The following is a 72,089-nucleotide window of genomic DNA, read 5'->3' on the forward strand; positions in this document are numbered from 1 at the left end:
TGAACGGGTACTAGGTCATTATTAAACAAGTTGTCAAAAATTTAAATAAAATTTTGAAAAATAAAATTTATACATCATGCTCATTCTAACTTAATTTCGTCAATTATAAGGCAAATTTGTTTTATAACTAAAGTACGAAAAAAATTGACAATACTAACATTATACTAATACTATACTACCTTTAACAATACTAACACTATACTACCTTCAACAATACTAACATTATACTACCTTCGACAATACTAACATTATACTACCTTCAACAATACTAACACTATACTACCTTCAACAATACTAACACTATACTAACTTCAATATTACTAAACACTACAAAAAAACGCGGAAAACTGACGGTAGATGTGACGGAATTTGAATTTCGTCAGTTATCTAAAAATATTGACGGATTTGTGACGGAAAATCCGTCAGAAGTTCAATAATGACGGAATATCCGTCACAGTACGTCAGATAATACTGGCGCGTTAAAAATCCAAAGGCGCCATTTTGTTTTGACGGAAAAGCCGTCAGGAATTATGCACCTTCTGACAGACAATCCGTCAATCTATTTCCCTCAATTATTGCCCAACCAACAATAATTGAGAGAAAAGTCCTGACGGAAATACCGTCAGGATCCCGCTTTTTTGGACAGTCCTGACGGAATTTCCGTCAGATAAGTCAAACTTTTGTTTGACTTATCTGACGGAAATTCCGTCAGGATTGTCCAAAAAAGCGGGATCCTGACGGTATTTCCGTCAGGACTCTTTTAAATACCGCGACAGCATTCTCATCGTCATTTTACTTTCTCCCCCAAATCGATTTTTTACTTAAATCTCCCTAAATCCGCCGACCACCACCACCACTCTCTCCTGCCGCCGACCACCACCACCACCACTCCAGGTTTGTCATTTATCTCTTATTTTTCCTTTTCCCTTTCCTTTTTCCTTTTCTTGTCTTTATTTATATTATTTGTATAGGTTAACGTCACGCCGCCGCCACCGCCGCCGTATTAATGTTAATTATATTAGATATTTAAAATGAAAAATTAGTCATGTTACTTAGTTTTTATTAATTGACATTATTAAGAAAGTAGTCATTGTTGTATATTTTGGTTTTAATATTATTGAAATTAATGTTCACATTGACTTAGTACCCGTTCAAAAATTACTCATTAGGAGTAATTTTTGAATAGTCCCCGTTTTGGGACTGTCTTTGTATGTTTCAAGTCACTTAGAAAGTAAACATGTATTTGTGATTTGTTAATGAGGAAAGAGCTCGTTGACAATTCATTTAATGTTCTCTGAATGCATATATGGAGTAATTATTTATTCTACATTGTGTATTTGGATAACTAAGGGGAATTACTGCCGAATTTTTTCCTCATTAATAAATCACAAGTGTGTGTTTGTTAGTGACTTGAAATGTACATTGATGGGTTTAGGTTGGAGTGATAAGGACCCAATTCAAAAAAAAAAAAAGGCTACTTGTTGACAATAGTTATTTGTTGGTGATAATGTTTATTGAGTATTATTTTTGGTTGTTATTGTGTTTTTATGACATATATACAAACAAATTGAATTGTAGATATATATAAACATGAAAAGATTAGAAAGACAATGTATGTATGAAAGATTAGACGAAAAAAAGAAACTGAAGCGTGAATTTGCAAAGGGGGTGAAAGAGTATATTAACTTCGTGGAACAAAGTAGTATGTATAAGAATTTTGGTGAAATAAGATGTCCGTGTAAGAAATGCAATAACAAAGCTTTTAAAGGGAAAAAAGTAGTTGAAGTTCATCTTTGGTCGAATGGTTTTGCCGATAATTACTATGTATGGACGTATCACGGTGAGGAAATTCCTACCGAACGAAGTTCAAGTAGTATCGTAGTTAGTGAATATCCTTACCGTGTGCTCGTGGAAAATGCATTACGTGATAATGTTGAACAAATATTGGAGGAGCAACTGAATCCCGACGACCTTAGCGATGAAGAAGTGCGTTACGAAACCCCAAACCCCCAAGTTTCTTCCTTCTATAAAATGCTAGAAAAAGCCAAACAACCAGTGTATAAGGGAAGTAATATGAGTTTGTTGCAAGCGGCAGCTAGGTTGGTAACACTCAATGTGAGAATAACATATCTCTTAGATGCGCGAATGGGTTTGTGTCGTTCGTAGGTGACATTATTCTAAAGAATAATGACATGGCGCGCAATTTTAATGAGATTAATAATGTGCTTAAGGGACTCCAACTACCCCACCAGAAGATTGATGCATGTCCTACTGGATGCATGCTTTTCTGGGAGGAAAATGCTAATCTTGAGGAATGTAAAAAGTGTCATGCATCTCGGTATAAAAGTACAAAAATTCAAGTGGGAGGCGAATTCCTTGTATACCGTTAACTTATTTCCCGATTGCGCCAAGGTTACAACGATTATATGCAACCAAGCAGATAGCAGGTGAGATGAGTTGGCATCATAGAAACTCTCGAATAAGAGAAAGGGGGACAATGGCACACCCAAGTGATGGAGAAGCGTGGAAACATTTTGATAGAGAGCATCCAGAATTTGCAAGTGAGCCTCGTAATGTTCGGCTTGGTTTGTGTACAGATGGATTTAATCCTTATGGGCAATTTGGGAGGAATTACTCATGTTGGCCTGTGATTGTCACTCCATACAACTTACCTCCTTGGTTATGTATGAAGCGACAATTTATGTTCTTATCTCTGCTCGTTCCAGGTTCTAAGAACCCTAAGACAAATTTGGATGTGTACCTGCAACCGTTGATTAAAGAGTTGAAAGAACTTTGGGAAACCGGCGTGTACACTTACGATGTTTCTAAGAAACAAAATTTCCAATTAAAGGTTGCATTAATGTGGACGATCAATGATTTCCCGGCATATGGCATGCTTTCCGGTTGGTCCACAAGTGGGTACCGTGCTTGTCCTTATTATCAAGAAAAAGAACATAGATCTTTTTGGCTTAAAAATATCAAAAAGGTTTGTTGGTTCGATTGTCACCGTGAGTTCTTAAGACCTGATCATCCTTTCCGCAACAATTGTAAGCATTTTCTAAAGAACAGAAAAACTGAGAATCGCATAGCCGCGTCGAAATTAACAGGTGATGAAGTGTGGGATTCCGTTAAGGATTTGCCAAAAATAGTTGATGCTTCTGATCAAGAATTGAAAAGATTGAAAGACAAGAATGAAGGTTGGTCGAAACAAAGCATACTTTGAGAACTTCCTTACTGGAAAACGTTGTTAATTCGACACAACCTAGACGTTATGCACATTGAGAAAAACTTTTTCGAACAACTTATCAACACGATGATGGATGTACCAGGTAAAATTAAATTTGGCCCCAAGGAAAAACTAGACTTTAATGAACTTTGTTATAAACGGCCAATATCATCTAGGTTTGTTTTAGAAATTGCGGAGAAAAAAGGCTCTATGTAAATGGGTTGCTAAATTGAAATTCTCGGATGGTTATGCTTCAGATTTGAGTCGGTGTGTTGACCATAAAAATAAGGTGTTGCATTCCATGAAAAGTCATGACTGTCATGTCTTTATGGAATGACTACTCCCTGTTGCCTTGAGAGAGTTGCTCCCAACTAATTCTTGGAATGCAATAACTGAGATCAGCCAATTTTTTAGAGACCTGTGTACTTCTACGATTAGAGTTGATTCTATGGAACGTCTAGAGAATAACATTGCGGAGATAATATGCAAGTTAGAGAAGATATTTCCCCCATCTTTCTTCAATTCCATGGAGCATTTGCCAATTCACTTACCTTATGAAACGAAAGTTGGAGGACCTTTTCAATATCGATGGATGTATCCATTTGAGAGATTTCTTAATCATATAAAAATAAAGATTGGCAACAAAGCTCGGGTGGAGGGTTCCATATGCAATTCTTTTTTGTTAGAGGAAATTGCAAATTTCTGTTCCCTATATTTTGAAAGTCACATTGACACAAAAGCGAAAGATTTAGATGTTGGTGTGAATTCCGATGACGACATAGATTCAATGAAATTACCCGAGTTATTCAATGATGACATGGGAACTACAACTGGGAAATGTATTCAGAGGCACTTGAGCCAGAAAGAGTATGAAGATTCTCATTTTTTATGTGCTAAGAAATTGTGGGAAATTGTTAGAGCCTTATGAAAAGTAAGTTATTATTTCGTCATTACTCAATACATTTTTAATTATCAAATTAGATCAAAATTATAGGTAATACATAATTAAAACATTTTCCTGCTATATATAGGGAATTTGAGACACATATCAAACTCACATTTCCTGATGTCATGTCCTCTGATGATGTTTGGAGCAAACATGACAAAAGTTATCCGAAATGGTTACGAAATGAAGTAAGTAATACGTTTGACTCATACTATCATATACCAATCCATTTATTTTGTTTGTCCATATCATTAGTTATGGAGATTATTAATATATATATATATATATATATATATATATATATATATATATATATATATATATATATATATATATATATATATATATATATATATATATATACACATATATATATATATATACACATATATATATATATATATATACACATATATATATATATATATATATATATATATATATATATATATATATATATATACACATATATATATATATATATATATATATATATATATATATATATATATAACACCTTAATTAACATATTGTTTTATTGATAGTCTTATAGATTAAAGGACCCTTTAATAGTAGCTCTAGCATTAGGTCCTAGTAGCAAGGTGAAGGCATGGAGACGATATTCTATCAATGGCTATAAATTTCGAGCTTATAAGGAGGGAGTTGATCTTTCGAAAACTACTTCAAGTAATGGGGTTTGTGTGAATTCTACATAAGGTTTGGACTACTATGAAACCCTAAATGAAGTAATTGAGCTTGGTTATTATACCGAGAAAAGGGTTTATAGGGTGATATTGTTTAAATGTGATTGGTTTGATAATTCTCAACTAGGACTTAATATCTATAAGGCATACGGACTTGTAGATGTAAATGATAAAAAGAAGTTTCGTGGACATAACCCATTCGTGGCAGCTTTTCAAGTCGATCAAGTTTGTTATGCTCCTTATCCAACCACTAAGAAAGGTAATCAGCAATGGTCCGCGCTTTTTAAAATCAAGGCAAGATCACATGTTGATGCTCCTGTTGACGAAATTGTCTTCCAAGAGGATGTGGTTGTCAATGATCACGCATCTTCACCAATTTTGGTGGAAGAGTCAGAAACTGAAGATGAATATGAAGTGGTTGTGGAAATGGGTGAAAGGGAATATGACGGGGATGTCGGAGAAGAAGAGGATAATGAAGTTGAAGTTGAAGAAAATAGAATAGAGGAAAATGGGGAAGAAGAAGAAGAAGTCGGAATGCTTTTTTCAGATGATGATGAACCTCTTTTGATTCATAGTGATAGTGATAGTGAAGAGTGATGGGAGTTGTTGTAATTCTACTATATTAATGTATGAATTTTAATGAAATCATTTTTATGTATGAATTTTAATCATTGAATCAAATTGAAGCATTTTAATCATGACACTTCATTTTTGTTGGACTACCAATTTGCGGTGTTAATTATTTATTTATTATATTGTTCATGACACTCCAATTTGTACTAACGATTTTTATTCAACTGACAATTTCTGTTGTTTATGATTAGTATATGGCAGGTTTCATTCGAAAGTTGATAGGGAGCAGTAGTGGGGGAAGTCGCCGTAACGAGGAGAACGATGAGATTGATAATGATGATGACGAGGGTGTTGAGACTTTTAATCCGGAACAGGATAATATGCAAATAATTCTCTCACAAAACAAACCAGATGGTAAATGGTAAGTGTCCTAAAATTTATTTTTAGCTTTATGAAATATATATCATTTAAATCATTTTATTTAAATTTTGAATATATGTTTGTTTTAATTTTCAGGTGGAGTGACAAGTGCGTAAAAAAATATGTCAGTTGGTCGTTCACAAATAACATTTCAGATGAAGAGTACTTCACCAAATGGAGTGAGGCGAGCCACGCGCAGCGTTTGAAGATGTGGAATTGGTTTAGGGTAATTTAAAAGTTACCTATTATTTAATTTACGTTAATAATTTCTATTTTATTTTTTTAATTAAAGTCATCTTCTATTACTAATTAAACACTTGTTTTTGAAATAGAAACATGTGAAGTCCGTCAATAAAGAGTATGACCCTAAGCATGATTGACAAAAGGCGGTCACGAGGCGGATTACCAAGCTTATTAATGGACTCAAGTATCTAAAGAACAAACCCGATTGGGTACCGCTCTCTTGGTGGGTGAATATGAAGGAAAGAGAAGAAAAAGACCCTGAATTTGCCAAAAGTTCTAAGACAAATAAGGCAAATAGAATGTCGGGTGCTAAAGACGTAGGCACTCATACTCTAGGCCGTAAGAGTTGCTCCGATACTTTCAAGGAATTGGTAAGTATTATACTCCCTCCAAATTTATTATTTTTCACAAATTGGTTACAAGTATTGATTGCCGAATATAATCAATTTACGTTTTTATGCTACTTTCAGGGTGAGTCGGCCACACCATACAAGTTGTTTACAAAGACCAAGAAAAACAAGAAGGGGGAGTGGGTTAATCCTCGAGCTGCAAAGACCGACGTAAGTTAATATTTATTGTATTTCTCTAATTCATAATGTTAGTATTTATTATATTTTCCTCATTTTTAAATATAAAATCATTTTTTCCTTATTTGTTTTTCTTTTAGGCCGTTTATCAAGAAGAGATGAGTCGACCAACGCCCCCCGGAGAGGCTCCAGACCAGTACCGTTCGTTCTACAAAGCGGTCGATGGTTTTGACAAACGTGGAAGATTTTTCGGGCACGGTGATGTAGCGGCCGAAGAATGGTATGAACGTCCGTCTAACAAAGCTACTCGTCGATCATTCTCTTACACTCCTACCCAATTTACTCAATTTGCCACCCAAATAAACAATGAGCGAGCCGCACGACAAATTCTTGAGGAACAAATGCGCGCCACTCAAGAAATAGTCCGTCTCCAAGATGAGCAAATGGCAGAAATGAAACAAGCAATGTCTGACATGCGCGCATCTCAACCCCCTCCCTCGTGCTCCGGTTTCGCCCGCCCTTTCCGTAGAGAAGACAATGAGGATGGCGGGCATGGCTTTGGTAGTGACTTTATTGAGCCTCTAGGTAATTATTAGTACCGTCGTCTATGTTCTTATGTTGGTAGTTTAGTAGTGACTTATGATTATGGATTTTAGTAGTTTAGTTGGTATGTAAAAGACATTATTTTATGAGACATGTAAAAATTTGACCTTTAGCTTTTATGTAATAACTTCGGTTTTCCAATCGTGTTTGGTTTTCTATCGATGCTTTCGTTGTCTACTCTTGATTCCCGCTCATGCGGTCGACATGATAATGGATTTTCGCTTGGCGGTCGATGGTTGTATTTGGTTTTTGCAGGTTTGGTGCGTAAAAACAATGCAAAATTCGCATTGTGGCTGGGCAGCAAGCTGCTGTTTCCAGCTACTGCCTAAATATGTCCTGACGGAAAAACCGTCAGGAGTGAGTAATTTCTGACGGAAATACCGTCACAATAGTCAACATTTTGTTGACCAAAGGGATGGAAAAACCATCAGGATTGGGCACGGAATTTCCGTCAGGAGGGCCTCATATCTGACGGTATTTCCGTCACATTGGTCAACATTTTGTTGACTTGCTACGTCACCCTAAATGTGATGTTTTGACGGAATAACCGTCAGAAGTTTAGGCTGTGACGGAAATACCGTCAGAAATTTATTTTCTGTGACCATTCATAGTGACGCTTCAATCCTGATGGAAATACCGTCAGGACTGGCTGTTTCTGGCGGAAAAGAGGCTGTCCTGACAGTTTTTTTCCGTCAGTTTACCGTGTTTATTTTGTAGTGAAAACTAAGTTACTACCTACTAATATTATCAAGATAACCTTCAATTACATCCCCTAATCATATGACATTACTAATTTAACAAAACACCCAATTTCTAACCCTAACTAAAATTAATTAAGAAAAATGATAATTACATTACGGCTATATACATTAATAGGCATCACTAATGTATAAATTACAACTACATATTAAATAGGCATCACAAATTAAACCAGATATGAAGGATTGAAGTAATTAAATCAATTTGAGTCGAAAACAAACCTTTAGAAAAAAAAAAGAATAGTGAAGGAAACTCCGGTGGTCGGTGGTGATGTGGTGCCTACGGTGGATGTGTTGCCTCTTCGGTCCGGTGGTGGTGGTGGTAGATGGTGGTGGCATCGAGTGTATGGGCGATTGTTTTTTTTTTTTTAAATTAGAGTTAAGTGTTGAATGACGGGTGAAAGAAGGAAGGATGAGGAAAAAAACATATCAGACGATTGGCGACCGTCATCAGTCGCCATTTTGGCGACCATTTTCAGTCGCCAATTTGACGACTGTTTTTCGTCGCCAAAATGGATAATATACAGTCGCCCTTGGATTTCCTGCGGATTTTGGGATAAGAGGCTACAGTCGCCAATTTGGCGACCAATTTGGCGACTGTTTTCCGTCGCCCGAAATTTTTTTCCTGTCGCCAAATTGGCGACTGATCTTGCAGTCGCCTACTTTAGACGCCTTTAACGGGTTTTCTTGTAGTGCACCAACAACTACCATCCCTCCATTATTAATTAAAACAAACCTGATGTACAACTATATGAAATAACGAGATTGAACAGATCGTGGAGCTGTTCGTTTATGATAGCTAATTTCGTGGATGTGGATGTTTGTTGTAATTGATAAAATTGCAGCGGAATTGTGTTATTTGGACTGTTTAACTCGTGAATGTAGAAGTAACCGAATAGTATGGTGAATCCTAGTCCTAGCCTCGCAAGGTAGAAAACGCAGAATCACGCAATCAACCTCGCACGGGTGATCTAAAGACTAAGCTCGCAAACTTAATCGAATGATGCTTACAAATGTAAACAATCTTATTTCTGGAAATCAATGTGTGTGTAAATCTGATTTACACGGCCCTACTTATACTTCTACTCGATGTCACAATCTGACTCGAGTCCTAATTTCTTAGCTTGCATATCAAGCTATATACCTCTTTCCTAAACTAACTAGGAAAGTTATTAAAATACTAATAATTAAAATACAATCAGATTTAGGGTATTCTAATTAAATTAGGATTAGGAAACATCTAACTTTCCTAACTTTATTCGAAAACAGTAAATTAAACTAATTTATTATTCCTACACGATTTAGGAAATCCTATATCCTACTTGGCCAAGGAACCGTGAGGTGCAGCTCCTACGTGGCCTAGGAAACGGTGATGTGCAGCTCCGTTGCCTTCCCATTTTAGCATTAACACCCTACTCGAACCAAGCTCAAACCCCTTCACTAGTTGAGTCACATTTCGACTAATTAAGATCTCATTTGCTTGTTCCAAGTATGCTCCTGCATCAAAACCCTAATTAATTTTAACAAAATATCAAATTAATCGAAAAAAGGCATCAAAAGAGTGAGGATGATAAATTTTATTAATAATAAAACAATTAGTGAATATACTTCTTCAATAGTTAAATTATCAGCTGTAATCAAAGAAGTTGGTTTCTTTTTTGAAAAGGTAGAAGGGAACAATTGATAGAATTAGATTTCAAGTTTTTAAGCTAGGGGTATCAAATGAAAAGCATGATACAAAAAGTACTATAATAAGTAAAAAAACGTACTGCGGAAATAAATTGCATCTATCTATATGCTTTGAATTAATGTCATTATTTATTGTCATATCTGGCCTATCTGGTTTCACGTATACTATTGGTGAAACAATATTTCAGTCTCCACTTTTAACTGTCGTTTACAATAAAACAAATTCCACTCGTATAATTTGTTGGAAATAGTGGCTCTTTTGTCTTGTGTAGTTTTTTCCATTTGTCCCACATTGGTAGAATTTAGTTGGTTTTTGGTGTTTATATATCAAACTACTCCTTACCATATCACTAGTGGGGTAAAGGGAGCCTTTTGTAGAGGTTTGCAAGGTGCTTAAATCAGCTCGCACGCGCGCGCGCCGTGCTCGAGCCTGGATCCGGATTCGGGATTCGGCAATCGCCTACGACGGGCTGTGCCTATTTTTAGTGGGTTACGTACCAGTGTGAGGAGGACGACAGACTCCGGTCTCCTTACACTGTGACTCTAAGCAGCTATTGGTCTTGCTAAGAATAGTGTGTATAATGCGACGAAACGACATTCGAATCAGGCACGCTTGACAATGGAGTGATCGCTTTGGACTATGTGAAGTCCGAAAGCAATCTGGCTGATCCCTTTACTAAGGGGTTGACTAGGAGACTAGGAGTTGAAACGTCGAGGGGAAAGGGGCTTAAGTCCTTAAGTCAAGAGTGTGATTATGTCTCAAGCTTCTATTCCTATGGCGTAGTATGATTCATAGCCTTAACGGTGGTGCTTTTGATTTGAGCCACCTACGTAGTGTAATGATCATAAGACTATGAGAAGTCTCGTGAATACACCTATTAGTACCAAGGAAAACGCAATGCTCTAAAGAGCACGTTGCACATTGAAATCGCAGAACGATCACATTTATAAAGGTATGATATGTGTTGTGAGGGGGTATCGACCGAAGCTCAGCTAGGAAGCTAGGAATTCAAATCGCAAGATATTCTCTCGCTATAAGTAAGTTGTTTCCTCATCTCACTAAAGTGTCAATTCAAATCGAAAGATATTGATACCTAAGTATCCAATCCTTCCTTTACATAGGAATTTCTTTCTGTCTCTGTCGCCTCTGTCGCCCCTAGTGGGGGATTGTTGGAAATAGGACTCTTTTGCCTTGTGTAGTTTTTTCCAATTGTCCCACGAGGTGCTTAATTAAGCTCGCACACGCGCGCCGGGCCCGAGCCCGGATTCGGGATTCGGCAATCGCCTGCAGCGGGCTATGCCTATCTTTAGTGGGTTGAGAGTTTTTATAAATAGAGCACTAGTTCAGCACTCTCAACACAACAATCATCCCTCTCATTTCTCTCTCCTTACTCTCTTACAACTTCTTACTCTCTTACAATTTCTGGGTAAAGTATTTACGTCGTTCCAACTTCCAAGGCTCTTATTCTCGAGTGGGTGGGTTTAAGCGTTGTAGTGTAAATCTTTGGGGAACTACCAGCAACTGCTGATCGCCACCACGGTCGTGCTAAAATAGTTTTCAAGGCATTGACTCTCATACCACATCACTACGAAACCAGGTTATATTTCCTGATCTCCTTATTTTCATTGTTACTGCTTCGTTTTGCACCAACATATTTTACTAATTTCTAATTTCTAATTGTAACTTAGTTGTGGTCGTCTCCTTTTATATTTGAAATCTGACAAATTCACAACGGTAAACCTCAATTGTACCAAAAGATACAGGTTAACCAGAACCCATCAGCTCCAAGTGGCTACGCTAGTATACATTATCCATTGCCCTTTACAAAAACGTTTCGGGGAATTTTGGCATCAATTCGATACAAGTTGACGATTAAATATGGTCAAAAGTTGGTACAAGTACGAGTCCGAGAAGAGTGGACATTCCAAATCCTACGCAGGTAAAATGTCGTGGACTCATTTTCTGAGTCACTACTAGGCTGCCTTTGGAAGATGAGCGGTTTGATCTCGTTTTAGCAGAAAATTGACTAGAAAAGAGCCCAAGATTATCTGTACGTTAAATCCACTATAAGCGCCTGCATCAATATTTTAGGATCAAGCAATTTAAGTGAGAAGATTAAGTAACCTGATTAAGATGTGCAGCAACACAAGGGAGAACCAATAGACCAGATGCGCCCATCGCACCACCGAGCTGGTCAACCACAGCAACTGTGACTGGTAATGTCTTCTGCAAATCATAAAAGAAGCACCTTATTAGTCTCACCTTGACCACTACGTTGCTCGGATCCGGTTAGAAGCTGAGCATCCGCAAAGGTGAGGCTCCTCATATTTTCTCTTTCTTTTTCTTATTCGTCCACCTCATTTTCCACTAACTTTTCCATTTACCCTCCCCAATTTATATCTACATCTATGCAACAATGAGGTTCCCCAATAATATTAATTCACACCCAAAAATTTGGGAGCCTCCCCAAAAGCAACTCAAAATACCTTACTTTTTCTTTGGGGACCTTCACTACAAATAGAGGAGCCCCATTTGTCGGGAGGGTGTGTGCAATAATGGGGTTCCCCATTTGAGGAGAGAGAGCGCATATGGGGAGGTTAGCTTCCCACCTTTGCGGATGGAGTGCCCAGGTGGAGGACTATGCTATTTTCGAGAAATCTTTTTTGTGTTGGCTTGAAATGAACTGTTCAAGCGCTATACTTATGTTTGAGCATCAGATATCAATACTGTAAGCAGGGTTATGCAAATAGTCGGAATCACATAGCTTAAACGTCATCGCAGTCGCGTTAAAAAATCAAGTTCCTGCTGCAACCGGCCTCAACACTATTTTGAACGAGGGAAGCCTTTGAGGCACAAAAGTGATGTTGCCATGGCATCAAATATCAGATGCGACACTCCATCACGACCGCGGACCGCGTTATTAAGGTTTTGAAGGTTACCAAGACAACAACTTATGAAGGTATCGGCCATATTTATAGACATAGCCACAACGACCACAATCCAATTCCATGTTTGATGCCATGGTGAGGTAGTCAGGCTCTATTATCAGTCAATATAGAAATTGAACACTGAGAAACTCACCTGGCTAGCAACTAGAAGGAAAGCAATGGCATTCTGCCGGTTGGAGAAGATTGACTTTTTTCCTCCAGAGAGCAACGATAAAGTCTTAATAGCAAGGGCATTGAAAACTAACAGAACTATATGCAGGACGCTGCACCGAAATAGCATATTGTTAGACAGTCCTTATTGGCAGCGAAAAATAGTTGATATGAAAATGGTAATTGTTCAACGTAAGCAAACGCATGCAAGGAAAGACATAAAATTAGCTGTTTAACTTACGCCCCCAAACCAATAGCTAGAAGGAATCCTGTAGGGTTAACCATCATAAGCAATGACCTAGATTTGCTCACTTGTATCCATGGGACCAATGCGCATTTACGAAAAATGATCACATATACAAACACACAGCAATGTCAAAATCAAACGCAGTTCTAGTATTTACTTGAATAAACTGAGAACTGTGACAAGCCATGAAAGTGGTACAAGCCTACAATCTAGAGTCTTAATCCAAACTTAAAAGTCGGAAGAATTTTATGCCAGTCTTAAATCATACAGCAAGAGATATTCTCGTCGATTGACCTCGTTAATTCATCGAAGTTTAAAATTTTCTGAGATCAATAGTATCTAGAAGAAACTTTGCATGAAAAAATATCAGGTTCCACACTTACAAGGCTGAGAAATAAAGCACTTATGATTGACAGAAGCTTGCGGTTGTTGTCAGCAAATTGCCCCACACCTGCAAATGACACAAACACAACGAGTTTAGAAGCCAATATTCATTCTAGTTAGATAGATAAGTGGGTTGGTGTCATGGTATGTAACTATGTACATAGATGGATAGAAACAAATAGACACATATGTTAAAAGGAGGTCCGCATCTACAAAAAGAAGTACTCACCATCAACGGCTTCACGAAGCACCTGTAGATAAAAACCGACACTATTTCAACTAATTTTATGTAGAAGTTCGACTGCAGTTATACTAAAAATATGCCTTTTCAGAATAAAAGGATACAAGGTATTTAATCAGACCATGTTATTGTTTTTGGCACAAAGTTCAAGCATATGATGAGAGAGAATGTGAAATAGTGCTATTATTTATAAGCATTATTTCATCCATTTACATGTGTCCTTTTCAACCAAAAACTTACCAAAACTAAAGATAGATAAATATTCACTGATCCATTACCATTCTATATGACTATTATTAAGCCACCAAGTGAAGTTATTACAGTGGTAATGCAGTCATTAGCCACTGTCAGAACAACCACTCAGTTTGAGGAACAACCCCAGTCACTTGCACTCAGAAGGTCTAAAGTTTAAGCCAACTACACTTAACTAATACACTTTAGGCCGAAAGCGCAGTTGAAGAAGTACTACTCCATCCCGATTCTATTGTCTCCATATGAACTTTGGTGGTGGTCAGCTAATGTCAACTTTGACTATTAATTTCTTCAAATATACAAATGCAATACAGGAACATTTATCATTTTTGATTTATCACAAACCGACCTGTTAAAGTATGAAACTTTTAGTGTATTCTAGACGTTTCCGGAAAGTTCTAGACTTATCCGGAATGTGCTAGAATAATCTAGAAACAACTAGAAGAGTCTAGAAGGATCTAGAAGAGTCATGTATGTTCTAGGTTTATGTAGAACAACCTAGAACCTTCTAGACGTGTGTATAAGTGGTAAGGAACTCTAGAGAGTTCCGTGTCTAGGCCTATGTTACTCGGATACTTCACTTACTTGCCGTATTCCGTATCCGATACGTATTTTGTCGGATACGATACGACACATAGATACTTCATTTTAGACCAAAATATTGAAAATTTCGCACAAAATAGCCGTATCAGATACTCCGATACATATTTTGTCGAATACGAGTAGACGAGTCCGAGTAACATAGGAATAGGCCACTCTAGAATGTCCTATTCTAGAGTGTTCTTAGGATGTATGAGAAGGAGGAGGAGCTCTATAAATAGAGGACCTCCCCTCCCATTTCTATGAACCCAAGTGTATCCCAAAAATTTCACAAACAAATAATACACAAACTAATTCCTTCAAACTAAACTTCAACTAATCAACTAAACTAACAACTAATCTCCACTCTACTTCCTATACTCCCCCATACACCAACAAGTGGTATCAAGAGCTCTAAAGATCTTAGGGCAACAAAATAAAACTATGGCTTTCGCATCAAACACTCCATTGCCCGCTCCTCTAGATTTTCTAGATTTATTTAGAGGAGAAAATTATGACCATTGGTGCATTAAAATGAAGCTCTTCTTAAGAGCAAATGCACTATGGGAGATAGTGGAAAATGGTCCCCAACAACAACAAGAAGGTGTTCCAACCACCAAAGCCACCTTAAAGAAAATAAAAGAGGATGAAATAAATGACGCCAAAGCCCTATGTTTCATCTTTAATACCGTTTCGGAGATCATTTTTCCAAAAATAATGTGGGCTTCTACCGCAAAAGAAGCATGGGATATACTCCAAAAAGAATTCTATGGTGATGAAAGGATAAGGACATTACGTCTTAATGCCTTAAGAAAACATTTCGAAAATTTGAAAATGGGGGAGAATGAAGACATAACAATCTACACTTGGAGAGTAATGGAGACAGTTAACCAAATGAAAATATATGGTGAAGATGTCGCCGATACGAGGATTGTGCAGAAAATTCTCGTAACTTTGCCAAAAAAGTTCGACATGATTGTCAATGTTATTGAAGAATCAAGAGATCTATCAAAGCTCACCCTGACAGAGCTAGTTGGATCTTTACACGCCCATGATCAGAAGTTCAAGACTCAAGAATCTTCTTCCGAGGATACATCTTCTTCCCATGATGAACAGAAATTCAAGACTCAAGGATCTTCTTCCAAGGATGCAATCTGTAATTGGGAAGAAAAGAAGGTAGAAACAAATGTGACTCTTATCCCTGATCATCCAGAGCATTCACAAGGTGATGTTGACACAACCAACAATGATCCTCCTACACCTCTACCAACTCTTAATGCACATTCTCCATCCCCGAATGACAATGTGGAGAATGTTACAAGAGCACGAGGTAAGAAAAATCTCTCTGAAATTTATGTAGAATGTCCCTCCATTCAAGATACAGAAGAGTCCAAAAGACTTTGATGAGGCTTCCAAACAGAAGGAGTGGCAAGAACCTATGGAGAAGGAGATAAATATGATAAAGGAGTTGGTTGACAAGCCAAGAGATCGAAAGGTAATTGGTGTAAAATGGGTTTATAAAACAGTGTTAAATCCTAATGGCTCCATCAACAAGCACAAAGCAAGAATAGTCGGAGAAGAATATTCCCAAGCAAGAATAGTCGGCGAAGGATATTCCCAACAAGCTGGAATAGACTACAGAGATACTTTTGCTCCCGTTGTTTATCATGCTACGAGCTCGAGGAGGAGACTTACATCAAGCAACCTCCGAGTTTGGCGATATAAAAGAAAAAAGAAAAAGAAGTGGAATGTTCGAGTTAGTTTCAAGTTTCAAGCTCAGTGTTACACAAAAAGTCTAAAGGAGGAGTGTTGAAGTATGAGACTTTTAGTGTATTCTAGACGTTTCCGGAAAGTTCTAGACTTATCCGGAATGTGCTAGAATAATCTAGAAACAACTAGAAGAGTCTACAAAAGTCTAGAAGGATCTAGAAGAGTCATGTATATTCTAGGTTTATGTAGAACAACCTAGAACCTTCTAGACGTGTGTATAAGTGGTAAGGAACTCTAGAGAGTTCCGTGTCTAGGCCACTCTAGAATGTCCTATTCTAGAGTGTTCTTAGGATGTATGAGAAGGAGGAGGAGCTCTATAAATAGAGGACCTCCCCTCCCATTTCTATGAACCCAAGTGTATCCCAAAAATTTCACAAACAAATAATACACAAACTAATTCCTTCAAACTAAACTTCAACTAATCAACTAAACTAAACTAATATCCACTCTACTTCCTATACTCCCCCATACACCAACACGACCATTTTCGTATTACCATTTTTAAAAGCTGCAACTGTTGTATATAATGAGAAAATGATGTCAACAGTGACATTGTTTGACGGCCAAAGTCAAACAGAGACAAATGAAATGGAGCATCACTTTGCCCTAGAAAATTTTCAAAACATCATGTCTTAATTGGGACTTTTGGAGGTACTTTTAACCATAAAATATGCAGCAGTAAATTCAGCTCAGGGAAAGCTACATTATTGCAGTCTTCTAACGAAACCCTGCTATGAAGGAAGCTATAAATTGGCACGAGTAATACTTTAGAATACTCAAGCAAACAGAGAATCAAGTGGAATCTCACAGAAAATACATCATCCTTAAGGAAGCCACAGCCCACAGGCAGTAAGCATCAAACAAGCAGACTTATTCACCCTTTTTTTCCTTCTGTTTTTTCAGTATTTCCTTTGCTCTGTTCTGAATAACAAATGCTGACAAGTAGATTTATAAACCCTTTTTTTCCTTCTGTTATTTCAGTCTTTCCTTTGCTCTGTTTTGCCCACAAAATAACCAAGGGCTTATAAAAAGTTATTCCTTGTTAGTATTTGTTATTCAGACTATGAATGAGTAACTGTGACTAAGAGAGATACAAAGTGCGCTTAGGGGAGTTTAATCAAGACATTCTAAGCCTGAGCTCTTGGAGGGATGTTGAGAGAATCAGCTGAACTTACAAGTCCATATTTTCAGCTTCTTCGTTCTTCCTCATGGTGTCCCATCTAAGTTGTGATTGTCTCTTAACAATTACGTGCTTTGTGATAAAACACTGTGTTCAGATACAGTTTTACGACAATAAAGAGTGTTTAGGTGACTAGGTGAGTGCATAACAAGTATCAGTGACTCTCTTGTCACGCTTATGAAGTTACGACAATAAAGCCAAAGAAATACAGCTCAGTCCATACAATTGAATATGTGCAAATGTATGTGAATTCCATTAGATCAAAGGGCAGAGAATAGCTTCGTCACCAAGTCTTCTGAGATCACTATTCCATCAGAGCAATTACTCAGGAAAGACATTAACTATTATTGGTAAAATGGTGGAGAACTTTTGTTAATTTCTCCAGAAAAACTGCTGAAGGAAAGGACAATTTAGTCAACCAGGATTAGAAACTGAACAGCTTCAGAGAGAATCCCATAAATCCATAACATGGAAACAAAGCCAAACCAAGGACAAAAATTGAAAATAGCCAATGCAAACAGTCTCCAATCCGCATATCATACCCTTCAGCTAACTTAGAAAGTTAGAAAGGTTAAAAAATTGTTATGCAAAACTGTAAGAGAAACTCAATGATAAAATTAATGTGCAAAAGATAAACCAAACCCAACCTTCAGGAGAAGAGACATGTTAGCCAAAAACCACGCACCTTTCCCAGGATAAGCGGAATCAATAAAGTGATGACAAGGCTTTTGAAAAGCTGCTCAGTAGGAATGGATATGCCAACACCAGCACCCACAAACTTTGAAACAGTAAATGGGACCTGGAAAAAGTAAAATATGCTTTATGCATCACACTGAGAAGAGCAGTTTCAGTAGCAGAAAGACGACATATATAGATTACTAGATGCATGCTTGTATCTGTAAAGCATAATGCATGCTCAGGAACACACAAAACCCCATGTTCTGGAGTGTCATGACAAGAACTGCGTATACAAATTTATTAATACGCATTTAGTTACGAGATAAGGACAGGCATATATAGGAGAGGCTGTGCACGAAGGCACCCACTAAGACTCAGGGGACCACAGATTAAGCTTAAAACAACTTTGACATCATCCAGTAGGAAGTGGTCAAGGCTACGGGATCTAGAAGGTGAAGTATAGCTATCATTAATAAGATGGTCTTACGCATTGCCAAACATTCATGACAGGAGCTGAATACAGAATATGCTTTAATAGAGGAATATGTTATTTGGCATGGAAGACAAGGGATGCAGCTACGTCATAAGACTCCTAACAGGCAAATATATGATTCATTAAAGACCCTGCGACAGAGATGTTGACATAATAATAAGTACTCAGTAGTCTTTTAAATGAAAGAACTTGTGAAACTTACAACAAGAATTCCGAGCAAGTTAGATATCACAGTCATTGCCAGAGCTAACGCGAAATTTCCCTTAGCTAGCTGTATTTAATCAAAGAAGATACGGTCAAAAGTAGAGTATTAGAAAGGAAAGTGAAAATAACTCTCAATAGATCTAAATCTCCATACTTGAGTTAGTGAGACACCACTTGACAACGAAGTTGGCATGCATGTGAATATGGCTAATCCTGTCGAAAACAAATAATAGTAAAGCATCTTGTAGACAGACGATAATATAGTTTCCAAAAATCAAGCATAATCAAACAACAACACGGGCATGTGATGTCAATTCACAACAATATACGTACATGATCGTAGATACCAATAAACTTGAGTTTTACGGATTTCACAGAGCACTGAGCATTCCCTGGAATTAAGGCTAGGGGTCTATTACACCGTTACTGCCCAACAACATTACCCAGTGCCTCAATGGCTCCCACAAATTGCCCACATAAAATAAGATAAAACTATAAAAGTTTGCCTTCAAAATTCACAAACCCCGTAATTTCACAGGCAAACTACATAATCCACCAGGATGTTTTCAACACGCTTAAACAGCTTTCGACACACGGATTCTCCTACAGGAAGCACAATAATTTTCTATCAACCCACCTCCCCCATCCAGCAATGATAAACAATGTACCAAAGACCGCATCCAACATAACATGCAGCTTAATCCACCTTCCTTTCCCTCAAAGAGCACTGACAGCATGCTTACAAAGATAATGACAATACCAAATTGATGAATAGACGAACAGCAATAAGTAAGATAAACAGAAATATCTCTATAGTATGGAGGAAAGTACGAAAAAACAAGTCATAAGCACCATCAGAAGTCAACTATCATATCAATATTGCTGTATTTGAATTTGCTACATGGTGCTTTCTAGACTGAGTTAAGCTCATTAACCTTAATTCTCGCAAATGAACTACTTTTTAATTACAAAAGAATTGAAAGGCAATAATTCAGCCCGAATTTTACAGTTTCATATTACCCTTTGATGCAGGGGGCGGACAAGATTAATATGCATAATTCTAATAATATATAAGCAGGGAATATGCTAAATATAGTTCGTCATAAATCATAATCCTTAGCTTCACTACCTGTCACAAATTCTGGAGGCTGAAAATTTAGTAGTAAGATCAACCTTGAGAACACAGGAGTCAAAAGCAGTATAGAAACCTGCAAAACAACCCTAGTTATTGTCAAAAATCTGCATACCGGGGCGGATTTACAGGGGATGATGGGGGTGAACCCTCACCCCCATTAATTTTGGAAAAAAAAAATTAAAATAGTTAAAAAAAGAATTACCGATTGTATTTTAGTGATGAAGATGAGCAGATGATAGAGGAGAAACAAGGATTTTATTTTAGTGATTGTTTTCTGGGTTTGGATGGGGAATATTTCTGGGTTGAAGAATGAAGATAGGGATGAAGAGGTTGAAGACGGATGAATAAGTGATGAAATCAACTTTGTTTTACTGTAATTGTTTAGGGTGGGCCATTAATTTTTTATGATTTTTTTTTACAATATTGTTTATTGTTTTGTGGTGGGACCATGGAGATGTACCTTGTGCTAGACACACTTTTTTTAACTCGCTTGTTTTTACTTATTAACTAGAATTGGTACTCGGCTAGTCGGCTTTGTACGGGTTTATTATTTTACAAAAATTATTTTTAATTAAATAAAATTATTTAAAGTTGTATAACTTATAAATTTATCATTAATATATTTTTCTATGACATATCCTAAAATTACGATGAAATAAATTATGAGATAAATTCACTACTCCCGCTATTAATATTTTGCTTAAATCATCTGATTAACTAATTTTTTTTCATAATAACCGAGATTTTCATCATACTATTAATAAAGTTGTTTTTACCCATTTTAATAAAAATATAGCCAAAAACTCTTGTAAAACTAAAATCGACCGCGACGAGCGATTTTGGTCCGCGACAAGCGGTTCGGGAGCGATTACGTGACACCACGATCACGACCGATACCGAGATTTAAAACCCTAACACCCGTCACCCCCATTCCATAAATCCTAGATTCGCCACTGATACATACAAGGACATTTTTTGGCCAAAGCTAACTGCAGTAACATCTAAATAAAAAACACTGCACATTGGCAATCGAGTCAACATAATCTAAGAAAATGAGGTTTTTTAATACGTAGTACTAGATTATCGCATGGAATTATGAGGATCAAAATGCCATTTTGAGTGACCATCCATATAATTTACACCAGCAAGAGTTTAGAAATAGGTTTTTTAATACTAGGATTTATTGCATGGAATTATGGATTAGCGAGCATATATGTCTCATCTAACTTTCAAGATATTGCATGGATCAGAAAACAATATGTTTAAATTGATTTTGTCCAGTTTTGTCCCTTCAACTACTTTTTTACTTTTCAGAAATGATTTTGTTCCGGATTTCAAATCTAAGAAGGCAATTTTAGGAAGTTTCTTGCTTCCTAAACTTGATACACAAATTCTCATTGATGGCGTAGTATATTTAGTCTTGGTGAAGACGCCAAATGTCGCTTTTTTAACTACAAAAATGTTACCATTTTAATGACAAACTATTATAGCTTTAAAAATTATTTACCTTAAAATGGTTACATTTTCATCTTAAATGGGTGACATTTTGCCCGTCTTCAGCTGAAGACCAAATATGTCTGCCATCAGCAAGACTTGCTGAACTTGATAAGGGTGAGATATCATGTTCTACCTTAGATACCTCTAAGAGATGCATAAAATAAACTAGCCTCCAACTCCCGAAGAGATTATAGCTGACATGGTGCAACAATTTAAGGAATGTATCATCATTGTCAAGGAGGTACATATATGATTACACAGCTAATGATGAAATTTACATGCTAAACCCAAAACTACAAACTAGGTTTCAAGTATCATCAACATCAAACAACTCAAATTAAAATATTTTTTAACATATACAACAAACAACAAAAACACAAACAACATGCTATTTAGGGGTCATCAAACATGAATCATGGTCACAAGGAACTGTTGCTCGAAGAAAGAGAAAGAAGGCATCAAAAACTTGGCAAAGATAAGATATAACATAAGGTGACACAACAAGAGGAAAAAGGGAAAAACGAGAGTGGACCAAAACAAAGTGAGAAAGTGAGAAAAAAACCAAAGCAAGGAAGAAAGCAAACACAAAGGGAGATGATAAAGGAGATAGATAAAAGGACAAAAGGAGTAAGGAAAAACCGAAACTGAAGATAGAGAAGGCATCACCAAAGACATACGGAGTATAAGACAATTTAAAACCCCGTCACCCACATAAATTTTGTGTCCAGTTTGTCCCAAATAAAACAATACCACACCAAATAATCCAACAGGCCAGGCATCTTTTGCTGCTCCAATTTCTTGACTCCGTAACGTCAAACCTATAATAACCAGAGAAACTCGAAAATTTCAATGCCAATTTGACATAAAGCTCCAATGTTAGTTTAAAGCGTGGTCAATCCTAACCTGAAATAATAAAGATGCAAAATGTGCTCACTTTTGACAATGAATACTGATCAGCCAAGCAGCCCAGACCCAGATTCGCAAGCCCAAGAGCAACCCCACCAACAAGAGCTGCGCATAATAAGCATGCTCATCAATGACTCCAAGTTCAACAAAGTAATGCCATGCACATACCAAACTTACTAATCCCAGTTCAGAGTACTTCCTCGTACTCGGCATTCTTTAAGTTTCTATTTTCCTGTGAGGATTATTTTATCCAACGTAAAGAATCGGTTAAATCAGAGGGAATAGTAACTAGGGAAATAACCAAGGCACAGAGTCAAATTGCTTCACCTAAAAGAGAAGACAAACTCCAAAACCTTACAGTATTATTTATACTTTCTCCGTATCCCAGAAACTCAAATGAGACCGTTATATGCATATAACGGGATCGCCTTACGCTATATAGGTTACTCTATAAATGATATAATGACTTAATTGTAGGCGTACAACGGTCTCAATCACACGGGGGCAACTACCTATAGATTTATAAAGATTAAAATAAGAAACTACCTAATGGCAGAAAATTGTTGGCAGTAAAATCAAGAATTGGCTTTGCCAACTGCAACAAATTCCCAGAATTCTTAGCCTCAGGATTGCTGTTTCCTCCATCATTAATCTTCACTAATAAAAAAAAACACAAATAAATTAGAAAATAGAAATAAATTATTCAAAAAAATAAAAAAGGGAAGAGTAAAGAGAGTAGTATAGACTTAGATGATGAAGATGCTCTGATATGGGATACAGTTAATCTGGGTGGTAAATGAATAATTGAATTGAAGGAAATTGTAGATGTTTGAAAATGTGATTTGGGGAAAAGGGTTTTGGGGGGAAGTAATGAAGCATAAAAAGAGGAAGAGGTTGGTGAGATACTGAAGGAGGGTCATTTTGATTGTTCCCGCCATTGAAGGACTGAGCTTGAACTTGGATTAGAATGAGTAGAGGGTCAAATAAGGGAGTCCAATGACATAGTGGTAATTTTTTTTGGAAAATACGGCAAATTATATCCTCCATAAAAAAATTTAAAAAATAAAATTAAAAGAAAATAGATAATTATCCAGTACATGAATAACTACCCATTATATGTTCATTGTAGTTTCTTTTTCTTTTCCAAATTACTGAACTTATCAATTTTAAAATCATATCAAATATATAGTTTCATTTCAATGAGTAGATTATACAACCTGTTTGTTGTATGCGATTGTATGATCTGAGAATCCGAAATTTTGTGTCTTAAAGTTTTCGAGTTTTGTTTAGAAGAATGAAATTTATCTTTGAAAGTTTTTGAACTCACACACTTAAACAAAAAAAATAAACTTTTACAAAACTCAGAAAAATTACATATAAGCTCGGATTAATGTATAGGGTTGTACAATGCTTATTATACAACTGGTTGTATAGTATTATTTGTGGTTTCATTTAGTCATACTCAAATTTACGAAGTTAATAATTCATAGTTGTTTGGGCCAAAATTCACTATTTGGCCTAATGGGTAATTAATTAAGCAAATGGACTCATGTCATACATAGGGGGAGTCGGGCCCATGGACCGCAAATACAACTGTTCGGGTCAATTTCTACATATCGGGCCAACATAGGATTAGGTCCATCAGAGCCGATTTGGTGAATTGGGCCGAGGAGAGCAACGGCCAAGGGAGGCCCGCGTGTTGAAGATCATCAGGGAGATTTCAGGGAGAATTGAGGGAGACGGCCAAATATGGAAAGAGTTATTATGGAAGTTATATTCCCTTTCCATAATCGGAGTAGGACAAGGGCTAGGGTTTATTCACTATAAATACAAGGGAGCAAGGAAGAGAAGGGATCCATATTCATTCAACAACAAGCTACAGAGATAAAACCTACCATCCCAACCTACCATTGCTACGTATAATACCAAAGAACTATCCTACGTACACCAATACACCATGAACACAATCAAATATATCTCATAACCATTGGGTAATGATTACCAAATCATTACCATGTTTCCACAATATCATCCCACCATAATCATGTAATCATTATTCAATGATTACCCAATTATTACCCTTATAAATACCGCATTCCAATCTAACCTACGTACAATTGTACAAACAAAGATGCGAACCCATAGATAGCCACTAACATCCTAATAATATTCGTCTGCTTCGCTTACGCAAAAGACCTAGGTTATTTATCATCGATCCAGCACCGTTGTATATTATATTTGTACTCTAATTATCAAATAGTGGAATATTGGTGCGATCTGACTCCCCCGTGATCGTTTCCCACATCGGGTTTTCCGCGTCACCAAAATCTCTTGTGTCATTATTCCTTTATTTTGCCCTTTACATTATTTACATCATTATTCCGTCATAAGTCATATATATAATTTAACCCCGATACGAGGCTAAACAGTAGTAGGTCACTTTAACCCCTAACGAGATAGAATATCGTGTTTTGACAGTTTTTTACCAAAACAGTTTTGGCGCCCACCGTGGGGCATGGTGATCGATTTCTATAGCCAAGTTGTCATCAAGTCAATCTCCGGTGCCATGTCTGCTAGCGAGCGAGATCTCATCGCTATTTATGGAGTCAGCAGTAGATCTGCTCCCCGTGTTATCCGGAAGCCGAATGATCGCCTTCCCGGGATCCTCCGAAGCCTCGCAGCCAGATCCGCTCCCCCGAAGCCCTACCAGAGACCGATGCGATCCGGCCCCGAAAATCCTTCGACCCCGAGTCCGTAGCGCACCGGCGATGTTGAACTTCATTCGTACGCCCGAGTCCGGTAGCGCACTGGCAAAGCAGAAATTCCTTCTGACGCCTGAGTCTGGCAGCAGATCTAGTTACTGACCCTTCGAGGCGCCCGAGTCCGCAGCGTAACTTCCCTCAGACGTTTGAATCCGGCAGCAGATCTGGTCCCTGGAATTCATCCAGATGCTTGCAGCAGAACTACTCCCCAGAGTTCCTCTGAAGTCCTACAGCAAATCTGCTTCCTAGAGTTCCACCAGCCTCTGTTAGAGCAGGAATGATCAATCCACCGAAAGTCAACAACGATGCACTAGCGATTAGTGTACGACATCAAGTGGACTAGCAGGTGACGACAGCGGATCGGACCTCAAGAATCTATGGCCCAGATAGACAGATCCCTGAGGAGCTAGTCACCAGACTACAACCTGGAGGCCCAACATATAACCACCCTTCATGCTGATCAGACTACAGGCTACGTCAGATAACACCTTATCTTTTGATTCGGTTGAAGCTAAAATCATCCTCATTGTAGGAATTTCAGCCATCGGGAATCAGAATGACAATCTGGAGCCATTGTCACCCAACTCCAGTAATCAGTAACCCCAGAGAACATATCTCTACAGGAATGTCATCGCGGAGGTAACATCTTTGGTATTGTTCCATCTGTTCTTAACCCTCTTGCAGGACTTGTAAACCTGGTGGAGTGACGACTCCAAAAGCTAAGGAACATGACCAGCAGCACCATAAGACAAATAAATGCTGCTAGAGAGTTTTCAATACGAACAGGGTAACCTGGACCACCTGCTATCACGTGGGGGCAAGGTCCAGTAAAATAGGTTCCACAAATCAGGTTCTACCCTTTATACTTTCTATTTGTCCTAGAATAATATACGTGATAACAGGTGGATTAGTACTGTGCGGCCTAGCATACTAAGCAGCAAAAAAGGCATGACACAGAAACAAAAAAGAACTCCTAGGGTCCTCCTGCAGAGTCAGCCATGAGAATATGCCACCTGTCACATTCGACGAGGTAGATGTTCATGACACTCAGAAGCACCACCACGATGCTCTCATCATAACATCATACATAGAAACTATACCATAAGAAAAATCCTAGTGGTCACAGTAAACTCAGTCGACATGGGTAAGATGGACCCAGAGCTAACATTGCTTGCAGGTTCAGAGTATACAGGTAATCTTCTTCAACAATTTAGTAAATTTCATAATGCTAACATGGATTGTTTCGTTTGGTCCTATGATGATATGATAGGAACCAGACAAAATATAGCCAGCAGGCTGGACCCAGCTAAGACAAAAATAATCGAATGCGACTCATGACTCTAAGCAACTGTCACCCTCATAGGGTCGGCAGCCAGCAGTAATCAGTTTGTACAACGAGTATCCTAGCCAGGCTAGAACTCGAGGAACATCACAAAAAGAAAACAAAGCAAAACAGAAAGGGCCAGGCCCCAAAACTGACAAACAAAAATCCGAACAAGCTAGGGGAGAGATCTATCCAGCAAGATCCTTTTCTCAGCAGCTGTAATATCAGCTCCACCACCCAGTTCTGTTTGATCTCTTCTTGCAGGATTTAGCTCTAGTTCGGAGACATCAGCAGCCTCAACAACATTTTATGGGAGCTGACGTCATCAGCATCCAGAATCTCGAAGTTGGAGGAGCCAGAATCAAAAATTTAGAAAGCAAGAAGCAGGAAGTAGGATGCAGGATGCAGGAGGCAGGAAGGAGTCGTGAGAAAGCGGTCGGCGACACCGAACAAAGCAGACCGAGTAGTTGTCAAAGCAGTCCTTTCAGCCAGCGACCTAGGCAGCTAGAATCTAGCAACAGCTTGGACATAGAGCGTCACCTAGGAGCTAGAAGCGAAAAGGGGCAGATGCACGTTATTTTATGGTATACTTGAGAGGCACCAAAAGTTCGATTGGGCAGAGAAGCACGAAAGACATTCACAAATTTGAAACACTATCTAAGCGCACCACCTCTGCTGTCCAAACGAGAACTAGAAGAATCCTGGTCCCCATATCTATCAGTGGATGAGACAATAGCCAATGTCATGCTGGAAGCCAGAATATTACTTATTTAAGTCTCTGCATCCTGCAGAGACCAGCAACTATGAGAGCCGGCCGCCTGAAAGTTTGACACCTGAAGTTAGCTACCTGAGTCTGACGTCCGCCACCCGTGACACCGAAAGTCCGGACACCGGTTAGCTACCCGAGTCCGACGTCTGCCGACCCGGACACTGAAAGTTTGACGCCCGCCGCCGGATGCCTGAAAGTCCGACGGCGTCGCCGCTTAGGCACTGAAAGTCTGACGCCTGAAAATACGACATCCGAAAAAGCTGGGCACCTGAGGATATCCGAAACCAGCCAGATGCCCGTTCAGGGACCAGAACCTGAAGGCAAACGCCCTCAGAACCGTGTGGGAATCACTCAACCCAAAAATATTTCTTGCAGGACCGTCATTAAATTCTTCTGCCAGCAGAAGTAGTCACACGGGCTCCAGAACCTGCCACTCTCCCCCCAAATCAAAAGGAGCGCCCTCCTACGAAATGCAGGGCGCAGAACGAAGAGAGCAGAGCGCTGCCTACAGCAAACTTTCTGCTTGCAGAAATAACCTTCTTGCGTGCAGATCAGGCCACCCAGCCAGCAGGACAGGTTGCTCCGCCAGCAGCTTGCAGATCACCTTGCTTGCAGGATACTCCGCCTCCTAATGAGTATCAGATCGCTCTGTCAGCAGGATCCCAACTTCTGGCGTCTGATCCCCAACATGTGCCTGATATCTAGCAGTATATAAAAAATCCCTAAGTACTCTGAATATGCAGGAGACAGGCAGCAGCCAGAATGCTGCAGAACACATTCTTACATTAGCTTCCTCAAGCGAAAAATAAACATCAATACATGCTGTCATCAGCCAGGTCCCTTGGAAATTAGAACGTGAAATAATAAATGACAAGTAGAAGTGCATGTTCTCCACACCCAAGCTGTGAAAACTATGCAGGGGGCAAAGAATACATATTCCGCATGACAGCCAGAAACAAGCAGTCCAATGGACAAGCTGACTCACTATTGAGAACCTGAAACGAAAGCTAAAAGAAACTGGGGGCAAAAACTAAAAGAACAGTTCAAACACCCTTCAGCCTGGTGTTCGGAGGAGAGGCAGTAATACCACCAGAAATAAGGACAACACAGTTACCTTGAAGGTGTATAACCACCTATACAGGCATACGATCCCTTGAAGGTGTTCAACCACCTATACAGGCATACGATCCCCTTGAAGGTGTTCAACCACCTATACAGGCATACAAGTCCTTAAAGGTGTACAACCACCTAAACAAGCTTAAGTCCTTGAAGGTGTACAACCACCTAGATAGACATAGGGCCCCAGCATGCATGCAAAAACAAGCCCTTGAAGGTTTACAACCACCTAAACAGGCATACAAGCCCTTGAAGGTTTACAACCACCTAAACAGGCATAAGGAGCGCAGGGATTTCTAAGAAACCAGGATCCTGCAACGTTCCACTGGTCCTAGAATGACGATAAACTTGCCTAAGATACGCCCCTGTTGGCTTTAAACATGATGAACACACCTTGCGTCATGAACAAGGTTAAGTAGTCAAATTGCGGCATACGCCTGAATCAGTCATCAGACTGACACGGCAGCTAGCTAAGTCTAAATCAACCCTCTCAGGTTGACACGACAGGTCTAAATCAGCCCCTTGGGTTGACACGGCCACCTCCAGCCTAAATCTGCTCCTTGGGCAGACACGACAAACAATATATTTGAAAACACTTACCAAGACTTGCATCTTACAAAGTCAAGTCCCCAAAACATTTCAACAGTCCTAGAACGACGATAAACTTACCTAAGGTACGTCCTACAGTGACTTAACACTTACTCCTACCCCCTGGCCAGGGGCAGGTATATTTATCATCCTTCAAAACATATCTTGTCCCCGTAGACAAAGACAAAACATATAGGCATGATTGACATTGCATTCACAGCATACTATAGCCCCTATCATACATTAGAGGGTCCTCGCATGCACATGCATTGCATTACTAACATTTTGCAGGTATCACCTACATGACAAGTGCACAATAAACTTGTGCCAACTACCAGACTCACCCTTGGTGACCAGATAACATAATGGTAAGGGCAGGTGGAAACTATTCCTCCTGATCAGCTGTCAGCAAGATTCCTCTATCAGGCATCTACTCCCCAGCATCTGCCAAGAAGATCTCAGCATCTCCCACCTGGTCCTTAATGTCGGGCATCAGCTCCCTGGCATCCGCCAAATAGATTCAGCGCCACTCCTGTTTCAAGAGTCGGGCGTCGTCCCGACACCTGCCTCTGTTCCAAGAGTCACCTGCCTGGTCCCCGCCACACTGTCCCGATTCCTAAAGTCGGGCGCTTTGTTCCCAGTCGGTACTGTCCCCTGTCCCCGAGTCAACCATCGTGTCCAGGCGTCAACCAAATAGGATCCTAATATCAGCCATCTGGTTCCTAGAGTCAGCCATCTGGCTCCCAACGGCAACCAACAGTGTCCGCCTTTAGGAACCCAGCGTTCATCATCAGATTCCTGGCATCCACCAAGTTGAAGCTGAGCAGCCTTCAGCAGAAATCCGCTTGATGGCGTAATATGCTAGCAGAAATTTATAAGTCGGCATCTTCAGAACATCAGCTTGCAGATTAGCAGAATTAAGGAGTGACAAAAATCGGTCTGCCAAAACAACAGAGTATGATTAAGTAGAAACGAGTAGATTGGGGCACCAGAATTATTGGTACAAAACAGGGATGCAGAGTTATCTCAAGTGTTTCCATCAGGAGTCACACCTAGCAGGCTGGCAACAGCTTGCTCCAGCGGAGTTTCATCATCCTTCTCTTTTTTTTTGGTCGAAATATAAGTCATATATTACCAAATATCAAAACGATACAACTCCAATCGACTAGGACATAAGCCTCCCAATTAACCGAGCGTTTTTTCCTTGCATTTTGCTACTTACAACTTTCCTTACTCTAGTACAAATTACATTCTTAATTGCTTGAAAAACAACTTTCGGCATCAACAACACCTGATCATGTAAACATCTATTCCTAGCATACAATACTTGATAAAAAAGAGAACAAATGGTTGCTCCAGTAATTTTCTTCAGTAACAAAGACCTGCATCGCATAGACAGCCACCATGTGACAGTATTCTGGGCAGGAATGTCAACACCAAGCCAGCCAGACACTAACTGCAAGCACCTGCAACTGAATGCACAGGAGAAAAACAGATGAGCATGCGACTCATCCATCAAACCACACAGCAGACAACCACTCTCCCCTGGCACCCATCGTATTAATCTATCTCTAGTCATCAGCCTGCTCTGAACCGCAAGCCAAGAAATAAAATTAACTTTACCAGTTCCAATTCTCGACCATACCAAATGATGTCAATGCATCTCAGACCCAGTAGGAAGCAGCCAATGATACCCAGCTGTAATGGTATATTCCTGACCCATAGTGTTCCAACTGTTACCAATGTACCCTTCTTTGAGAATCTCTTTCACCTTACAAAGTTGCTTCCAAGACCAGCTAGCATTAAGAGAAGGAAAATAACTCATCCAATCATTCTCTTTAATATAAATTGCATGAACCCACTTCACCCATAAATGGTCTTTCTTATTCATAATCCACCAAATATACTTACCCATTGCTGCAATATTCCACATCCCAGCATTGATGAGTCCAAGCCCTCCATACTTCTTGGGCATACACACCTTCTTCCATGACACAACAGGAGATTTATCATGATGCTCACTGCCCTGCCACAAGAAGTTCCTACAAACAGCCTCAATACTCCTAATGACCGTCTTGGGCAAAACAAAAATCCTAGCCCAATAGTCTTCCTCCATAAGAAAGCTTGCGTGCCCCAAGAGCACGAATCCTCTCCACCACTCTCTCAACTAAGACAGCACAATCCAAAACAGATAGCTTTTTAGCTAAAATAGGTATCCCTAAATACCTAAAGGGCAGCTTAGCAGGTACCATACCAGTAGCCTTGAGAATTTGCTCCCTCATCAAGTCATCTACGCCATTCATATACACATTAGATTTATCCACATTCATTTGTAAACCAGTAGCTTGTGAGAAGGTTACAAACGCACTCAGCATCACCTTGACAGATCCCAAATCTCCATGACAGAACATTAATAAATCATCAACAAAGCACAAATGGGATAGTTTAAGTCTCCTACACAAGGAATGATATTTGAAGTCCTTTTGCTCTTGAGCCACCATTAGGAGTCGGCTAAGATACTCCATACATAATGTAAAGAGTAAAGGAGATAAGGGATCTCCTTGCCTCAAACCCCTCCTACCTTTAAAGTGACCAAACACCCCTCCATTAAGAGAAATAGAATAAGATGGTGTAGTAATACATTCCATCACCCTGTCAATGAAAACAGTAGGGAAGCCTAAAGCATCCAACATATCCCTCACAAACCCCCATTCAACAGTATCATACGCTTTTTGAAGGTCTATTTTCATCATCACTCTAGGGGTACAGTTTTTCCTATTATAAAGTTTCACCAAGTCTTGACATATCAAAATGTTCTCAACAATATCTCGACCTTTAACAAAAGCACTCTGATTATCACTAACAAGCTCAGGCAACACATCCCTTAACCTATTGCAAATCAGTTTTGTAATGCATTTATACACCACATTACAGCAAGCTATGGGTCTGAATTGAGTCACTAGCTTGGGCATATCAACTTTGGGAATTAAAGTGAGCACAATATGATTAACCTGCTTCAATAGCCTACCCTGCTCAAAAAAATCCATAACTGCCTGAATGACAGTGCCACCAGCCACCTCCCAAGAATCTTTAAAGAATTGGCTAGAATAGCCATCTGGGCCAGCTGCTTTAGTTCCAGGAATGGAGAACATAGCAGCTTTAATTTCTTCAGGAGTAACTGGTTTCATTAAAATTGCAGAATGAGCAGGCTGCACCATCCTCCCAGACTGGACCACACTTCTATCAACATGCTGAGTCTCCTTAGCCGACCCCAGCAGCTCCATATAATACAGTTCAAAAGCCTTATTAATACCATCAGGTTCCTCATGAAGCACCCCAGTGTTATCACTAATTTGGAAGACCTTATTAACAGCTCTTCTTCTTTTAAAAGAAGCATGGAAGAAAGCTTTGTTATCATCCCCATCCTCAATCCACTGCATATTAGCTTTCTGACTAAGAAATTGATGCTTAGCTTTAAGAAGCCTTGCAACCTCCTTAGCAATAACTCTTTCATTGTCACACAGCTCAGAATTCAAAGGAGTACTCTGCATCTCCTCTTGCATAAGTAGCAAAGCCTTATGAGCTAAGCTATAGGTATGCTCAATATTGTGAAACCCTTCCTGATTGAGCCCCTTCAGAGGCTTTTTTAAAAGTTTCAACTTATTAGCCAGACAGAACATAGGAGTCCCAGGAACAACTACCTCCCAAGTATGACTAATAACATCCAGGAAATCATCAGCAAGTGCCCACATATTAAAATATTTAAATGGCCTAGGTCGCCTATCATGTTGCTCCCTGAGGGTAATAATACAAGGGGAGTGATCATATAACCCCTCAGGAAGGAACTTAGCCACACAATCTAGGAACTCAATTCCCCAATCATCATTCCCCAAGACTCTATCAATCCTGCTAAACACCCTAGAGCCAGCTTCATGTTTATTATTCCAGGTAAAAAATTACCAATAGTCTTTACAGTAACCAGACCACAGGAATGACAAGTATCCTGGAAGTGCTTGATTTCAGCCCAACTAATTTCAGTACCAATCCTTTCATCAGGATATAAGACATTATTGAAGTTCCCAAACACAGCCCAAGGACCTCCTCCCCTAGCAGCATGGCCTCTCAAAGCAGTCCAGAGAGCAGACCTCTCAGCTAACTTATTAAAGCCATAAACCACAGTAAGTCTGAACTTGATACCCTTACCATTATCCATCACCTCAGCAAAAATAGTCTGAGAAGTAACCTCCAGCACATTAATAGTAAACAAACTAGGTTTCCAAATTAACCAAATCCTACCACCTTTATGACTAGAGTTATTAGTGCAAATAGCCCAATCACTACAAACTTTATTATGCACTTTATTCCAATTACTACATCTAACCCTAGTTTCAAGAAGACCAAATAACCCAACATTATTCTGATGAAGAAACCATTTAAGATCCTTCTGCTTTGTTAGGCTATTTAACCCTCTTATATTCTAGAAACCAACTTTAACCATGATCAGTAAGAGGTGTAACAGACCCCATTTCATTCAACTTCCTCTTAGAAATCTGAATAGCAGAGTTGAGAGCATCCATAAAGGTAAATCCAGGCCCCTTAATTCCAGAAGAGCTAGCTTCAGGAGGATCAGCTCTAGCCAATCTGGAAAAAATACGAGCTGGAGTAGGGAAATTAACTTTCCTCACAGAGGGAACCACAGGAGTAAGCAGAGGACTCACCAAAGGCAAGCTCATAGGAGTTTTGTCCTTATATCCCACAGCCTGATGCTGAACCACAACCTGTTTTGGAACACCAGTCTGTCTAACCCCAAGCTTAGGACCAGGAGGCTGTCTGGTCCCAGGTTTAGGATCAACAGGCTTAACAGGTCTAGGTCTCATAGGCTTCCAGACCTTCTTGGGAACTTCCTTCTTTGAGTCAATTTTACACTAATCCTGAGAGTGCCCAATCCCTTTGCATTTATGACAAGAGATTGGAAGCCACACATAGTCAACCTGCACACATTGATCCTTCCCAGTTTAATCCACAAACACAATGTCCTTAGGAAAATCCTGATCCTTATTCACCTCAATAAGCAACCGAGGGAAGCTCAAAAAATTCCTGCGAACAGTGTTCTCATCGCATTTAATCACCTTCCCAATACTACTACCAATTTTCTTAAGACTATTCATCCCCCATAATTTAATATCCAATCCCTGCAACTTAACCCAAATTGGGATGACCTGCACATCATGCTTAACAAGACATGCTTCAGGCCTCCATTCATTAACTATAACGGGTTTACTATCAAACATAAGCGAACCATAATCTTACGCCTTCTGTTGATGCTCTTTCGTCTTAAACCGAACAATAAAAATACCATTTGTCATGAACGATATCTTATCTATCGCAAAACCAGACCAAACACGCTTGATAAAACCAGTAACCACCATCCATGGTGGCCTCGCACCGATAATAAAGCAATACACAGCAGTTGACCAAAATTCAATCTCACCTGAAACATCCTCAACAGAAATTCGAGGTTTCGGCAGTACTGAATGAGAACAACTCGCTGCATCCTGCCTCTTTCCAGTTGATTGTTGAGCGCTTATTACCGTGTTTTCCGTAAATCATCCTGAATATCAAGCTCATTATCTAAATCATTCGATTGCAGATCCTTAATTTCAGAAGATATAAACGTATTTTTGTGTTTTTGAGAATTTAATTTGGGATTATTGTTATGCTTTTTTGTTCGAGCCATTGCGTTAGAACCCTAAAAGAAAACAGAATTTTTAGAACTTTCTCTCACTAGAATCTCTCTCATCATATTATTAATTCTCCATATATACCTTCGCACTTCATTATCCTTCTCCCGCAGACTTCTAATGCTATCTTCTAGCGGGATGACAACATCTTATTCCAACAGCGTTTCAACAGCATGCTCCAGTACACTTTCAGCAGTCTTCTTCAGCAGAGAGTTTGCGGTATATCCTAGCAGAGTTCCAGCAGAGTTCTAGCATCCTTCTCTAGCAGAGTTCCAGTGCCATCTTCCAGCAGGATGCCAGCATCTTGTCTAACAAACTCTCAGTGGTTGAATCCAGAAAGGTAGCAAAATGACAATGTATAGCAAGCAGAAATTGAAGAGTTAATTTCTCTCCTCAACGAAGCTGAGAAGCGAAATTAGGGGCAAACTGTTTGGGCCAAAATTCACTATTTGGCCTAATGGGTAATTAGATAAGCAAATAGACCCATGTCATACATAGGGGAGTCGGGCCCATGGACCGCAAATACAACTGTTCGGGTCAATTTCTACATATCGGGCCAACATAAGATTAGGTCCATCAGAGCCGATTTGGTGAATTGGGCCGAGGAGAGCAACGGCCAAGGGAGGCCCGCGTGTTGAAGATCATTAGGGAGATTTCAGGGAGAATTGAAGGAGACGGCCAAATATGGAAAGAGTTATTATGGAAGTTATATTCCCTTTCCATAATCAGAGTAGGACAAGGGCTAGGGTTTATTCACTATAAATACAAGGGAGCAAGGAAGAGAAGGGATCCATATTCATTCAACAACAAGCTACAGAGATAAAACTTACCATCCCAACCTACCATTGCTACGTATAATACCAAAGAACTATCCTACGTACACCAATACACCATGAACACAATCAAATATATCTCATAACCATTGGGTAATGATTACCAAATCAATACCATGTTTCCACAATATCATCCCACCATAATCATGTAATCATTATTCAATGATTACCCAATTATTACCCTCATAAATACTACATTCCAATCTAACCTACGTACAATTGTACAAACAGTACGAACCCATAGATAGCCACTAACATCCGGTTAATATTCGTCTGTCTCGCTTACGCAAAAGACCGGTTATTTATCATCAGATCCGGACCGTTGTATATTATATTTGTACTCTAATTATCAAATAGTGGAATATTGGTGCGATACCGACTCCCCATGTCGTTTCCCACATCGGGTTTTCCGCGTCACCAAAATCTCTTGTGTCATTATTCCTTTATTTTGCCCTTTACATTATTTACATCATTATTCCGTCATAAGTCATATATAATTTAACCCCCCGATACGAGGCTAAACAGAGTAGGTAACTTTAACCCCTAACGAGATAGAATATCGTGTTTTGACAGTTTTTTACCAAAACAATAGTCATTAAATTAAACCATCATATTCACTGAAATCAAAATGAATATAATAGGGTCATTGAATGAATATGACATTAAATCTCTCATATTCATCAAATTATACTATCATATTCACTCAACTCAAAGTGAATATGATAGTGTTATATTGTGAATATGACATTAATAATGCATATTAATCAAATTACACTATCATATTCGCTGAACTCAAAGTGAATATAATAGTGTCATATTGTGAATATGGCATTCTATAATACATATTCATCAAATTACACAATCATATTCACTAAACTCAAATTGAATATAATAGTGTCATATGATGAATATGACACTAGATAACATGTATTCATCAAACTAAATTATCATATTCACTAAATTAAAAGTGAATATGATACTGCCATATGATGAATCACAACCCCATAATCACAAAAGTAACCATGAATAACGAGAGACAAAATATAAAAATTCAATTCATGTAATACACTTACTTGATGAGTTAGAAGATAATCAATCAAAATACAAATCTAAGATTACAAAACTAATATATTTGGACGAAAAATTAAATTAAATTCTATGCATAATTCTTTTTGGAAGTATGAAGGATCTAGGTATGAAAGGGGAGGAAAAAGGGTTTATGATAAGCGTTGTTAACTGCTTAATAATGTCAGTGAATTTTTATCTTTTAATTTTATTTATTTTATTTTTTAATAGTGAGAGTATAAAGTACCATACACCCAGGTGTATGGTATACGGATTGACATGATGCTAACATACAGAGAGAGAGGGCTGTATTTAAGTAGGATGATGCTCATTTATGGACAGGTTTTACTCTTTCATTGAACGGTAATGACCATTTTACTCCTTTTATTTCAACTCCCCAATTTTCAATTTTATCTCTATATTCAATTCTCCTCTTGAATTCCAGCGCCTCCCTCTCCCAATTTCCAATCAATCAATTAGTCTCATTATAGACGGATATATCCGTCTAAAGTGAAAGACGGTCAAATATGTTTAAAGTGGTGATATTTTTGGGCCCCACCATGCAACTTGTAGCTTGTCTATGGATGGATATTTCGCCCGTCTATAACTATAAACGGATATCTCCAGTCTATAATGAGATTTTGTGATTTTCAATTTTCATGGGCGGGATTTTCGCTGAGGCTGGAAACAATGAACATAACAGTGTAAGCAAAATTGATTGACACATTCTTCATAATTTGAGCATTATGAACAACGGAAAAAAATCCTCCCCAGTAGCATGCTCTCTCCAGTACTGTCTAGTACTTTTTGAGGGTTCGGATTTTATTTCGGAACAATCTAACGGTTAACGGTGTTGAAGAGATAGAAAGGTAATAATGATTTTATATTGTTGTGTTAGAGGAAATGGAAGGTAATGGAGAGAATCCATCCATCCCCATGAACAACCATGTAAGCTTGGGCCATCTTTTGTTGCATGTTTTCCAGCATGCTATTCATCGTAAACAATGACTCATTCTTTACAGAACAATGAGAGGATGAATCTTGAACAACCAGTGGTGAAATTCCTGCAACGGTGGCGGTGTTACAAACCGTTATCTTGGGACGAAACGCTCTACCCCTAATCGTCCCTCACCCCAACTCTAGCGACAGTTTAAATAAACCCTAATTTAATTAGTTTAAATCAATTCCTTAATTTCATATAATATAATTAATAAATTTGAGAATTAAGAATTAGAATTATTACTGGATCGATACGAGAATTAACATCCATAATTGTGTAATTTGACGGATTTTAATAATTTTGTCGATTTGATTAATTTTTGAAGGGTGGGAATTAGAGAGTGTTTTTTTTCCTGTTTCTAGCCAAAGGGTATACAATGGAAAAATAATGTAAAAAAGTCCATAAATACGTAAAACACGTACATGAATGAGCAACTACATTTAAGTATCCAAAAGGGGAAATAAAAGCTTAAATCAAGCATTAATTATATTAGGGCATGTTTGGCCTCGCTTTAGAAAAACTGTTTTTGCTTTTAGAGATGAGTTTTTTAATAAGCTACTTCTTGATAAACTTGTTGGTGTTTGGCCTAACATTTTACAAAAAAATGACTTCTCAACAACACTTTTTACATAAGCGGATGAAAAATGATTTTTTTTTAAGTATATCAAGATGAGTCTCGATTTGTAGAGAATGAAAAAATATGAAATAATAAGTATTAATTTTATTTTATTTTGATATGCTTACAACATACAAGTTGTCATTTATGCATTAAAAATCTATAAAATAAAAGTAAAAGCTAGAAGCACCATGATTGGTGCTTCTACTTCTGGCTCTCAAAATTGACTTTTGGTCTTAAAAAAAAAGTTATTTTAAATTCTTTAAAATTGATTTTTTTTTGGTAGAATGTGAATTCTCATTAAGCACGCAAAGATCAAGTGTTACAAGACACAATAAGTTACACACCATGAGTAGCCTATACACTAGACTTAACTACATTGCCACAAATCAAACAACAATCAGACTTCTAGCAGCTAACCACACATGACAACGTTGTATGGCTACCTCAGTTTTAACGGCCTACAAACGATACTTAACCATGTCCTGCACTTGATGCAAAACTACACCAGGTCTGGGAACACTACCCTCATGTCGAGCTTTGTTCCTGCTTAACCAAATGTGATATACCAAGCTCGCTATACTAGCCATCATAACCTGTTTCTTCAGCAAACTCTTGCACCTCCAATTCAGAAGATCAGCTAAAGAGGACACAGGCCATTGCAATCCAAGCCACTGGCTAACCAGCTGCAGACATTGTAGACTGAACTGGCAATCAAAAAATAGACGGTCCTGTGTTTCCTGGGAAGATGCACATATACAACAAAGGCCATCACACATCACACCATACTTAAGTAGTCTCTGTTTAGTCAGCAATGTAACTCTAGCATACATCTAGTTGACAAAACATACTTTAGGTAAGTTCAATCTGTTCCATACATAGGGACTCCAAATCACCTTCTCCCCATTGCCAAACAACCAGTCATAATGTAACACCCCCTCATACCAAGGTACCTTACCAGGACTACCCCAGCATGAAAGGCTGTTACCATCTCGGTTGCCCGAGGTTAGTACATATCAAAAGCAACAGTCCCAAACACATTTATTAAGATACGGTAAAGTATTAAAAGTTACAATGTTCCAAAATCCAATAATGTAAATCCAAATGCTATCAATTACAAAACAAATGCTAAGACTCATGATGGTGATACTAAATCTGGCGTGACGACTCTCGCATGACCGCCCCAAACTCACCAAAAGCATTACCTATCACAGCCTGCTCACCATCCCCGAATGGATCACCGCAGATTTTACAAAATAACAACGGGGTCAGTACTGCTCAATCAAAATAAGACAAGGCACAAATAACCAGATGATCATCCTCCATCCCCAATCTCCCGATCTCACACAGTAACCGACTACACACCGAAGTGTGTAGCCCTGCCAGACTACCCATCGCAACAGGTAGTCTACGCCGCTAGTGGGGGATCACAGCTAATCCCCACCAAAATCCCTCTCATCAATGAGCAATAACCATGTCCCTTAATGTGCACATCCCCTCGCGTGACGGGTTTCACAGAGGGCGAATTAGGGCGTGAAGCCACTCCCGCAAGTGACTCCACCACAAACCTCACAACACCATCACAACCACCACCATCACACCAACACTCCGATGATCAGCAGAGAACAGTAAAACACAATACAAACACATCTTAATTCAATTAACAGTAACTGAGTAGGGAAACCCTACCTTAACAACAACAGCAGTGAAGAGAATCAAGCAACTAGAACGGCTCCTCTACGAAGTCTTCGCCTAAACAATAATCACATAACACAATTAATAATTGCAAAACCCCATTACCCCCAATTCATGATTAAAGACAAACCCTAGAATAATCACCAACAAACATGGGGATAAGGACTTACCGACGGAAGAATGAAGGATTGAATACGATTGCTATGATTGTCCACACACACAGAGGAAAGATTCGGAGTAATTAGAGCATCGTATGTTGATTAGGTTTTGTAAATAGTGTTTAAAAACTAATTATCGAAATTATATAACGCCCTAATTACTCCCGAATCAAACCGCTAAAATATTACTCGCCAGGCCGGATACTCGGTCGAGTATAGAGTATACTCGGCCGAGTATCCTCTACTCGGTCGAGTATTCAGTATACTCGGTCGAGTGTTCCTCGGCAGTAGCCAAACAGACTACACAACCCACACTACTCGACAGAGTAGGCCATACTCGGTCGAGAACCACCCTATAAAATCCGTAGTATTACACATATGTCACTTGGATAGAATAGGGCTTTTGGACCCAATGAAGAACATCCAAACCAGCTTTTAATTTGTCCTTCACCTTACAAATTTGTCGCCAAACCGAGCTAGAATTAACAGAAGGATTATAAATCCACCAGTCATTATGTTTAATATAGATATGATGAACCCATCGAACCCACAGACTGTCTTTCTTGTTAGCCACCCACCAGGTGTACTTACCAATAATAGCGACATTCCAAAGATAACAATTTTTCACCCCTAAACCACCTTTATCCTTAGCCTGACAGCATTTATCCCAAGAGACTGCAAATATCCTGTGAAAATCATCAATGCCAGACCACAAATAAATCCTACAGATGGTATCCACTCTCTTAATAATTCCTTTAGGAAGAAGAAAGATCCTAGCCCAATAGCAATGAAGATGGGACAGTACAGTTTGAACTAAGGTTAGTCTCCCTGCATAACTTAGCTGTTTAGCCCCCCAACTCCTAATTCTTTGCACCAATTTATCCACCAGTTTATTGCATTGGTGATTAGTAAGCCTCTTATAGGGAATGTCAATCCCCAAGTATCTGAAAGGGAAGTTCCCTTTTTTGAACCCAGAGATGAGCAAAATCTGATCCTCCTCTCCACCAGACAAGCCATTCATATAGATATCTGACTTGCCCTTGTTGATGGTCAATCCAGAGGCAACAAAGAAGGTTTGGAAAGCTCTCATTAAAACCAGGACAGAAGCAGCATCACCTCTGCTGAAGAGAAATAGATCATCTGCAAAGGCTAAATGACAGAGACCCAGAGCCCTACACAAAGGATGGAACCTGAAATCATCTCTTAATGTCACCACTGCCAAGATCCTAGTAAGGTACTCTAGGCAAACAGTAAAGAGAAGTGGTGACATAGGATCACCCTGTCTTAAACCCCTTTTACCCTTAAAATACCCAAAAAGAGAACCATTCAGGGACAAAGTATAGGAAGGGGTGGTCACACATTGCATAATCCAGTTGACCATTTGAGCAGGGAACTTCAAAGCAAATAACATATCTTCAACAAAATTCCACTCAATTGAGTCATATGCTTTTTTAAGGTCAATCTTCATCATAACCCTAGGAGAGCAATGTTTTCTATTATATAACCTCATCAAATCCTGACAAATTAAAACATTATCCACAATTTCTCTCCCTTGTAAGAAGGCACTCTGGTTAGGGCTAACAATCTTAGCTAACACCTTAGACAGTCTGGAGTAAATGATTTTAGAAATGCATTTAAAGAGGACATTGCAGCAAGCAATGGGTCTAAAATCCATAACAGTCTCATGGTTCTCTTTTTTAAGAATCAGGGAAACCACAATAGCATTAACTTGTTATAGGAGCTTGTCATTCTCAAAAATTCATGTATGGCCTGGATAACATCACTGCCTACAATGTCAAAACAATCTCTAAAGAAACAGGAAGTATAGCCATCAGGCCCTGGGGCTTTATCAATGGGAATGGAAAATAAAGCCTCTTTGATTTCTGCACCAGAGACATGTTGTATCAGACCAGTAGCTTGGCTCTCACTAATGCACCTGCCTCTTCTTACAACCCCAAGATTCACTCTAGTGACCTCCATAGAGCTGCCAAGAAGATCAGTATAATACTCCAGAAAAGCATCCTCAATGGCCTTATTATCAGAACAAAGATTACCATGCTGATCCTTGATAGACAGGACCTTATTTTATGCTCTCCTAGCCTTAATGGAACTATGAAAATAATGAGAATTTTCATCATTACACTACATCCACTGAATTTTTGCTTTTTGATTCAAAAACATATTTCTGGCCTCATCTAACTCCTTATAAGAGATAGCAGTAATTCTTTCATCTAATTCAAAGCTAATATTAGTAGGGTCATGGTGTAACTTCTTCTTAATATCCTCAAGCAACGGTTGATCCACTTTAGCAGTGTTAAGAATATCCCCAAAGCCCTCTTTATTCAGCTTTCTAAGAGGAGACTTGAGAAGTTTAAGTTTCTTAACCACTTGGAACATTTTGCAACCATGAATCTGTTGCTGCCAAATAACTTTAACAGTCTCTTTGAATCTCTCATCCTTGCCCTACATATTGAAATACTTAAAACTAGATTTGTTCCTTTCCACCTCATCCCAAAGTCTGATAATGCACGGACTATGATCAAATAAACCCTCAGGCAGGAAAGATGCAATACCTAAAGGGCCATTGAGAAGCCACTGATCATTACCTAACACCATGTCAATCCTGCTGAAAACTCTTTTATGATCCTGTAGATACCCAGTATCTGCACCTTCCAAAAACCACCCGATGATGATCGGACTGTAACGTGTTTTTGATATGCGTGCGTAGATTGGCTATACATGAGACGGTTTAATGCACTACTCGGCTATGAAAAATGATTTCAAAAGTTTTCTAACTTCATTTGCCTTAAAATAACACTATTTAGAGTTAAAACCGTCTTCGGACCCAAAACCGACTCAGAAACCCGCAACTCGAGTCAACCCGAGTCAACCCAAATATCGAATTTCAAAAATAATGCCATGAATGTTTTCATCATGTCTTTTCCATTAAAATGACCCTAATTAGAGTCAAAACCGACACCGAGCCAAAAACCGACTCGAAATTCAAATCCCGACTCACACGAGTCAAACCCGAGTCAAGCACACAAAACAACTACCTCAAGTAACACCAAAATCATCTTATTAGATGCCCATATTATTACACGACATCTTATATGAATGCCACATATCAACAATGGATGGAGAATTGGCCACGTCCAAATTGAAAGGGACAATACACCCCTTTCCATCACGAGGTGGCTCGCGCCTCTTTAGGCCATCTGCTTAGCCTCTAAGCAAAATCAACCGACCTACCACCCCACATTTCTCTATAAATACCACCCTTCACACACCATAATCCTCACGCGAGCGTACGCCCCTTCACCTCTCTCTTAAACTTCTAGACTCGACTTCCTAAGTCACAAAATCGACACGTGTTTACGACCTACCGATCGTAAACACAAGCCTTACACATTTTGTTTGGTACCGTCGCCGTGCATTCGACCGACCCATTTGACCAACTCAATTAATCAATCAACATGTTTTAATTAACATATTTTCAAAACCAAATCCTTTTTTATGGCACTCTTTTTAAACTTCTTTGATCGCGAGTAGTCACAACGAGAAAACCGTCTCTAAAGTCGTCTACCACGCAAGCATCAAAATACGTAAGTTTGAGGGTGTAAATATCTCACTCATTTCGTGTCTTTACTGTTTTCATAACTTTATGAACATGAACAATGCATAACACGATTCAAATATAGGTTAGACGAGCCAAAACCGAGTTTTGGCCTGAGACAGAAGCTCCTTGCTATGCATGGATGCTCGCGCCTCTTGTGGGTGTCCAGGTCAGACTCATCCGTGTTTGTTCTCGTCTTTCCTCTTTATTCATTTCTTTTATTTTTACTTCTTTACTTTTACGGTTTTTACCATTTTCATTCATTTTTATGACAAATATTTTGACCATTACAAAATTCATCCTTGGTTCCTTATACCATGACGGTTTATTCCATGACTCGATGATATTATTGGTTAATTACATTTTAACCCTCTTTTCTTTTATTTACCATTTTTCTCATTTTTCTCATTTGTTTACATTTGTAAATATATTAGTCATAATTCATTATCATCCTTGATTCTTTATACCATGTCGGTTTAATCCGAGTACGATGATTAACTTGACTAATTACAAAGAAATGAACTTAACATGATTAGTTCAAATCAAATATTTTACATTTTTGTTTGTAAACTATACTTTTCAAACACGCAAATCCGACAACGAATGTTACTAACACAATAGTAATTATTCCGAGTCATGCAAACAACATTTGTAAATCTTTCATCATAAATGCGGTTTTAAATAACCTTTTCAAGAACCAGGAGACGCCCCCTTAGGTAGGCTCATGGCTCGCGCCCCAAGCGGCCGTCTGTTTCCATCTTTCAAAACCAGGGCAGAGCCCTTTATCTCGCCAATAGGCTCGCGCCTTAACGGGGCTGCCTAGCACTGTTCTGCCTCGTTTTTTAGCACTTGTCTAGGACGATCCCGATTACGGCTAGTCCGGATATGTGACAGATCAGATTGACAAGTTTACGTTATTTACACTTTGTCATTTGACACCCTTTTTCAATAAATGGATCGTGTTAAGCATCATAACCCGAACTTGGTAAATGGATGTTTAATTTCCGTTTTCACGTGTAAATCAATCTAAATCCAACTTAACATCTTATGCTTGATATTTGGATTAACAAACCGACTTAGAAAGCTCACATGTTAGGTTAACAATTTTGGATGTGCATTCATGCATTTACACCGTTTTATCAACTTTTGCACTTAAACAACCACGATCGATCAGTAGAGGCCGCTAACGTGGGCGGGATTGGGTGTCCGATTAAAGAGCTTTCAAATACGTACCCTCACCCCTTACTCAGAACCTTTGGATAGTGGATGGCCTTATCCAGGGCGTACGAGAGTCATTTTAGGCATAAAATGCTAAAAGGGGGATGAGTCCTTATCTTTAGTACCTATGTCAAACACCGTTTTTTGCCTTGGTTGACCTAGGTATAAAGTGGATTCGAACGGGTTCCAAGCATCCCACAAATGCTTGGTGGCGACTCCGAACATCTCTAATCGTTTCGAGAGCTTTACCGAGACGAAACCGATCGATCTAAAGCGATCCGGTCGAAAGCATTTCAACGCCACCGAGCGTGGCTTTCTAGACCGCTCCATGTCCACAGATTGAGTTGGCGTGCAGGTGGCTCGTGACCGCAAATCGCCCAAATCCACAGACCGGCCTGTGGCCCATGTCCACAGATTGGCGACTCCGCTGGGGAAAACTAAGACACTTGTGTCTTTGTGATCCTTAGAGGTGAAACTAGAACGAGGTCATGGTTAAAGTGCATTAATTGATATTACGGTCTTAACTCGGGTTTCTTGTCCGGGCCCATAACCTAACCCTTTTCGACCAATTGGCTCGTCTCGTCGGCGTGAGTTTTCTCATCCCAGCGTTTCAAATCCCGATTGAGTTAAGCACACCGTTGACGTTACACATTTCTATTTCGTCAAAGGGCTTTAATCACCTTCGAGCACGAGGCTAGGGCACCCTCCTTACACATTTTGTTTTGATTGGTATCCCTCTCGCAAATCGGGGTTTGATCGCTTGGTGTGTAACCCACCCTTTTAAGCCAAATCCCGTGTCAGCATTATGCATAATATAATGAAATTGTGAGTGCTTATGTGTTATGTGATCATAAGTCCTTCCGTGTCATTTTCAAACTTTCAAAAACACATTTTGCACCGCTATAATGGCCGTTTCAAACATCGGTCTTTCGCCGACCGTTGCATTTCAAAATCACCTTTTGAGCCGTTATAATGGCCATTTCAAACCTCGGTCTTTTGTCGACCATTTCAACACGCCTTTCTAGGCCGTCGTAATGACGATTTTCAAACTCGGCTTTTAAGACCGTTTCAAAACACATTTTTATGCCGTTATAATGGCCGTTTCAAACCTCAGTCTTTTGCCGACCGTTGCATTTTAACACGCCTTTCTAGGCCATCGTAATGACGATTTTTGAACCCGGTTTTTATAACCATTTCAACACGCCTTTTTAGACCGTCGTAATGACGATTTTCAAAACCGGTTTTCTACAACCATTTCAACACGCCTTTCTAGGCCGTTATAATGGCCATTTCAAAACCCGGATGTTTATAACCATTTCAAATACACCTTTTCATGCCGTCGTAATGACGATTTCAAACCTCGGTTTCCACAAACCATTTTAAAATACCCATTTACGTCATCGTAATGGCCGTTTCAAACCTCGGTCTCTCGCCGACCGTTGCATTTTCAAAGCACCCTTTTACGCTGTCGTAATGACGAATTCTATCCTTGAATTTTCAAAATTCGAAATCAGTTTTCAAACTAAAATGTTTTTCAAAATTTTCAAAATTCGAAATCAGTTTTCAAACTAAAATGTTTTTCAAACCGTCGTAATGACAATTTCAACCCGTGCAACTTTCCAAATTTCAAATCTCGTTTTCGAAATCAAATTTGGCTTTTCTAAGCCGTCGTAATGATGATTTCAATTCTCACAATTTTCGATTTGCATACCTTCTTTCAAAGGTTAAAATGGTTTTCTAACCCGTCGTAATGACGAATTCAATCCTCATAATTTCCAATTTCAAATAATTTGAAAACAAATTTAACCGTTTTCAAATTCCAAATTCAATTTAAATCATTTGAAAACAAATTTAAACGTTTTTAAATTTCAAATCCAATTTCAAATCATTTGTAAACATATTTAACCGTTTTCAAATTTCAATTTAAAATCAAATCTTTGAAAACCAATCTAACCGTTTTCAAATTCCAATTCAATTTCAAATCATTTGAAAACAAAATTAACCGTTTTCAAATTTCAAATCCAAAATCAAATCTTTGAATACAAATTTAACCGTTGTCAAATTTCAATCCAATTTCAAATCTTTGAAAACAAATTTAACCGTTTTCAAATTTCAATCCAATTTCAAATCATTTGAAAACAAATTTAACCGTTTTCAAATTTCAATTCAAAATCAAATCTTTGAAAACCAATTTAACTGTTTTCAAATTTCAAATTCAAAATCGAATCTTTTGAAAACAAATTTAACCGTTTTGAATTCTAAATTTAACCGTTTTCATGGCCATTGTGATGACGATTCCAAATTCTTCAATTCTCGGTTTTCAAATCTGTGATTCGGAAGTTCAAAAACCGTCTTCGGAAACAACACATTGTTTTCAGAGCCGCCGCAATCTCAACTCAAACCGTCTTTTGAAAACAAACTTAAGAAAACCCTTTCTACTGGCCGACCTTCTAAAGATCCCTACTCTTCGGAAGCCGTCCATAAAACGACAAATGAATCCTTTTGAAAATTTCTATTTTTGAAAATTTCAGTCCACCTTTCTGATTCAGCCTCGAGTTGATTACAAGTCAAGTCGTCTAGATAACGTTGAGTCTCCGCCGAAGTTAGTACCTACCTTCTGGTCTAGGTCGTGTCGCCTAATTGTCGAGACATCTTCAATGGCGTTAGCAGAGTCAAAGTCTCTTGGGTATTAAACCCGTCTTTCCCCTACATTACGGGTCAAAGGTCAAGTTCGTGTACATGTCTTGTCCAGCGGCGTCGCGCTATTAATGCACATCCAAACTAAGTCAGAAGTCGTCTGTCTAGGCATCATTATGCCAAAGTCGACACTCGATTTTAAATTCAAAGTCGTGCACCAAGAGTTCAAACACAAGTGGTCATTCACGATCTTTAATGAACTCATAACCTAGTCACACCGTCGTGTCTCCACAACAAAACTGCCTTTGTGCATATGTGTCGTACTTGCCTTTGTTTGTGCAATCTCTTGCCAAGACAAGTTATAACGCCTATCGTTATGTCAAATATGAATCCCTTGGGTGCCATCGATATTCAACCAGGAACTCAAGAAGATGATCAACCTTCATCCGCCATGACTTCTGTTGAAACCAACAACATGGTCCTTCGACTCCTGGCTACCGTGGAAAACTTGAGCACTCGTCTCTCCCAAGTTGAGGACAAAATGATAACCGAGAATTTTCCCTCTTCTGATATTGAGCAAAGGGTTAAGCTCCTTGAAAGCCGACTACTTGCCAACGACAAAACCAAAACCAGACAACCTCATATGTCCTTCCCTGGTTTGGGTATGCCTTATGCCGCAGCCTTGGAAAGGCTAATCTCCAAAGGAAAGCTCAAACCGATTGGTCCAACTCCGGACCCTCTGCCAAACAAGCGAGGTCGTAGATGGGACGGAAAACTGTTTTGTCAATATCACCAAGGTTGCGGACATGACACTGAGATGTGTCTCCCCTTAAAAGGCGCCATCCTTGATATGATCGAAAAGGGCGAGTTACCATTACCTTCATCAACAAACAACAAAAACAACCATCCAGAAAACCTCATTGAACACAGTCAGGAATCTTCCTTAGACTGCTCTCATCTCATCTCTGCTGACGATGTGAAAATTCATGCAATTGACGAAGATGGCATACAAAGCGCTATAATGATGCTCTCCGTCTCTATCAACAACATATTCTCAAAGCTGCAAGTGGGTATCGATGATTTGAACAGTCGGGTAGCTAATTTGGAGAAGGGGTGTGGTAGTACCGAAAATAAACCTGACCATCAAGGAAACCAATCCTCCGTTCACCAACCAACAACTGTTGAAAATGAGGAATTGTCCGATGGTTCCCACATCCATGAACCCACTAACAAAGAACATGAAATCACCTCACCAAAATCCCTTTCAAAATGCCAAGCAACATCCCAAAAATTTCCCATTGACAATGACCAAACCCTGCTTCCGCCCAGGATTGACAAAAACAAAAACAAAAACAAAAACAAAACTCACAAAACATCCCAAAAAACACCAATGTTGGAACCATGGGAAAACATCAAACGGTATTCACAGATCTGGGAATAACATATGGCACCGCTCTGGAGATACTTGCTCCAGAAGGAATGCTCCAACCCATTGGTCCGACTCCGGACAAACCCGAACACAAAAGAGCCCGATCCTGGGATGGTAATGCCTATTGCCAATATCATCATGGCAAGGGCCATGACACCGAAGCCTGGTTCAAACTCAAGCATACCATTCAAGATATGATTGGAGCTGGCAAAATCATAATTGCTCCTCACAGTCAAGACAATCCTTCTGGGTGTCTCAAGTCAAACAGCAAGGTTGTGCGTTCTCAAAGGACATTCACCAAACTCAACACAACCTATGCCGTAGCTCTTCAAAAGCTCATGACTGAAGGGAATCTACAACCAATCGGGCCCACTCCGGACCCATCTGAATGCAGGAAAACCCGTTTCTGGGACGACAGTGCCTATTGCCAATATCATCAAGAGAATGGTCATGACACTGAAACATGCTTCAAAGTGAAACATGTTATTCAAAATATGATCGACAATCATGAACTGGTAGCTTCATCCCTATGCCAACCAAGTGATGAAGACAACCCCAATGAACATCTTTTTCTACAAGGAGATAAAAGCCTCATCGACTATTGTCCTCATATCATTCCCAACAACGAGAGTGAAGTGCTCAAGTGGGTCAATGCTCAAGATCAAACATTCAAGCCGCTGGATGCTGCAAAGGAGATCCTTGAGGAGGAAAGTAATGATTAGGAGTCCGTATCTACGATTAAGTCTGAGTTCGAGTCCGAGTCTTAGGCTTTCTCATATCTATCCTAGTGTCTGTCCTTTTATTCCTAAGTGACAAACTGGGGGCTGTCCCCATGATTCACATGTATTCATCGAGTCTGTGCTAACATCTTATTTATCTAAATAAAAGCACAATTCCAACTATCATATATTCTCCCCTTTACCATTTCCCGTTGACAACGAGAATTGATTTGAGAATTGATTTAAAACAAACAACATGTTCCAATTTAATGTGAGTACACTCGGGTGACGTTCCGTGCCGAGTAAGCAGAGGACTCGAAACTCCATGTCCATTTTCTTTACCTATTCCATGTCTGGCAATAGAAACCTTTCAATAGCACCCAATTTAGAATGAGCTTTTATCGAAGGGATTCTACGATGAACCTGGATAACAAACCAGAACATCTCCTTGTTCATGATCAATGACGGAAGGCAAGCCCATTCCCCACAAAAGCATCCCATCACCAAATATCAACCTCTCACCAACGGGTACATCCCCGTCTGCACCTTTACCAACCTCGAATGAAGGACGACAAAGAACCAACAAAGGCAAAAACCAAAGCCAAAGCGAAAGCCAAATAAAAAACGAGATAGTGAAATTCAAATTCACTATTTTCACAAATTTCAAACGACATAAATTAAAACCGTCATTTTCAAATTAAAAAAAACAAGATAGTGAAATTCAAGTTCGCTATCTTCACCAGCTTCAAACGACGAAAATTAAAACCGTCATTTTCAAATTAAAAAAAACAAGATAGTGAAATTCAAGTTCGCTATCTTCACCAGCTTCAAACGACGGAAATTAAAACCGTCATTTTCAAATCAAAAAACGAGATAGTGAAATTCAAATTCGTTATTTCCACAAATTTCAAACGACGGAAATAAAACCGTCAATTTCAAATAAAAAACAAGATAGTGAAATTAAAATTCACTATTTTCACAATTCCAAACAACGGAATTAAAAACCATCCCATTAAAAAAAAACGAAATAGTGAAATTCAAATTCGCTATTTTCCCACAATTTCAACTGGCGAAATTCAAAACCGTCACTTTTCAAAAAAATGAAATAGCGAAATTCAAATTCGTTATTTTCCCACAATTTCAAATAACGGAAGTAAACCGTCACTTTTCAAACTTCGGACCAACAAGTCCAACACCAACATTCAAAGTCCAGGACCAACAAGTCCAAAACCCAGGACCCATGAGTCCAAGATATAAAGTCCAGGACCAACAAGTCCAAAGCCCAGGACCAACAAGTCCAACACACCAAATCCCGGACCGACACGTCCAAAACACCAAACACTAAAACCTCAACCAAAACTGCTTCACCCCTAAGTCCTTCAACAGACTGTTACAGGGAGACCCATCTAGGATCCTGGGGATTCCTCTCAAGATCATAACCAACATCGCTTCACCCCTAAGTCCTTCTAGAGACTGATACAGGGAGACCTATCTAGGATTCTGAGGATTCTCCTCAAGCTCGTAATATCACACCTTAACCTTTAAGGTCCAGACATGGGATTCTGATCCCACATTTACCAACCATTTCGTGCTCAGGCCACATCAAGCCGGAGACCCCATTCCACACCACATTACAAGCCGCAACCCACCGGCCTAAACACTACAAAATACAAACTCCAGATTTTTATCTGTCAAACAACCCTTTTATTACCAAGCTTCACATTCCAAAATGCCGGAGCCATTTTCACCTTGACCCAAATTCAGAGTCTTAAAAAAACATTACTTTCTTAGGGTCCACTTTTTAGTGTGCTCACATAACAAGAAACATTTTCACAAACTATACCTCTTCGATTCATGATCAAGAGGTATTTCTCTCCAATCAACTTTCGAGTCACCAAACGGAATTCACCTTCGTGACCCTTTACTCCAGATATTTATCTGTAAAAAAAACTCTATTATTACCAAGCTCAACATTCCATAATGTCGAAGCCATTTTCTCCCTGACCCGGATACGGAATCCTCGAATGCTTTGCTACCGAGAACGAGACATACCCAATCTACCCTTAGGGTCCACTTTTTAGTGTGCTCACATGATAAGGAACATTTTTACAAATTACACCTCTTTGATTCATGATCAAGGAGGAATTATCTCAAATCAATTTCTCGAGTCACCAAACGGAGTTTACCGTCGTGACCCTCACACTTTAAGGCCCTAACAACTCGCTTAGGCACACATTCAGACGAGTCACCAAACGACTTTTACCGTTGTGACCTCCACACTTTAATGTCCTAACATCTCGCTTAGGCACACGTTCAGAACTACGATATGGTTTGATTTCACACCACGTGAATACGTAGGCAGTCCTTTAAGGACACAACCATACCCCTCAAAATCACTCTAAGGTCCTAACAACTCGCTTAGGCACACACATATAGAACTACAATCTGGTTTGATTTCGTAAACACGCGAATACGTAGGCAGTCCTATTACAAGGACACAACCACACCCCCACACACATTCAATTTTCAAACCCTTCAATTTGCAATCCATTGCACACACATTCAGAACTACGATCTGGTTTGATTTCGCAAACACGCGAATACGTAGGCAGTCCTATTACAAGGGCACAACCGCATACTCCTTTCACAATATTTCTAATTTTCAATCCTCAATAACCAGCGTAGAACTTCGATCTGGTTTGATTTCGCAAACACGCGAATACGTAGGCAGTCCCCCAACAAGGACACAACCGCATATCCCTTTCAATCTCAATCTCAACCATCAACATCAATCCTCAAAAGCAACCCACCCAGCTGCAAAATTTAATCTTATACCTCTTTACCGGGGGCTTCTTCCTTAAGACGTCTTTCATTCATCCTTTTGCCAAATTCTCACCTTCTCACTCTGGGGGCTTCTCTTTCGAGACGCCACCCATCCTTTATCCTCAAACATCTTTTGAGTCTCAAATTTAGTCCAAAATAAAACCGCCCATAACCTAGTGCTCAGTTCGGACAATGACAAGGTCTTGGTTCTGCTCTCCGAATCATCAAAACTCGAGAAGGGATCTCAAACAAGCAAACAAGGGCAAAGATGTCTGGAGAAGATAATCATTTCGTGTTCCGCAACTGAGCGGACCTTCTACCTCAGAGATTTGATACGCGTTGTCACCCTTTCTTGGCTAGGAGTTGCACTTACATGTGCAAAGTCTGTCAGAGTCACCCCCGTGTTCTGTCGACACTGCCATTTGCATCACGTTCACGACCACCTGTTTGTCAGTCTGTCAGTATACGTCTGTGTCACAACGGTGACGTGTCTCCAATTTATCAAATCACGGATCTACGAGTAACAAGACTCGCCTTTAAGCTTCACAACATTCAAAGCTTCTATCTCCCTTCGCGTGAGATATTACATGCTAGTTGCATATATGCTAACTGCTCACATGCTTATGTGCTTACGTACTTATATGCTTGCATTCAACGTGCTTGTCTATACGACTACGGATTTTTGTGGTCACTAACCATGCAGGTAATCTTGAGAAGACAAACACACTCCAGCTAAGTATTGGATTCTTCCCAAGAAACGGCGACCCGTCAAGTCCAAGGGCTTCAACCGCATCAATTACATGGCATACGCTGCCTTCCAGCGAGCAACAACTCAGATCCCCGGCGAGTCCTGAGAAGTTTCTAACTCCCCAGCGAGTGCCGATTTTCAAATGGATGTCACACATGCTATTTTCCATAGTCGATCATCCGACCATAGATGGCTGGCGAGCCTTACAACGCACCGCGGCTGGCGAGCCCTCCTCATGTACGCACCGTGGCTGGCGAGCCTTTATCCGCAAGCAAGATACAACTCAAGGACTATCCCGAAGATGCCTCGGGTACGACCTCTTTTCATAAGCTGGCGAGCCTTCGTCCGCAAACAAGGTACAACTCAAGGACGTAACCCGAAGATGCCTCGGGTACGACTCCTTATCACAGCTGGCGAGCCTTTGCATGCACACGAGATACGACTCAAGGACATATCCCGAAGATGCCTCAGGTATGACTCCTTCCTATGGCTGGCGGGCCTCAAAACGCACCACCTTCAACACTGGCTGGCGAGCCTTTGCGCGCAAATGATTGAAGGACGTATCCCGAAGATGCCTCAGGTATGATTCCTTCTTATGGCTGGCGAGCCTTTATACGTAGTCTAATGGACTTTAAAAGACCCGAATCGGAAGTCGACAGACTCTAAAATATTCCCGATGGCAGGTCCTTGGCTCGAATCCTCGAGTCGACTCGACGTCGCCCTTTCCGACGGCAGGTCCTTGGCTCAAACCTTTTTGAGTGGCCTCGAAGTCGCAATGGTCTTCAGGTAGTAATCTTCGATTAACCTGGAGATCATACTTTGACTTTCGCCCTGTCCAAGCCTCAGTCAAAGTGGGGGCTCTGTAGATACCCAGTATCTGCACCTTCCAAAAACCACCCAATGATGATCGGACTATAACGTGTTTTTGATATACGTGCGTGGATTGGCTATACATGAGACGGTTTAATGCACTACTCGGATATGAAAAATGATTTCAAAAGTTTTCTAACTTCATTTGCATTAAAATAACACTATTTAGAGTTAAAACCGTCTTCGGACCCAAAGCCGACTCAGAATACCGCAACTCGAGTCAACCTGAGTCAACCCAAATCTCGAATGTAAAAAATAATGCCATGAATGTTTTCATCATGTCATTTCCATTAAAATGACCCTAATTAGAGTCAAAATCGACACCGAGCAAAAAACCGACTCGAAATTCAAATCCCGACTCACACGGGTCAAACCCGTGTCAAGCACACAAAACACCTACCTCAAGTAACACCAAAATCATCTTATTAGATGCCCATATTGTTACACGACATCTTATATGAATGCCACATATAAAAAATGGAAGGAGAATTGGCCACGTCCAAATTGAAAGGGACAATACACCCCTTTCCATCACGAGGTGGCTCGCGCCTTTTTAGGCCATCTGCTTAGCCTCTAAGCAAAATCAACCGACCTACCACCCCACATTTCTCTATAAATACCACCCTTCACACACTATAATCCTCACGTGAGCGTCCGCCCCTTCACCTCTCTCTTAAACTTCTAGACTCGACTTCCTAAGTCACAAAATCGACATGTGTTTACGACCTACCGATCGTAAACACAAGCCTTACACATTCTGTTTGGTACCGTCGTCGTGCATTCGACCGACCCATTTGACCAACTCAATTCATCAATCAACATGTTTTAATTAACAGATTTTCAACATATTTTCAAAACCTTTAAGGCACTCTTTTTAAACTTCTTTGATCGCGAGTAGTCACAACGAGAAAACCGTCTCTAAAGTCGTCTACCACGCAAGCATCAAAATACATATGTTTGAGGGTGTAAATATCTCACTCATTTCATGTCTTTACTGTTTTCATAACTTTATGAACATGAACAATGCATAACACAATTTAAATATAGGTTAGACGAGCCAAAATCGAGTTTTGGCCTGAGACAGAAGCTCATTGCTATGCATGGATGCTCGCGCCTCTTGTGGCTGTACAGGTTAGACTTATCCGTGTTTGTTCTCGTCTTTCCTCTTTATTCATTTCTTTTATTTTTACTTCTTTACTTTTACGGTTTTTACCATTTTAATTCATTTTTATGTCAAATATTTTGACCATTACAAAAATCATCCTTGGTTCCTTATGCCATGACAGTTTATTCCGTGACTCGATGATATTATTGGTTAATTACATTTTAATGGGTATTTTAACCCCCTTTTCTTTTATTTACCATTTTTCTCATTTGTTTACATTTGTAAATATATTAGTCATAATTAATAATCGTCCTTGGTTCTTTATACCATGTCGGTTTAATCCGAGTACGATGATTAACTTGACTAAAAGAAATGAACTTAACATGATTAGTTCAAATCAAATATTTTACATTTTTGTTTGTAAACTATACTTTTCAAACATGCAAATCCGACAACGAATGTTACTAACACAATAGTAATTATTCCGAGTCATGCAAACAACATTTGCAAATCTTTCATCATAAATACGGTTTTAAATAACCTTTTCAAGAACCAGGAGACGACCCCTTAGGTCGGCTCATTGCTCGCGCCCCAAGCGGCCGTCTGTTTCCATCTTTCAAAACCAGGGCAGAGCCCTTTATCTCGCCAATAGGCTCGCGCCTTAACGGGGCTGCCTGGCACTGTTCTGCCTCGTTTTTTAGTACTTGTCTAGGACGATCCTGATTACGGCTAATCCGAATACGTGACGGATCAGATTGACAAGTTTACGTTTTTTACACTTTGTCATTTGACACCCTTTTTCAATAAATGGATCGTGTTAAGCATCATAACCCGAACTTGGTAAATGGATGTTTAATTTCCGTTTTCACATGTAGATCAATATAAATCCAACTTGACATCTTATGCTTGATATTTGGATTAACAAACCGACTTAGACAGCTCACATGTTAGGTTAACACTTTTGGATGTGCATTCATGCATTTACACCGTTTTATCAACTTTTGCACTTAAACAACCACGATCGATCAGTAGAGGCCGCTAACGCGGGCGGGATTGGGTGTCCGATTAAACGGCTTCTCAATACGTACCCTCACTCCTTACTCAGAACCTTTGGATATTGTATGGCCTTATCCAGGGCGTACGAGAGTTAGGCATAGAATGCTAAAATGGGGACGAGTCCTTATCTTTTGTACCTATGTCAAACACCGCTTTTTGCCTTGGTTAACCTAGGTATAAAGTGGATTCGAACGGGTTCCAAGTATCCCACAAATGCTTGGTGGCGACTCCGAACATCTCTAATCGTTTCGAGACCTTTACCGAGACGAAACCGACCGATCTAAAGCGATCCGGTCGAAAGCATTTTTACGCCGCCGAACGTTGCTTTAAAAGATCGCTGCATGTCCACAGATTGGCTTGGCGTGCAGGTGGCCTTTGACCGCAGATCGGTAGGTGGCCCAAATCCACAGACCGGCCTATGGCCCATGTCCACAGACCCTCTTGTTTGTTGTTCCAAGTGAAGAAGGCCCCTTGGGTCACAAGGTCATACAGCCCATACTTGTCAACACACAATTAAAACTCTTTAATTTCAGCCAGGGTCACATCAGATCCAATCCTTTCCCCCGAGTGAAGAACATTATTATATTCCTCTATGATGAGCCAGGGTTCAAAAACAGATGCCTTGCACTGGAGGAGGGATTGCCATAACCCAGCTCTCTTAGAATCCTTATTATACCCATAGACTAGGGAACAGACCCAAGAGAAACCAGTAAGTAAGTGCTCAACAGAAACATGAATAACCTGCTCATCTTTCATCATCAATCTAATAGTAAACTGACCAGGATCCCAAAGCAGCCAGATCCTGCCTCCTTCTTTTAGGTCATTATTATTTAGAAACATCCATTTATTCCCAAGCCCAGCTTGAACAGTATTAATCTTTATAGTTTTCACTTTAGTCTCCATTAATCCAAATAGTCCTACTTTATTCTGATGCAGTAGACGTCTAACATCTCCCTGCTTATTCTTCTTATTAAGGCCTTTAACGTTCCAGAAACCAACACTACCCATTGATATTTAGAGTAGACACCCCCTTCCCCATGCTATTCATCAGATTCTTCTTGATTGAGTAGCTGAGAACATCAACAAATGTGGAACCTGAGTGCCCCTGCCCTTTCTTAGAAAACCTGTTCAGGATTCTGGCAGGAGTCAGGGAATTGAGCACAGAACCCTGATATGGCATAGGTGTAACTACCATATTAAGTTGCAGAACAGGAAGCACTACATCATTCTTACTCTGTCCACCTGGTTGACTACCAGACAGGTTGCCTAAAGGTTTAGAGGGAGCAGTAACTTTAGGTTTCCACACTTGCTGAACCTTTTTAGGTTTTGGAGCTTCCATTTTCTTCTTACAGAGACCCGTTTCATGTCCAATTCCATTGCAAACAGTATATACAACTGGCTTCCATTCATAAAACTCCAATTGCTTCTGGAAAACATCATTTTCATCTATGAATTCAATAGAATCAGGCAGCTGTTCTCCCAACTTCACTTCTACCAGATACCTAGGAAACCTCAAACATTCCTTGTTCTTCGTAGCCTGGTCACTACATATTGGTTTACCCACCAGTCCATCTATTTTTGGTAAGGCAAGTCCCCAATACTTAATATCCAGGTCATAAAGACGTATCCATATAGGAATGGCGTATGGCTTATCCTTTAGAAGCTTCATTCCAGGAACCCACTCTTTAACAATGAAAGGCTTATTGTCAAAGAACATAGGACCAAAATGAAGAGCACATTGTTTCTCCTCCTTAGTCTTAAAGAGAATCAGACAAACACCATTTGGTTGATAAGATAATGAGACAATTGATAAATTCTTCCATATACGCCTCACAAAACCCCCCAAAACAAGACTCGGTGGATTCGCACAAAGGACATAGCAGGAAACTACAGTAGACCAGTATTCCAACTCCGGAGAGACGTCATTAACATCAATTTTCAGAGAAGGTACCTTATTAGTCACTGTAGATTGCTTTTGTTTCCTTCGATTGCTTACCACAGTCTATTCTTCATCCTCTGTTACTTTGTCTTCCTGAATTGATACCAGTTCCTTATCAAGATTGAAATCTCGAATTTCCGCCATTGATGAACTCTCCGCCTCATTTACCTGTGAGACTGATTCACTCAATTTATTATTATTTACCGTAATAGTACTATTTTGTGGATTAATAGTAGATGATGTAATATTACTTTTAGGTATTTTTGATGTACTACTCGGAGACGAGATCCTCCTGCTTCTCGCCATTGCTGAAGAAAGTAAGAAGGTCTCCTGAAATCGCTTTCTCTCTCTTCAAAATTGATTGTTTGGCCTGAATTGTGCTTATTTAGTGGTAAAACACTTCTAAAAGCCGAGCCACATTTTACTCATTACAGTACACTTCTGACCATAGTATCCCTCTCAATTCCCCTCATTAGAAAGTGTACTACATTTAAAAAAAATAAAAAATAAAAAAATAAACATTACACAGTAATACTCAATCACCTAAACCGCCTTCAACCTACCACCATCACCCCTTTCTTGGCCGCCCACTGCCATCCGCCTGGACACCACCACCGAAACCCCCTTGTCACCGCCGGTCACTGTTCATCGGCCGCCTCTCCCGCCCTCCGTCTCCTTCCCTCTCCCAGTTAAAGATCTCCTCTTCAGTTCTCTATCGCCCCCCTTGCTGGCAACCGACCCCGGCCACTCCCTCTGCCGCCCCTTTCACCGATGACACTTCAGGCAGCCACCGTCTCTAACCGGCCGTCGTCCAATGCTGGCAACCACCACCCTTCCACTAATACACAAACTCAATCAATTGCTTCAAGTACATAAAATTATTATTAAAAACACACAAAATTGAAACATAAAACATTGATCTGATTAATAATAATGCGAAATTAACGAATTAGATGGGTATTTTACACTTAAATTCGTCCATAATTGAAGAAATGTGTTTAAGTTTGAAAGGAGAGAGGTTACTAGAGAGAGAATTAGGTTTGTTGTTTTTTTAATTAGGGGTAGGTAAATGGAAATTAAGTGACAAAAAGTACTATAATGAGTAAAAAAAATGTACTGCGAAAAAAATTACGTATTACTATACGGGTAAATTTGTCATTCATTCAATCATTCATACTCTAATTCTAATTAAGGTCATGATAAGGACTTCCACTTTAACATTTTTTCCATCAAGGACTTATACTTTCAAATATTCCAGTTAAGGACTCCATCCTTAACTCCGTTAAACACCTCACTGCTGAGAAAGCAGATTGACATATTTGACATTAATTAATAAAAAAAACACACACATGAACAATATTAGATTAGGCACAAATCAGTGGATGGATATGTAGATACCTCGTTTCTGCACTTCCCGCCAAACACCCAATGATGATTGGGCCGCATGTTTAGCTGTAGATACCCAGTATCCGCACCTTCCAAAAACCACCCGATGATGATCGGACTACAACGTGTTTATGATATGCGTGTATGGATTGGCTATACATGAGACGATTTAATGCATTACTCGGATATGAAAAATGATTTCAAAAATGGTTTTCTAACTTCATTTACATTAAAACAACACTATTTAGAGTTAAAACAACCTTCGTACCCAAAACCGACTCAGAAACACGCAACCCGAGTCAATCTTAGTCAACCTGAGTCAACCCGAGTCTCGAATGTCAAAAATAATGCCATAAATGGTTTTATCATACCATTTGCATTAAAATACACTAATTAGAGTCAAAACTAACACCGGGCCAAAAACTGACTGAAAATTCAAATCTCGACTCGACACGGGTCAAACCCGAGTCAAGCACACAAAATACCTACCCCAAATAACACCCAAGAGCAAGCTCACATGGCTAAGCAATCACATAAAACCACAAATCACAACCAACAAAACATTGGTTAGAAAAAAGGCCACGTCCAAATTGAAAAGGACGGGACACCCCATTGGGGCACTAGGTGGCTCGCGCCTCTTTAGGCCTCCTCCTTAGCCTCCAAGCAAACTTAACCGACCTACCACCCCACATTTCTCTATAAATACCCACCTTCACACCCCATAATACTCACGCGAGCGTCTGCCCCCTCTTTCTCCCTTAAAATTCTAGATTCGACTTCTTAACTCACAAATCGACACGTGTTTTCGACCTACCTATTGAAAACACAAGCCTTACACATTTGTTTCGTACCGTCGCCGTGCATTCGACTGACCATTCTACATACCAACTCAATACATTAATCAACATGTTTTTCAACAACAGGTTTTTCAACATATTTTCAAAACAAAATCCTTTTTTAAGGCACTCTTTTAAAGTTCCTTGATCCAGAGTGGTCGCATAACGAGAAAACCGTTTCTAAAGCCGTCTACCTCGCAAACATCATAACATGTAAGTTTGAGGGTGTAAACAACTCACTTATTTCATGTCTTTACTGTTTTTATGAGTTTATAGGCATGAATAATGCATAACACTATTCAAATTTAGGTTAGATGAGCCAAAACAGAGTTTTGGCCTGAGACAGAAGCTCTTTGCCATGCAAAGAGACTCGCGCCTCTTGTGGCTTCTTGGGTCAGACTCAAACGTGTTTGAGTTCATCTTCCTTTAACACTTTCTTTTATTTTCTTTCTTGGTTTTGGCCTGAGACAGAAGCTCTTTGCCATGAAAAGAGACTCGCGCCTCTTGTGGCTTCTCGGGTCAGACTCAAACGTGTTCGAGTTCATCTTCCTTTAACACTTTCTTTTATTTTCTTTATTTTCTTTCACGGTTTTTACCATTTTAATTTTTATTTATTGATAACAAATTTTTAACCATTTCCAAAAATCATCCTTGATTCCTTATACCATGACGATTTATTCCGTGATTCGATGATATTATTGGTTAATTACAAATTAATGGGTATTTTAACACTCTTTCCTTTTACTTAGCATTTTCCTTTGCTTATTCAAATTTGCAAGCATTTTAGTCATATTCATAATCATCTTTGGTTCCTTATACCATGTCGATTTAATCCGAGTATGATGATATTATTGTCTAATTATAAATAAATGAACTTAACATAATTAGTTCATATCAAACATTTTTCTTCACTTTCATTTTATTTTATTTTCATCCTTGTCTTGACCATAATGGATATCACTCTTGGTTAAAATAAATACCATGTTGATTTAATTCGAGTACGGTGATAAAACGGTTAAGCACACACATTTTGCATTTTTATTTGTAAACTATGCTTTTCAAGCTTGCAAATATGACGCCGACGACGAATACTACTAATATAATGGTAATTATTCCGAGTCATACAAACAACACTTGCAAATCATTGATAACAAATACGGTTTTGAACAATCTTTTTAACAACCAGGAGGCACCTCTTTTATCGCCCCATGGCTCGCGCCCCAAGAGGTTGCCTATGTAGAGCCCTCTGCATCGCCCTATGGCTCGCGCCCCTATGGGGCTGCTTGATGCTGTCCTGCTTTATTTTTAGCACTTGTCTAGGATGATCCCGACTTCGGTTAACTCGAATACAGGATGGATCAGATTGATGAGTTTGCATTCTACACTTTATCATTTAAACACATTTATTTTCCAAATAAATGGATTGCGTTAAGCACCATAATCCGAACTTGGTAAATGGATGTTTAATTTCCATTTTGGCATGCAAATCAATCTAAATCCAACTCGACATCAATTGCTTGATACTTGGATAAACAAACCGACTTAGCAAACTTTCACATGTTAGGTTAAACTTTTGGATGCGCATTCACGCATTTACCATTTTATCAACTTTTGCACTTAGCAACCACGATCGATTAGTAGAGGCCGCTAACGCGGGCGGGATTTGGTCTTTGATTAAAGAGCTTCCCAATATGTACCCTCACCCCTTACTCAGAACCTTTGGATATTGGATGGCCTTATCCAGGGCGTACGAGAGTCATTCTAGCAATAGGTTGCTAAAGGGGGACGAGTCCTTATCTTTAGTACTTATGTCAAGCACCGCTTTTTGCCTTGATTGACCGAGGTATAAAGCGGATTCGAACGATTTCCAGGCATCCCATAATTGCTTGGTGGCGACTCCGAACATCTCTACATCTTTTCGAGACCTTCACCGAGACGAAACCGACCGATCTAAAATAATCCGGTCGAAAACATTTCTACGTCACCGAGCGTGGCTTTTTGACCGCTACATGTCCACAGATTAGCTTGGCGTGTAGGTGGCCCATGTCCACAGATTGGCTACTCCGCTGGGGAAAAATAGGACACTTGTGTCTTTGTGATCCTTAAAGGTGAAACTCGATCGAGGTCGTGGTTAAAGTGCATTAATTGATATTACGGTCATAAGTCGTGTTCCTTGTCCGGGCCCACAACCTAACCTTTATCGACCAATTGGCTTGTCTCGTCGGCGTGATTTTTCTCATCCCCGCGCCTCGACTACCGATTGCGTCAAGCATACTGTTGGCGTTACACATTTCTGTTTCGTCAAAGGGCTTTCATTTCCTACGTCAACGAGGCTAGGGCACCAACCTTACACATTTTGTTTGGATTGGTATCCCTCTCGAAGATCGGGGTTTGATCGCTTGGTGTGTAACCACCCTTATTAAGCCAAAACCCGTGTCAGCATTATGCATAATATAATGAATTGTGAGTGTTTATGTGCTATGTGATCATAAGTCCTTCCGTGTCATTTCTAAACTCTCAAAAATGCCTTTTTGCACTGTTATAACGACCATTTGAAACCTTGGTCTTTTGCCAACCGTTGCAAAAATAACCTTTTTACGCCGTCCTAATGACGATTTCAAAACCTGGTTTTTACAGAACGTCTCAAACCTTGTGCCACTTTTTACGCCGTTATAATGACGATTTCAAACCTCGATTTTTCTCCGACCGTTTCAAAACAACCTTTTACGTCGTCGTGATGACAATTTCAAAACTCGGTTTCTACAATCGTTTCAAAATCACGTTTTTTACGCCGTCGTAATGATGATTTCAAAACCCGGTTTTTTTAATAACCATTTCAAACACAAAAGCACATTTGTACGCCGTTATAATGACCATCTCAAACCTCGCTCTTTTGCCGACCGTTGCATAATTCATCTTTTATGCTATCATAATAACGATTTCAAAACATGGTTTTTCATATCCATTTCAAAAATACACCTTTCGCGCTGACATAATGGACATTTCAAAACCCAAGAACAATGCACCATTTTCGAGGATGTTTCAAATCCCGAGAACGACGTGCCGTTTTCGAGGCCATTTCAAAACCCAAGAACGACGTGCCATTTTCGAGAACCATTTCATAATCATCTTCGGATACGGTGCACTGTTTTTAGGACCACAACAATTTCAAACTTTACAAATCTCGATTTTTAAAACACGCACCTATTGGATTTCGAAAACTGTCCTCGAAAATAATACACCATTTTCAAGACCGTTTCAAACCTCGAAAACAATGTACCTTTTTCAAAACCGCCCTCGAAAAAACACAATGTTTTCTAGGCTTTAAAAATTTGAACCCTTCAAATTTTCAATAGTCGATTTTCGTAATCGCAAAAACCAGTTTCAAAAACCAAAGCGCCACTTTCCAATCCGTCGTAATGACGAATTTTCGAAATCCAAAATCCGTTTCAAAACCGAAATGTCATTTTCCACGCCGTTATAATGTCAATTCCGATTTTCGAAATCCTCAATTTTTAAACCGCTTTCGAGAACGAATTTGACCGTTTTCTAAGCCACCGTAATGACTATTTAAACCATTGTAATTTTCCAAATTTCAAATCGCATTTTTGAAGACGAATTTGACCGTTTTCCAAGTCGTCGTAATGACGATTTTAACCATTGTAATTTTCCAAGTTTCAAATCGCGTTTGTTTGAAAACAAATTTAACCGTTTTCAAAATTTCAACCCATTTTCAAATCGCTTGAAAATGAACTTAACCGTTTTCAAATTCTCCAATTTCAAATTGTTTGAAAACGAATTTAACCGTTTTCAAATTTTCAACCCAATTTCAAATTCTTTGAAAACAAATTTAACCGTTTTCATGGCCATTGTGACAACGATTCCAAATTCTTTAATTCTCGATTTTCAAATCTGAGATTCTGAATTTCGGAACCCGTCTTTGAAAACCACGTACTGTTTTCTAAGCCGTTGCAACCCATGATTATTTCGAACCCGTCTTTCGAAAATTAACTCAACCTTTTTCGAAAGAAAGCCCTAAGCAAACTCCGCCTTTTTGAAAATTTCTATTTTCGAAAATCCTTCATAAATAATAACAACACCTACATATCAGTCCACCATTTCGATTCAGCCTCGAATCAAGTCAAGTTGTCTAAATGACGACGAGTGTCCGCCAAAGTTAGTCCTACCTTTTGGCCTAGGTCGTGTCGCCCAATTGTCAAAGACATATCCAACCGCGTTAGTAGAGTCAAAACCTCTCGGGTATTAAACCCGTCTTTCCCCTACATTACGGGTCAAAGGTCAAGTTTGTATGCATGTTTTGTCCAACGGCGTCATGCTAGCAACACACATCCAAACTGAGTCAGAATTCGTCTGTATAGGCATCACTATGCCGAAATCGACACTCGAGTCTAAGTTCAAAGTCATGCACCAAGAGTTCAAACACAAGAGGTCATTCACGATCTTTAATGAACTCATAACCTAGTCACACCGTCGCGTCTTCACGACATAACTGCCTTTTAAACATATGTGTCGTACTTGCCGTTGTTCGTGCAATCCCTTGCCAAGACAAGTTATAACGCCTATCGTTATGTCAAATATGAATCCCTTGGGTGCCATCGATCGTCAACAAGAAACTCAAGAAGCCGATCAATCTGCATCTGCCAGACTTCTGTCGAAATCAACAACATGGTCCTTCGACTCCTAGCTACCGTGGAAAACTTGAGCACTCGTCTCTCCCAAGTTGAGGATAAAATGATAACCGAGAATTTTCCCTCTTCTGAAATTGAGCAAAGGATTAAGCTCCTTGAAAGCCGACTACTTGCCAATGATAAAATCAACCCTAGTTCGAAGGCTACCAAAACCACTGAAGCCGATACCTTAGGTGCTCCGCCAAACAAGACCAGGCAACCTCATAAGTCGTTCCCTGATTTGGGTATCCCTTATGCCACGACTTTGGAAAGGCTGATCTCCAAAGAAAAGCTTTGGCCGATTGGTCCAACTCCAGACCCTTTACCACACAAGCGAGGACGTAGATGGGACGGAAAACTGTTTTGTTAATATCACCAAGGTCGCGGACACGATACTGAGACGTGTCTCCCCCTAAAAAGTGTCATCAATGATATGATTGAAAGGGGAAAATTACCAATACCTTCCTTAGCTAACGACAAGAACAACCATACCTGAAAACCCTATTGAACACAGTCAGGAATCCTTCCTAGACTTGTAACACCCCAACTATTTGGCCAAGATAATTGGAGCTTTACCGTCTCGGTTTCCCGAGGTAGTGTTTCAAAACTCCAATCAAGACCATTTTATTAATGTCATGTTTAATGAATTACATAAACGTAACAATGAATAAATAAAATACAACTCGTAATATTTATACTCTTCTAGCCAACTAGACTCGTCTCGTGATAACATTAAGCTTGTCCCGTCTCCCGCGTACTATCCAAACAACCTGATCATAACCTGCTCCCCATATGACCAAAGGATATCATATGGATCGACACATGCCACTCCAAAAGAGATAGGTGACAATACACAGACACAACAAATGTCAGTTTCAATAATAAATAAAGTGTGATATGATTCGAGTGTGTGAACGTACAACATGACTATGATAAGAATAACATGATATCCAACAACCACCACCATAGTAGCGGGACACGCCCAGACATACCGACAACCTCACTAGTACCGGGATACGCCAAGACATACCGTCAACCACACTGGTACCGGGACACGCCCAGACATACCGTCAACCAGAAACAGGTATCGGGACACGCCCAGACGTACCGGGTCCGGAAGGCAACCGGATCCCCTGCCAGACGTCGTGTCTCAACCACATAAGTCCCTCCAAACTCAAGTCATTAATATGCACATCCCTCTTGGAGTTGGAAAGCTCCAAGAGGCAACCCAAGCGGAAGATGGTCTCCCAACCGCCTTCCGTCTCCTCAACAACAACCAACAGTCACACCCATCATATTACCCAATATACATGACAACACAATAAACACAAGATGTCACACAATATGCCAATTACCGACTCATCCAACCGTCTCAACCAAAATCATGTTATAATGCAATGACAATTAAAATACGACTCACATGACAATTCAAATGCATATTGAAACTGAGTAGGATTAACCTACCTCACATCAAATACGCATAAGCAAACCGTCACACAAGCTAGGCCCGTTTCGTAAAACCGTCTCACAAAACCCATTTCCTTACGATCTTAAAGCGAGGTGACGGTATCTCCTTTTCCTCTCTTTCTCTCTTCTCCCTTATCTTTTGTGGATTTTGTGGTGGATTATGTTGGGATAAGGTTTGAGTGGATAATGGTGGGATTATAAGGTGAGGGTAGTATAAGGTGAGTGTATAAATACATGTATCTTATTATTATTATTATTATATTATTATATTATTCCGTCTCAAGCCCAACTCGTTAAATATAATAAAATATTATTATTATATAATTATTAAATACGGAGTATTGCAAGACTGCTTTCAGCTCATCTCTCCTGACGATGAGAAAATTCATGTAATTGATGAGGATGGCATACAAAGCGGTATAATGATGCTCTCCGTCTCTATCAATAACATATTCTCAAAGCTGCAAGTGGCTATCGATGACTTGAAAACTCGAGTAGCTAATTTGGAGAAAAGGTGGGGTAATACCAAAAATGAACCTAACCGCCAAGGAGAAGACCAACCCTCCGTTCACCAACCAATAGCTGTTGAAAATAAGGAATCATCTAATGGTTCGCACACCCATGAACCCACCAACAAAGAACATGAAATTGTCTCTCCAAAATCCCCTTCAAAATACCAAGCAACATCCCAAAAACTTTCCATTAACAACGACCAAATCCTGTATCCGCTCAAGGTTGACAAAAAAAAAAAAACTCACAAAAACATCCTAAAAAACACCAATGTTGGAACCATGGGAAAAGATCAAAGGGTATTCACAGATCTGGGAATAACATATGACACCGCTCTGGAGATACATGCTTTAGAAGGATTACTCCAACCCATTAATCCGACTCCGGATCCACCTGAACACAAAAGAACTCGTTTCTAGAACAGAAATGCCTATGGCCAATATCACCAAGGCAAGGGCCATGACACCGAAACTTATTTCAAACTCAAGCATGTCATTCAAGATATGATTGAAGCTGGCAAAATCATAGTCGCACCTCGCAGTCAAGACAATCCTCCTGGATGTCTCAAGTTAAACGACAAGGTTAAACACTGCCAAAGTATATTCACTAATCTCGACATAACTTATGCCGCAGCCCTTCAAAGGCTCATAACTGAAGGTAAGCTACAACCTATCAGGCCCACTCCGGACCCTCCTGAATGCAGGAAAACCCATTTCTGGAATGGCAACGCCTACTGCCAATATCATCAGGGAAAAGGTCACGATATTGAAACATGCTTCAAACTGAAACACGCTATTCAAGACATGATCGACAACCAAGAACTTATAGCTTCATCCCTATGCCAACCAAGTGATGAAGACAACCATAATGGATATCTCATTCTGCACGGACATGGAAGTCTCATTGAATATTGTCCTCATATCATCCCCAACAACGAGAGTGAAGTGCTCAAGTGGGTCAATGCTCAAGACCAAACAATCAAGACGCTGGATGCTGCGAAATAAATCTTTACAGAGGAAAGTGATGATTAGGAGTCCGTGTCTGAGATCGAGTCCGAGTCCGAGTCTTAGGCTTTCTCATATCTATCCTAGTGTATGTTCTTTTATTCATAAGTGACAAACTGGGGGATGTCCCCATGAGTCACATGTATTCCCAAAGTCTGTGATAACCTCTTATTTATCTAAATAAAAGCACAACTTTCACGTATATTCTTCTCTCTTCCTTTTACCAGTTCCCGTTGACAACGAGAATTGATTTGAGAATTGATTTTTAAACAACAAATACCACATTCCAATTCAATGTGAGTACACTTAAGTGACGTTCCGTACTAAGTAAGCAAAGGAACCGGTACTTCGTGTCCATCTCCTTTACCTATTCTATGTCTGGCAATAGAAACCTTTTATTAGCACCCAATTTAGAACGAGCTTTTATTAAAGGGATTCTACGACGAACCCAGATAACAAACCAGAACATGTCCTTGTTCATGATCAATGACAGAATGCAAGCCCATTCCCCACAAAATTATCCCTTCACAAAGAATCGACCTCTCACCACCGGGTACATCCCCGCTTTCACCTTCACCATCCTCGAACGAAGGACAGCAAAGAACGAGTAGATCTAAGCATACCCATTTCCAAAAATGAAGCAAACCACCAAAACAAAGCAAGCCCGTAAGCAACAAACTACCAAAGCAAAAGATAAACCAATAGGAAACACATGCCTCCAAGGTGAGACTTGGACCCACCAAGTCAAACCCTCTTCCGACAAAAAAAAACACCCCAAAAACACAAACAAACGCCTAACAAAAATGTTAGTCTAACCTAAACAAAAAAATTCCAAAACCTTAAAGCGGTCTACTCTTCCGATGCCCTCGGAGGAAGATCCGTTAGACTGGAGCTCCATAACGTTCGTGAATTCGACCGTGACCCAGTGCAAGAACAATAGATACCACCGACATGTCAAAACAACGATAACACATAAGGGACAAGCCACCTTCCCAATTTCTCCAGAGCAAAGGTCACATTCAAAAGGCCTTACAAATCGAAGCCAAAAGCTATTCACCCAAAGTCGAAGCAAAAACAAAATCCATAGCCAAATTAAAGCTACTCACCCAAGGCAAAGGCCAAAGACCCGAGCCAAAATCAAAACAAAACCAGATTGAAACCCTTCTCGAAAGGCCGAAATCCAAAGAAAGTATCAAACACCAAAAACCTCGGACCAATGAGTCCAAAACACAAAACCTCGGACCAATGAGTCCAACACAAAAACCTCGGACAAATGAGTCCAACACCAAAACCTCGGATCAATGAGTCCAAAACACAAAAATCCCGGACCAATGAGTCCAACACACAAAATCCCGGACCAATGAGTCCAAAACACCAAGTCCAGGACCAATGAGTCCAAAGCCCAGGACCAATGAGTCCAACACACGAAATCCCGGACCAATAAGTCAAAAACACCAAGTCCAGAACCAATGAGTCCAAAGCCCATGACCAATGAGTCCAACACACAAAATCCCGGGCCAAGGAGTCTAAACCACCAAGTTCAGGACCAATGAGTCCAACACACCAAAATCCCGGACCAATGAGTCCAACACACCAAACACTAAAACCTCAACCTCTATTCCTATCAAGTCCTTGACCAATAAGTCTAAGGCCCCAAATTTGACGTCAAAGGGCTAACATAAGAGCTCAAGACTCGTCAACTAACAACAGACCCAACATCGCTGCACCTTTAAGTATTTCTAAAGACTGTTATAGGAAGACCTATCCAGGATCTTAGGGATTGCCCTCAAGATCATAACCAACATCGCTTCACCCCTAAGTCCTTCGAGAGACTGCTATAGGGAGACCTATCTAGAATTCTGAGGATTCCCCTCAAGCTTATAATATCACACCTTAACTTTTAAGGTCCAGACATGTTATTTTGATCCCACATTGTTTACCAAACATTTCGTGCTCAGTCCACGTCAAGTTTGAGACCCCATTTCGCACCACATTACAAGCCGTAACCCATCGGCCTAAGAACCACAAATACAAGCTCCAGATTTTTATCTCTCAAACAAACCTATTATTACCAGGCTCCACATTCTATAATGTCGAAGCCATGTTCACCCTGACCCAGATACAGAGTCTTCAAAAACATTGCTCCCCAGAACGGGACATGCCCATTTCATTCTTAGCGTCCACTTTTTAGTGTGCTAACGTGACAAGAAACATTTTCACAAATTAGACCTCTTCGATTCATGATCAAAGAGGAATTCTCTCAAATCAATTTTCGAGTCACTAAACGACATTTACCATCGTGACCTTCACACTTTAAGGTCCTAATAGCTAGCTTAGGCACACACCTCAGAACTACGATCTGGTTTGATTTTGCAACACGCGAATACGTAGGCAGTCCTTTAAGGACGCAACCATACACCTTAAAGTCAATTATCGCACACAGCAGAACTATGATCTGGTTTGATTTCGCAAACATGCGAATACGTATGCAGTCTGTTAGAACACATTTGGTTGATGATGTCAAGTTTCACTTGTTATTTAATTGTTTGCCTCTTAGTTAAATTGTTTAGCAAAATTGAAGCTATTGATGATCAATCAAAGAGTCCACAAGCTAATCAAAGTAACAAGATGATCAAGATGAAGGCAAGACAAGAAAGCCCATTGCCTAGTATGAATGTTGTAAACGAGGTAGTTAAACATACCCTCTTTACGCATAAGTGATTGCAAAACCATGCAACAGTTCCTGTGACTGTTGCACCAAGGTTTCTGGTACTAACGTATGGAGAATTTTTCGAAAAATTCACAAGTGTTTGAAATTCTTTATAAAGTCTTTCTATGTTCAATAGGAATATTATTTCAAAACTGAAGAACAAAAAGAACAAAAAGAATATGCTTGCACAATAATTTAAAGATGCCAATCTTATTTGTGCAAGTTGTTTTTCATGCTAAAAATAGGTCTTATGCTTTTTCTATTTATGGCAAAATTGTGAGTTCCCATACTTTATGGGAAACACTCATTTGCTTTTGAAAAATGCAGCCACCTTGAGCCTCTCGAACCTGATTGTTCTTTTATATTTTTAAATGAAAATGCATACTACAAACTTGTGGATATTAGATTAATGTAGTGTTAAGATCCTTCTCTTACACACTACCTTTTTCTATAAATAGCCACTTCATTTTTCATTTATTGCAAGACTTTTCAGAACACTCATTGTAAAACATTTGCAAAATCATTTCAGCATTTTAAGCTTTGTTCTTCAAGTATTTGCAAAACCGTTTTCTGTTTTCAAAAGTCTTCACTTGTTTTCAAAGCTATAAAATCTCCAAGTATCGGTTAAACAATCATGTTGCATAAAGAATATGTTCAATGATTCTCGTGTTTAGGTCTTAATTGTAATCTCCACGTTCTTAAGTGAACCACCGAGATTCGACTCATAAAACCGTTGAGATAGAACTTTAAGTCTTGAAGTGGAGTAGCTTTGAGCAAGGGAAAGTCTTGAAGCGGAGTAGCTTCAAGCAATTGCAACCGGAGTAGGTTGGCGAGTTATTTTCATTGTAAGGGGTTTAGTTAAATTTGAGTAAATTTCTAAACAAGCAATAAAATAACGGTTGGACGTAGGCTCCGGAGTAGGAGCTGAACCAATTTTTAAAAACATCGTCTTGTTTGTTTATTTACTTTTACATTCGTTTATCCTTTGCATTTTTATCTACCTATCTCGTTGCAGTCTTTGTGCAACATTCATCATCTTGTTGCATAGACCCTCTTTATCCGTTTGTGAACTTACAATCCATTAAGTTTCTCAAACTCGTACCTAATAGATCTTACTCGTGTTAGTCATTAACCAAGTAAACGAGAAATTTTTTAAAAGGTACACCTAATTCACCCCCTCCCCCTCTTAGGTGTTTATCGTTCTTAACTCTTCAATTGGTATCAGAGCCTCGTGCTCTTGATATTGGTTAAAACCAAAGAGTTGATCCTATAGTTATGGACGATTCAAAACATACTAAGTTTCCCAT

At 39.5% G+C, this 72,089-nt stretch overlaps 4 protein-coding genes across 4 annotated transcripts; all 4 read right to left on the minus strand.

Annotated features, from left to right (window-relative positions):
• Nucleotides 1–11,437: 11,437 nt before the first annotated feature.
• LOC141627514 (putative sodium/metabolite cotransporter BASS4, chloroplastic) lies at nt 11,438–24,265 on the minus strand. Its single transcript, XM_074440756.1, has 14 exons — nt 24,250–24,265; nt 22,901–23,011; nt 22,352–22,459; nt 22,199–22,266; nt 19,946–20,024; nt 18,971–19,029; nt 18,815–18,883; nt 18,127–18,240; nt 13,649–13,670; nt 13,422–13,486; nt 13,030–13,118; nt 12,772–12,901; nt 11,815–11,916; nt 11,438–11,738 (listed from the first exon to the last, which is right to left on the minus strand). The coding sequence occupies exons 1-14, from the start codon at nt 24,263–24,265 to the stop codon at nt 11,664–11,666; spliced, it is 1,107 nt and encodes a 368-aa protein (XP_074296857.1). The 3' UTR covers nt 11,438–11,663.
• A 14,364-nt stretch (nt 24,266–38,629) lies between these two features.
• On the minus strand, nt 38,630–39,001 carry LOC141627515 (uncharacterized). The gene has a single exon (XM_074440757.1). It carries the CDS (start codon nt 38,999–39,001, stop codon nt 38,630–38,632), a length of 372 nt encoding a protein of 123 aa, XP_074296858.1.
• A 2,724-nt stretch (nt 39,002–41,725) lies between these two features.
• LOC141627516 (uncharacterized) lies at nt 41,726–42,637 on the minus strand. Its single transcript, XM_074440759.1, has 3 exons — nt 42,527–42,637; nt 42,212–42,484; nt 41,726–42,052 (listed from the first exon to the last, which is right to left on the minus strand). Exons 1-3 carry the CDS (start codon nt 42,635–42,637, stop codon nt 41,726–41,728), a joined length of 711 nt encoding a protein of 236 aa, XP_074296860.1.
• A 14,118-nt stretch (nt 42,638–56,755) lies between these two features.
• LOC141627517 (uncharacterized) lies at nt 56,756–58,487 on the minus strand. The gene is made up of 3 exons (XM_074440760.1): nt 58,287–58,487; nt 57,338–57,998; nt 56,756–57,219 (listed from the first exon to the last, which is right to left on the minus strand). Exons 1-3 carry the CDS (start codon nt 58,485–58,487, stop codon nt 56,756–56,758), a joined length of 1,326 nt encoding a protein of 441 aa, XP_074296861.1.
• Nucleotides 58,488–72,089: the final 13,602 nt, after the last annotated feature.

Source organism: Silene latifolia, chromosome Y (assembly GCF_048544455.1).
Source record: "Silene latifolia isolate original U9 population chromosome Y, ASM4854445v1, whole genome shotgun sequence".
NCBI classification, from domain to species: Eukaryota; Viridiplantae; Streptophyta; class Magnoliopsida; order Caryophyllales; family Caryophyllaceae; genus Silene; species Silene latifolia.

Coding starts and splice junctions, on each gene's coding strand:
- LOC141627514 (XM_074440756.1), bottom strand. Junction 18,241..18,814: donor ACTTGCTCGGAATTCTTGTT/GTAAGTTTCACA, acceptor TACTTTTTCCAG/GTCCCATTTACTGTTTCAAA. Junction 11,739..11,814: donor TTGCTGCACATCTTAATCAG/GTTACTTAATCT, acceptor TTTAACGTACAG/ATAATCTTGGGCTCTTTTCT.
- LOC141627515 (XM_074440757.1), bottom strand. CDS start 39,001: ATGTATGCTAGAGTTACATTGCTGACTAAACAGAGACTACTTAAGTAT.
- LOC141627516 (XM_074440759.1), bottom strand. CDS start 42,637: ATGGTGTTAGGTAATGATCAGTGGCTTCTCAATGGCCCTTTAGGTATT. Junction 42,485..42,526: donor TTATCAGACTTTGGGATGAG/GTGGAAAGGAAC, acceptor TTCAATATGTAG/GGCAAGGATGAGAGATTCAA. Junction 42,053..42,211: donor CTTATAAGGAGTTAGATGAG/GCCAGAAATATG, acceptor TCTGATAATAAG/GCCATTGAGGATGCTTTTCT.
- LOC141627517 (XM_074440760.1), bottom strand. CDS start 58,487: ATGGCGAGAAGCAGGAGGATCTCGTCTCCGAGTAGTACATCAAAAATA. Junction 57,999..58,286: donor TCAATCTTGATAAGGAACTG/GTATCAATTCAG, acceptor ATTCTCTTTAAG/ACTAAGGAGGAGAAACAATG. Junction 57,220..57,337: donor GAAAGGGCAGGGGCACTCAG/GTTCCACATTTG, acceptor GGAACGTTAAAG/GCCTTAATAAGAAGAATAAG.